This window comes from Emys orbicularis, chromosome 15, assembly GCF_028017835.1.
Source record: "Emys orbicularis isolate rEmyOrb1 chromosome 15, rEmyOrb1.hap1, whole genome shotgun sequence".
Classification (NCBI taxonomy): domain Eukaryota; kingdom Metazoa; phylum Chordata; order Testudines; family Emydidae; genus Emys; species Emys orbicularis.
This window is the reverse complement of record NC_088697.1, coordinates 15431911-15502809: the sequence shown is the minus strand read 5'-3', so window position 1 is coordinate 15502809 and position 70899 is coordinate 15431911. Positions and strand designations below refer to the sequence as shown.

At 49.0% G+C, this 70899-nt stretch overlaps 1 protein-coding gene, 2 non-coding genes and 2 pseudogenes across 3 annotated transcripts; 3 read left to right on the top strand and 2 right to left on the bottom strand.

Moving 5' to 3' along the window:
• Positions 1-10079: 10079 nt before the first annotated feature.
• On the bottom strand, positions 10080-10152 carry TRNAQ-CUG (transfer RNA glutamine (anticodon CUG)). The gene has a single exon. It is a non-coding gene; the product is annotated as a tRNA-Gln (tRNA).
• Positions 10153-42309: 32157 nt separating this feature from the next.
• On the top strand, positions 42310-43870 carry LOC135889205 (zinc finger protein 135-like). Its single transcript, XM_065417039.1, has 3 exons — positions 42310-42388; positions 42762-42937; positions 43103-43870. The coding sequence occupies exons 1-3, from the start codon at positions 42310-42312 to the stop codon at positions 43868-43870; spliced, it is 1023 nt and encodes a 340-aa protein (XP_065273111.1).
• Positions 43871-47686: 3816 nt separating this feature from the next.
• Positions 47687-47865, top strand: LOC135889692 (U2 spliceosomal RNA; annotated as a pseudogene).
• A 2468-nt stretch (positions 47866-50333) lies between these two features.
• LOC135889694 (U2 spliceosomal RNA) lies at positions 50334-50512 on the top strand (annotated as a pseudogene).
• Positions 50513-61485: 10973 nt separating this feature from the next.
• On the bottom strand, positions 61486-61579 carry TRNAI-UAU (transfer RNA isoleucine (anticodon UAU)). Its single transcript has 2 exons — positions 61542-61579; positions 61486-61521 (listed from the first exon to the last, which is right to left on the bottom strand). It is a non-coding gene; the product is annotated as a tRNA-Ile (tRNA).
• Positions 61580-70899: the final 9320 nt, after the last annotated feature.

Sequence of the window (70899 nt, the reverse complement as noted above, 5' to 3'; positions counted from 1 at the left end):
AGCTCAACTGGTGGCATCTAGCATACCTTGGAGGCTCTCTGGGTCGTCCGCGGTCAGGACCAGGTCATCTGCATAAGCCAGGACATTGGTAAGATATGAATAATGTTATATATGCCATCATGTGCCAGCAATGCCCCTCTTCCATGTACACTGGTCAAACTGGACAGTCTCTACTCAAAAGAATAAATGGGAATAAAAAAAAATTGTATAAAACATCAGGAATCATAACATTCAAAAACCAGTAGGAGAACACCTCAATATCTCTGGTCCCTCAATAACAGAACTAAAAGTGGCAATTCTTCAACAAAAAACTTCAAAAAGAAACTCCAATGGGAAGCTGCAGAACTGGAATTAATTTGCAAACTGGATACCATCAGATTAGGCCTGAATAAAGACTGGGAGTGGTTGGATAATGATAAATAAAATGATAAATAAAAAAAATGATCAATAAAAACCTAAACCTAATTTCCCCAATACTAATTTCTCCCTAATGTTACTCAGACCTTCTTGTCAACTATCTGTAATGGGCCACTCTCGTTACCACTTCAAAAGTTATATTTCCTCCCTTGGTATCCTGCTGTTAATTGATTTCTCTCATTACACTGACCTCACACTTGGTAAGGAAACCCCCATCCTTTCATGTATTTATACCTGCTCCTGTATTTTCCACTCCATGCATCTGATGAAGTGGGTTCTAACCCACAAAAGCTTATGCCCAAATAAATTTGTTAGTCTCTAAGGTGCCACAAGGACTCCTCGTTGTTTTTGCTGATACAAACTAACACGGCTACCACTCTGAAACTTGTAAAAACTGAGTCACCTTTGTTTCTGACAAGTGATCAGTTAGATTGTGCCAATCCAGGCCAAGGGTAACAGAGAAATTAACCGGGATGGTGGTTATAGTGCTCTGTGTGTCTTCTATCTTTGGTAAATAGTATGTGTGATTGCTAGTATATAATACACAGGCATTACATCTATATTCATCCCCTGGGGGTTGGCTAATACTTACATCCTCCTGTTAGGCAAAAAGATTCTTTTGCCCAAGAATCAGGCAAGCACAGACAATACTGAAGGGGGTTTATTCATGGTACCGGAAAGACTGACAAACAGCTTCAAAAATATGGTGCTATAGTGGCCAGTTATATATATTCTTTTATCAATTCATTTGCATTCATCTGTACATACAGAGACAGACATTGTTACAAGTCAAGAGAGAACCCTGAACAAAGATAAAAATAAGAACAGTATGTACATATAGAGGTCATCCTACTTGCATCAAACATTTATGGCTACCTTGCGGGGGAAGGAGGTGAGGTGAGGTGAGGTGGGGGTGGGGGTGGGGGTGGGAGGTAAGAATGAGTGCTTATAGACATCCGGTGGGTTGTGAAGGGAGGGTTAGCATTGTTCTTTCTTACCGATAAGCTGAGCTAAGTTATCATGTATTGACAGAAACTATGTCCTTGCTTCTCAGCAGTTTCTGTCTTTTCTGCTGGTTGAATTTTAACTCCTTCCTGACACTCCCAAAATACTGTTTCCCAGGATGTAACACATACACATTGTCCGTTGTACAAAACACGTGTCACATTTCCTAGTTCGTCCCACACACATTTTCCCAATGATGTATCTCTGCTATATGGTTCTGTGGTGACAGGTAGGGACAAGCACACCCATTTCTGAGGGCTCCATTTCGTACACCCTCAGGTATCCAATAATTTCTCCTCTTTCCCAGCCCACTGACCCATAACCTGGGGTAGCCAAAAGGATCCCATGGTCAATTTTGGAAGTGGGCTCACTTTCCATATCTCTGTCTTCACAGACTGTTGGTGAGCAATTTTAACAATAATTTCACCTAATAATAGATCAGGCTTAACCATGCTGGAAACATATTGCATCCATTCATATTTGTAGGTGTCAAACAAGTACCTCTTCTGTTGGTTTAAAAAGTGCATTAATACCCGAACATTCCCAGATATTACCCCAAACATTTTGTGTTCTAGTGATGCTAAACTAAGAATTTGCATCTCAGTATATCCTATGGCCAAGGCAGTTTTATTCCCTAATTCTATTTGTTGTTTATACAGCAGCCAAGAGGTGGTGTTTAGCCACTGCCACATATTCCATGTTGCTTTTAAATTTCCCAGACCTATTTGTACCAAGTCCACAGTATTATCTGCCTGCTTGTGAATGAGACTATCTTGTAGTTGTGAGAAGAAATGTAACTTATTCTTAATTACCTCCAGGTCTACAGTATTCATAATTCCTGCTCCAAATCCAACTTCTCCCATGATTGCTCTAATTATCCGGGCACTAAAAGTTCCCAGAAGCAGGTAAAGCCAGATCTTACACTGGAGTTTCATTTTCTGTGGATTAAAATTGTGGTGGTTAAGCAGTGCCTCATGCTCAGGTTCTGGGATGTCCTTTTCTGCAAAGAATTCAAACATCATTATTTATGTAAACAATTTAATTTGTGAAACATGTACCCATTTCCGTTTTCCATCTTTTTCAATGCGGTGTACTAATGGACTAAGGCAGACCACTATGGAGTAAGGGCCTATCCATTTTTATTCCAGTTAGTGGCCCCCTTTTTCCCATTTTAAGGTACATGACTTGGTCCCCTGTTTCCCACAAGGCTGCCTTTGTGGGCCGTTGTTTCTGAATTTTGTTGTTCATGTGTTCGATGGCCTGATTAACCCTATACTGGAGGGTGGTTTTATCTTTTTGTAACTGTTTCTTTTGTGCTCACAGAATTTTCATGTACCCTTATCAAAGTGACAGTCTGATTACTCAGAGCCACCTTAATGCTTGGTGTTCCCAATGTTGCTTCTTTTTGTTTTGTGCACCTCATCCCTGTTGTTGCTCCAGAGGGGCAGTATCTTTTTTAATTTCTTATTCTTTTACTACAGCTTTTATCTGCTATTTTGTTACCAAAAACAAACAAACAAACAAAAAAAACAAATCCAGAATCTCTTCCCATTCTCCTGGGTTTGACTGCCCTGCTGCAGCCATGACTTTGGTCTTTTAAAAAGATATTGAACTTATAAAGCATTAAGGTACCTTAAGGGTTAAATGCTAAATACCAAAGCCAAACAACACCAGTTACCTGTGTCTGGCAAAGAGTGTTTCTCAGTTTTGCAACTTTGAATGAAAGATTCAAATGGATTTTAGTGGTATTATTTAAAAACAAAACCAATTCATCTTAAACCTATAAAACAAGAGTTTTACAAACCAGGCGTGTTGGTTTAGGTCCTAAACACTCCACATATTTGCACAATATATTTATACACACATATTCTTTTTTCTTAACATCCCTTACACTGCTTTAATTTTTACACAGCTGTACATAAAGTACATTTGTATACATTTGGGGGCAGATAAGTTCCAATAGAAACCCCTTATTCTTTTAGGGAATTTGACTAAATTGTTCATAGTCAAATGATTTCAATCAGATTGTCTCTTTGCCTGGCTTATTTACAGACATTCCTTTGGAAAAGGGCCCATTTTTCCTTCTGAATGGCTGCAAATAAACCAATAATTCTCTTTCTATAACTTTTCCTTTTTAACATTTTTACAACATTCAACTGCTTAATTCCCTCCAGCCTCTGAAGAGTTAACTTCTCACTCTCTTTCCTAAAATCACTTGCTTATCTCCCCAAATGACACCTTCATCAACTCAGATTTCACCATTCCAAGTATTGTTCCAGGGATCTGAATTCCCCATGCTTGTACTTACTGCTTCCCTTACTCCTGCCACTGTGCCCTCAGGGCTTCCAACCTGTTTTCCAATTTTATTTTTTATCTGTTGCCTGCCTGCTTGTCTGTATTACCCGGGGTTCTTTCAACCCAAAGCTCTTGGTAACTTTACTCTGTGTGAGGAGGTGTCAGGAAATAAATCAGGGGAGACGGCTGTCCGACCGATAGATGGCTGGCACAAACAGGACAACACAAGAGTGGTTTCACTTAAAGCTAAACTTTACTAGTCTCAAGCACTTACACACGTCCGCAACAAGATTAGTAAAACACCCCCAACCCTTGATAATTACCAAAGCTGAGTGTGGTTTTCGAGTGACACAGCGGCAGGCTTCCTGTGGCCAAATCTTCCGTCCCCCAGTGGGGACCACAAGATATATCCAGAGGGAGAGTCCAAAAAAGTCCCCAAATGAGTCCAACTATCTCAAGCTTTTTCCCCTTATTTATACACTAGTAATAGAATGACATGTCCCTTAAAGAAACCTTGTTAAGCAAGCAGTTTCAGGCAAGAGGTTCCTTCTGATTATTGATTAACCAAGTGTGGGTTTTTCCAGAGTCTGCAGCTCTGAGACCCCAATAGACATTCCTGCTCTTTTAAAATGCATGCATCAGCAACTTCAACACAATTCTTATCAGGAAGGATGCGGGGTCAAGCTGCTCCTTCCGTGGCACCCCAAAAACCCCTCCCTTCCTGCCTTGGTCAAGCTGAGTTTGCTGAATGGCCAATTTACAGCTTGCTGACTAGGTTGCTTTTTAACAATAAGCCATAGTGGTTTTAGGCACTTTACTGGTTTGCCAAAGTCTCCCCGTACAGTCTGGGCCTGATCCTGCTTTCCTCACTGAACCATCCCTTTTCATGGACGCAGGCTTTGTTTCACTACCAATTTAGCAAGGAGGGTGGGCTCCTCAACTAGCCTCCACCCCTCCTGGTCCCTTTCCTTAAACATTTCTCTCAAAATTGTGAAATTACCACAATATCACTTCCAAAATATACTACACTGCCCAAACTCCTATATCCTTCACAGTTTGGTTTAACAGAGCAAGATCTGTTTAAAAAGAGTAATCTCTTTAACAAAGTATTGTCTTTGGATTTCTTCCTTTTAAACATTTTTACACAGGTGCTACTACTATTTGCCCACACTTCTATATCCTTCAGAGTTGGGTCTCACATAGAAAACACCGCCTGAACATATTTCTTTATGAATCTCTTTTACCTTTATAAGTCTTCCGTGCAAACGCTCATGCTGGGACTTACAAAACACAAAAGTCTATACCCACTAAAAAAACCCAAAGACCTCTGCCTGACAGAGCAGGAGGAGGGAACGCAAAGCCCCCTACCTTTTGGGCTTGATCCTGCTACGACTGAGCACTGAGGGTATATTCACCTATGCAATTTCCCCCCCAACAGACAGGTAGGAGCGAGGACTCTAATTCTCCCCCTTATGGCCTGGCATCTCTATGACCAGGGGTATATATACCTAGACAGTTTGGATATATTTTATCTGTATAGTTTTCCCTGACAGACAGGTTGGAGCGAGGACTCTAATCCTCCCCCTATTGTCCAGCACTTCTACGACCGGGGCTGTGCACATCTGAATGATCGATCACTTTATACGTATGGTATACTTTTTAGCAATATTTAGCAGTATGTTCAACAATCACAGTGCATGTCTTCCCTCTTTCGCAATTCTCCACCAAAAAATGTTATGCTTATAAGAAGCACACGGGATCTTTTTCAGTGGAAAAGACAATACACCCTGTTTATTGAAGATACAACAATTAGCATATGCATTCAATCACACCATACACACACTGTCCCGCCAGTCAATGTTATAGTTACCAGTCCAGAGTCCAGATCAATCTAGTGGCCAGTTAGGTTGATCACGGGTAGGTAGGAGCCGAGTTCTGTCAGTCGCGACATGATGCTCGGGGGAAGTCTTGGCAGGATGAACCCAAAGTTTCATGGCAAGGCACCCTGCTTATATAGTGATTTTCCTTCATTGGGCCCAGTGAGTTTTGCATCATCATGATGTAATCAATTGTTGTTTGAAATGTTCTTGTTTTCTTAAATTGTCCTTCTCATTCTTTATCTTGTTTTTTCATCAAATCTCTCAGGGAGTTATCCCATGCTGTTTTGATCACTGCTATCTTGTCCCCATTGATAGGTGCCTGTCTCATCTTTAGAGTTGTAAATCTGCCCTCCTCTGACATTTCAATAGGGGCGGGTTGCAGCCTCCTGGAGCCCTTGCATCTGTCTCCGGTTCCTCCCTCGTACATCTGGTTCAGCGATGGCCTTCACACTTATCTCTTAACACATACATTCCTCATTCACACACAAAACAGAATTAATATACACAGAACATTTTGAACAGGAACATCAAATTGCAATGCAAAATAAATCATGGCATTCTTTTACTTATTTTAAAATGCTAAACCTACAACAAAGTGGTGACCTAAAACGTCTGTTATTGTCTTGAAATCAGCCCAGACACAGATTACGGCTCATGCATCTTTACTAAATAACCCATTAGGCCAATCCTTTCTGCTATTCAAAAAGGGTGGTTGGCAGGATATGATCAAATCATACACCAATACAATTAATACATGCTACATTATTATCTTATTATTCTTTATCCTTCATTCTAAATCATACAAAATACAAACATAAAATCCTACTACTACAATAGAACTTTCTGGGGATGGAGCAAAAGATCAGTCTCTGACACCTCCTGTAAAATGGCATGTCTCTAAAGCATGGAGACACTGTAGCTTTAATGGTAGTAAAAAAATTGTACCATGGGAAAACAAGCTTAACACCCTTTCTGGAAAAGGCTGAAACATTTTTGCTTAAATTAAAAAAAATAATTCAGCCTGACTGGCTCTTAATGACCCTTGCAGAAAGTACCATTTCCATTTCCAGTGCCAGGAGAAAGGAGACCCAGAAGAAGCCTCCATGCCTCCTGAACATCAACTGATGCATGGGAGTGGTCAAATTATCTGATCAAATATTACAGTCCATGATGGGGTGTGCATACCCCACACAAGGTGAGAAAGGGTTAATTTCACACTATGACTGGAGGAAGTCCCACCCCTCAGACCTTGCTGGGCATGTTCCAAGTGCTGTGTTAGTAGAAAGGAGAACTAGATAAATTCATGGAGGTTAAGTCCATTAATGGCTATTAGCCAGGACGGGTAAGGAATGGTGTCCCTAACCTCTGTTCGTCAGAGGGTGGAGATGGATGGCAGGAGAGAGATCACTTGATCATTACCTGTTAGGTTCACTCCCTCTGGGACACCTGGCATTGGTCACTGTGGGCAGACAGGATATGGGGCTGGATAGACCTTTGGTCTGACGCAGTATGGCCATTCTTATGTTCTTAACAGCTCAGCTTAGTCTGGGCTGGCCACTGAGGAAGAAGCATGCTTGGTGGAGGCTCCAGGCTAGGAGCTGCTACAGCCCCTGACTGCAGGAACCAGAGATCTCAGGGACCAGACTGGAGACCTGCTAACTACAGTCAATTGGTGGGAGTCAAAGTTCCACGGAGCTGCCAGTGCCAGAGAACCCAGAGACCCTGACGATATATGGACTACAGCAGGAGTGGGCAAACTTTTTGGCCTGAGGGCCATATCTGGGAATAGAAATTGTATGGCAGGCCATGAATGCTCACAAAATTGTTGTTGGGGTTCAGGAGGGGTTAGGGCTCTGGTTGGGGATGTGGGCTCCGGGATGGGGCCAGAAATGAGGAATTCAGGTTGCAGAAGGGGGCTCTGGGCTGGGGTGGAGGAGTGGGGTGCAGGGTAGGGAGGGTGTGGGCTGTGGCTGGGGGTGTGGGCTCTGGAGTGGGGCTGGGGATGAGGAGTTTGGGGTGTAGGAGGGTGCTCTGGGCTGGGATCAAGGGGTTTGGAGGGCAGGAGGGGGATCAGGGCTGGGGCAGGGGGTTGGGGCATGGGGAGAGGCTCAGGGGTGCAGGCATCGAGTGGCACTTACCTCAAGTGGCTCCCAGAAGCAGCAGCATGTCCCTTCTCTGGCTCCTATGTTGAGGTGCGTCCAGGCGGCTCTGGACGCTGCCTCATCTGCAGGCACCACCTCTGCAGCTCCCTTTGGTTGCGGTTCCTGGCTAATGGGAGCTGCAGGGTCAGCGCTTGGGGCAGGAGCAGCGTACAGAGCGGAGGCCGCTGGCTGCTCTTACACATAGGAGCCAGAGGGAGGCCCATGCCACTGCTTCCAGGAGCCGCGTGGTGCGGCCCCTGACCCTGCTTCCTGGCTGGAGCACCAGAGGGGGGCCATGCCGCTTTCTGGGAGCCGCATGGAGCAGCCTCTGACCCTGGTTCCCAGCTGGAGCACCGGAGACCCCAGCGGGTGCTCGAGGGCCGAATTAAAATGGCTGACAGGCCAAATCCAGCCCACGGGCCATAGTTTGCCCACCCCTGGACTACAGCTTCAGGAAACAAGGTAGGAAGTGGCCCAGGGAGGCAGAGTGAGTGGTATCTCGTACCCGTGTAAGGTCAGCATGTTGCAGTAGGATCCTGGCTGGCTAGGTGGCAAACGCACTCAACCTGAGATGGCCTTGGGCTGGGACCCAGTGGAGTCAAGCGGTCCCAACTCCCCTTACTCCAGCCGCTACTCCCCTTTTGAAGAGGACCCCAGATCTGGCCATTAGGCCTTGCAGCCCTGAACCAAAGGGTGATCATATTGACTTTGGCCATTAGGCCATGCAGCCCTGTACTTCATGGTGCCATATTGACTCAGGCCATTAGGTCATGCAATCCTGAATCCAAGGACAGCCATGTTGACTCTGGACTTAGTGCACCTAAATGTTGAGTTCAAGGACAGTCCAACCTTTCCAATGATATCTCACATGACCCATCTTGCATAGAACACATCTTAGTCATGCCGTATTAATATCATAACAATACCTCTATGAAGAATATGGGGTATAGGATCACAACAGTTCTGGCAGGGCAGCTGTTAGCAGGGACCAGGGGGAGCTAGAGAGAGCTCCTGGCTGGTTGCTGAGACTTGCAGGCTTGACACTCTGAGAAGAGGGCGAAGAATGTGCTGGGGCTGAGGGGAAGCGGCCCCGGGAATTGAAGTGGCACTGGTGGAGGAAGTTAAGGAGAGGAAGCAGAAGCTGTTATCTACAGGATCCCTGGGCTGGAACCCAGAGTACTGCAGACCTGGTTCTCTGCCACTCACCACCGGGGAAACGGCTGGACTGGGAGATATTTCCCACCCCAGTGCACCATCACCCTGGAAGGGAGGAGCACAGATCATGGCATGGCTGGATGGCCAAGTCATAAAGAGGATGCTGCAGTACTTGGACTGAGGTGGGTCTGCAAGCAGTGACGACGATGGACAAGGCACCACCAGGAGAGGGAACACCAGCTGAGCGAGCTAATTCCTGAGACAAAGAGCAGGAGGCGCCACCCTGGTTTTCACTCACCCTGGTAAGTGAACCCCATTACAGGGCCTGAGTGCATGCCCTCCCTTTCCTGGGGGTCTGGCCAATCTCTGCCAAGAGAGGCTGAGCTGCTTTGTGAGCCCATCCAGGGTTCTGATACTATCCAGACATATGAGTTTCCTCAGGGCAACACAATTGCAAAAGTGAGTAGGGGCACGCTGCAGCACACACCACACTTGCTGGCTCAGCCTTGTTCATGCTGGGGTGGCCACCTCCTTGTTGATGAGACCTAGTACCACCGTCTTCCTGGAGTCCCAGTCTGCCCTGCTGCCATCCCTGTTTGTGTTGCTGTTGTCTTCTCTAGCAGTTGACTGGAAGGTGCACATTGGCCCCATGCCATGTAGCCATGTTGTCTTGAATGGCGAAAGCAGGAAGCATGGTGCCTTCATAGCCCACCCTATATTCCATAACATAATTAAGGAAAATATTTCTCAATGAACTCGCAGTAAAATATCAGAAAGAGCCAGTGTCCACATCATGCTAAGGGCATTGGTATTTTCTTTAAATTTGCCAGACCAACCTAACTAACAGCTAACACACATTTGAACCTCTTCTTTTCACACCGTTGCTCATTCTCAGGGTCTGCTTTGTCTCCAGACAGATCCATTCTCTTCAGAACAGCGTTGCTCTTTCTGTCTGTTTCGCTCATTGAGGTGTCGGAGTAAACAATCCCCTTCACTCTATTTTCAGACAAACACTAGTATTAACTGTTTGCTACTGATGGGTTTAGAAAGCATTTATCAAGTGGAAGATGACAATTTCTGGGGGATTGTTGCCAAGACCCAGTACTTTGTGTTCAAACATCTCCCAGCTTCCTTGGTGAAAATAAGACCAAGTTTCCTTGCAGTATACAAGAAAAAAGTAGCTTTTCACCCCAGATGGGACTTGAACCCACAATCTCTGGCTTCAGAAGCCAATGCCTTATCCATTAGGCCACTGGGACCCTGAAGTGCAACTTATAGAGGGATGGACATTCCCTCTCATAATTGCACATTCCTCACATTAGCTTGGAAGCCAAATACCCATTTTCTGAACCTTACAGAAATGTCTGCATCCCCTGTCAGCGAGGCAACTGGGCAGGTCACTGACAGAACTGAGCACCACCTTTCTGCCAGCCATCTTCAGAGAAGAACCCAAACCTAGAGCCACACGTCCCTCCATCAGCACCTCCTAGTCTGTGGCTTTGAGTGGCAGTAGGATGATTAGGGAGTGAATCTGGGGCTGGAAGGGGGGTAAGGTCAGCCTGTAAGGAGTAACCAGGTGGGGCAGACCCAGGGTGAGGCTGTGGGCTGCTGGTCGGTTGTTGGGATCAGAGCTCTAGATCAAAGCTGCACAGCAACCTGACACCCAGGGTTATAAGACAGACATAGTGAACCCCTTACTGGCCTTGTGAACCCCAAACCCTTGTTGCTAAGGGCATTTAGGAGTCTCTGTCCCTTAATAACTTCTGGGAGCTTCCCAGCAGGCTGTGGGCATCAGCCGCCTCCTGCCTCACAGGTTAGACTCTTGGCGCTGTGCCAGCCGCCCCATTGCTGAAGGCCCAGTGTAAGAAGAAGGAGGCCCGGTGCTAGCAGTAGAGGGTTTTGATTAATCGACCTCTGTATTATGGGTGCAGCATGCTTCCACTGTGTCACTCTGCTGGCTTTTCCTAAGCAGCACCTAGCGGTCCTGGCTCCAGGCTAGTGCCTTGCAAGCTCTGGCACTGGCTGGAAGCGGTGCAGGGTACTGGGCAGTGGCTCTGGCTGCTGGTAGGTGTCTCTGTGATATCTTGGGTCAGTGAGTTCAGCTGTTAATCAAAAGGAGGGTGGTTTATGCTCCCCCAGGGATGTCGCTGAAGGCATGCTCCTGGTAGGCTCCTCAAGGTCTGCTGGGAGCCGTGAAGTCCCCATTTTGCCACCTCGAAGGACACAGTGGGTTCACCTGCTGGCAGGAAGAGTGTGGGGGCTGCACCACAAAAGCCCATCTCTGAGAAGCCATGCCGGGGACTTGGGCTTAATCCAAGTGTAAAATCTGACAGCCACACAGAGCTGCCTAGCATCCTGAGAGGCTCCCTTGTGTGCTCCCAGGGCTGGCTTTAGCAAGAGCGGGGCCCGATTCATGGGGGCGGGGCTTGCTGCAAGCCCCGCCCCCAGGAATCGAGCTGCGCTCCGGCTGTGTTCGCCGGGCTTGGGTCCGGCCCAGAGCCCCTCGGGGGGCCGGGGCCGCGCCGCGGGGGCCGGGCCGGGCGGGCCGAAGCCACGGGGGCCGGGCCGGGGGGGCCGAAGCCGCAGGGGCCGGGCCGGGGGGGCCGAAGCCAAAGCCGCGGGGGCCAAAGCTGAAGCCGCGGGGGCCGGGCCGGGGGGGCCGAAGCCGCGGGGGCCGGGCCGGGGGGGCCGAAGCCGAAGCCGCAGGGGCCGGCCCGGGGGGGCCGAAGCCAAAGTCGCGGGGGCCGAAGCCGAAGCCGCAGCCGCGGGGGCCGGGCGGGCCGAAGCCACGGGGGCCGGGCCGGGGGGGGCCGAAGCCGAAGCCGCAGGGGCCGGGCCGGGGGGGCCGAAGCCAAAGCCGCGGGGGCCAAAGCTGAAGCCGCGGGGGCCGGGCCGGGGGGGCCGAAGCCGCGGGGGCCGGGCCAGGGGGGCCGAAGCCGAAGCCGCAGGGGCCGGCCCGGGGGGGCCGAAGCCAAAGTCGCGGGGGCCGAAGCCGAAGCCGCAGCCGCGGGGGCCGGGGGGGCCGAAGCCGCGGGGGCCGGGGGGGCCGAAGCCGCAGCCGCGGGGGCCGGGTCGGGGGGGCCGAAGCCGAAGCCGCGGGGGCCGGGCCGGGGGCCGGACCCGAAGCCCCGCTACGGGGGCCGGCGCGCTCGGCCGGGGCCGGACTAGGCCGTGCCTCCCCGGAGCCCTTCTCGCGCCCCCCACCACCCCGGGTTACCTGTTGCTGCCTGCCCCTGCTTCTTTTCAGACTTCCCGCGAACCTCTGATTCGCGGGAAGCAGGGGCTGGGGAGGAGCAGGGGGCGGAGCATTCAGGGGAGGGGAGGAGGGGGAAGTGAGCTGGGGCGGGGTGGAGAGCTGCAGCGCGGGTCCCTCTTGGCGCGGGGCCCAATTCAGCCGAATCGGCTGAATCGGCCTAAAGCCGGCCCTGTGTGCTCCTACAGCAGCCACCTGCCGGTGTGGTGAGAAAAGGGGACAAGGAAGCACTGCTACCTCAGGCCAGGGCAGGAGACCCTCTCCAAGTGCAGGCCTGCCTCCTGCCTTCAGCCCAAGGAGCCAGAGAGCTCCCTGGCAGGCCGCTGCCTCAGCCACCACTTGCTTCAGGGGGTAGGCTCTTGGCGCTCTGCTAGTCGCTGCCTCGCTTGAAGGCCCAGAGCAAAAACCCACAAGTACATCCCTAGCAGAGGATGGTTTTGATCCATCATCCTCTGGGTTATAGGCCCAGCACACAGCTGCTGCACCACTCTGCTGACTTTTCACTAGCAGCCCCCATCATCCAGTCTCCAGCATCCAGACCTGCACCTTGCGAGCTCTAGTGCTAGCAGGCAGATGCGCAGGCTGCTAGGCAGCAGCCTGGGTAACAGCAGACTTGTATCTATGTGTCTCTGTGGTGTTTGGCTGTTAATTGAAAGGATGGTGTGTCAAGCCCACCCAGGGACAGTGGTAAACCCCTGTTACTTTCTTGCTCCTCAACACCTGCTGGGAGCTAGTTCCCCGTGAGGACACACCAGACATCACTGCTATCTACCTAGGGGAGAACCACCTGGGAATGTGCTCCTGGCCCACCTGATTTGGAAGGTTAAACAGGATAGTGGACAACACAGCAATGTGGGGCTAGGTCCCTGAGAAAACAAAGGGGAGGGTAAGAGCAGGGATGAGAACTAGAGCTGGGGGAGGAGAAAGGGTCCACATCCTAATGATCCAGGGGGGTCTTCTCCCAGAAGAGGATCATTTGGGGGTGGATCCCTCTTTGCCTTTTCTCTGTGTCTAGCACAGTTCAAAGTGCCGGGGAGTTTGATCACAATGACCCTATGTGGAGCTGCCATTCAGCTTCCCTCATTTGGTCTCATCTTTCACTGAATCCAACATTTTTTCAATCCATCATCGCCATCCTCCCAAGCACATTTCAATTGCCTCCACATCCCTTAACCAGGCTGTAGTGTGTGCTGTCTTCATATGTCCTTTCTCAATCTTTCTCGCCCTCTCGTGTCTTTTCAGTCTTCTTAGCTCTCCTGTGTTCCTGCTTTCTAAGCACAGACGGTCTCTGCATTTCTGGCCTTTCAGAGGAGGGGAGGACCATGCCTATGCATGGCCAGCAGACAGCCACAAAGACACCTGGCCAGCCTGCTCCCTGCCATGCCAAACACCCACTGCAGGCCACCCGCAGCCCTGCATGCAGGGCCGCTGCTCTGTGGCCAACATCAGAAGATGGTAGGAAAGCAGGACCAGTCCCGCTGGTGGGGTCTCTTACCATTCCCACTCATGGTGCACACTTTGGCAGTGGGGCAGGAGATTTTACACCAAGAGGCTTTTCCCCAGCTGGCGAGAAGCAGAGAAACACGCAGGCTCCATTTAGCAAGCCCCCTCACGCACAGGGACAGGTGCACATTTGGAAGAGGGAAACTGCTCTACACGCTAGCCTGGGCATCCACCCATTTTCTTTGGTAAGTCAGGAATGGCAAAGGCTAGACTGGAAGCACCTGGGGCTCATGCCCAGCCTTTGTGACGCCCAACCCCCAACTCCTTCCTGGGGCTCTAGCTAAAGCCAGAGCATTGGCCTGAGCAGCCAAGAAGAGGTTCTAGCCCTAAAGAAAGCAGGACTTTCAGTATGAAGGGAGAACTGCACAAGCCCAACCGCGAAGGGACTTGATCCCTCAATCACCTGATCTATAGTCAGACCTCTTATCCATTAGGCCACATGAGAAAAGCCTGCCAAGCACTTCTTTAGAAAAGGTGGAAACTGTGTTTCTCAGCTCATCTACTGAGGGGGGCAGAGACTCTCTGTGCACAAGAAGTAGAGTTCCCAGCGAGATGTCAGACTTAATTCTATGGAGTCAGGTGCAGGACTTTGGCAGGGAGGCTTAGGCATGGGGGATTGGGGTGCAGAGGACGGACCGGCTGTCTAGGTGCGGAGATTTAGTCGCACTGAGGCACAGGAGGGAGGAGGAGGAATCCTGCTGATAGGCAGTGGCCGTGGAGAAAAAGAGGAGGGGCTCCTGGGACTTTTTTTTGCCTCTCGTTTGCTTGCCTGCTTGCTCTTGTAGTTGAAGGGGTAGCTATTCTGAGCAAGTCTCACTAGCTCAGTTGGTAGTGTATCAGGCTTTTAATCTGAGGATCCAGAGTTTGAGCCCCTGGTCAAACACTTACCTTTTAAGTTGCTTTCTGTGCCAGGAGCCAAATGATTCCTGCTCGTGTCCAGAGCCACACATGGATTCCCAGAAACCATGGTGATTTCCTGGAAAGGCCCCCTTCTCCTGCTGAGTCCTTAGGCATCAGGAGAGAAGCCCACATCCACAGGAGCAGGCCTAGAAAGTGGTCTCAAGCTGGCAGGAAGCGCTGTGGGGACAGGTGCTCAGAATGCCCAGAGGGCGAGCAGCAGAGATGGTGGGGGGGGTGAGAGAGGGAGCAGCTGCAGAGAAGCAATGAGCACAGAGTGCAAGTGTGGGGAACTTTCCTGGTTTATACATGACCCCAGTGGAACTGACTAGCAAAAGGATCTGAGTCCCCACTCCATTACCCAGAGGCCTGCCAGACCACAAGGACTCTCTTTCTACTCTAGTGTGTGGCAGAGTCCTTGTAACCCCAACAAGGCTGGGCCCAGAATTTCTGGGAGGCTTGACTCCCAACCTTGACCCCCAACCCTGACCCCCCACTTAGAACAGGGGCTAGGATGTCCCCACTCTGGGGTATTCTCTCCACTCTGGATGCTTCCCTGACCCACTCATCATTGCATGTGCTTCAAGCAAATACAATTTATTACCCAGCAATCAATTTAAAACATAAGGAACATAAGAACATAAGAACATAAGAAAGGCCGTACTGGGTCAGACCAAAGGTCCATCTAGCCCAGTATCTGTCTACCGACAGTGGCCAATGCCAGGTGCCCCAGAGGGAGTGAACCTAACAGGCAATGATCAAGTGATCTCTCTCCTGCCATCCATCTCCATCCTCTGACGAACAGAGGCTAGGGACACCATTCTTACCCATCCTGGCTAATAGCCATTTATGGACTTAGCCACCATGAATTTATCCAGTCCCCTTTTAAACATTGTTATAGTCCTAGCCTTCACAACCTCCTCAGGTAAGGAGTTCCACAAGTTGACTGTGCGCTGCGTGAAGAAGAACTTCCTTTTATTTGTTTTAAACCTGCTGCCTATTAATTTCTTTTGGTGACCCCTAGTTCTTGTATTATGGGAATAAGTAAATAACTTTTCCTTATCCACTTTCTCAACATCACTCATGATTTTATACACCTCTATCATGTCCCCCCTTAGTCTTCTCTTTTCCAAACTGAAGAGTCCTAGCCTCTTTAATCTTTCCTCATATGGGACCCTCTCTAAACCCTTAATCATTTTAGTTGCTCTTTTCTGAACCTTTTCTAGTGCTAGAATATCTTTTTTGAGGTGAGGAGACCACATCTGTACACAGTATTCGAGATGTGGGCGAACCATGGATTTATATAAGGGCAATAATATATTCTCAGTCTTATTCTCTATCCCCTTTTTAATGATTCCTAACATCCTGTTTGCTTTTTTGACCGCCTCTGCACACTGCGTGGACATCTTTAGAGAACTATCCACGATGACGCCAAGATCTTTTTCCTGACTCGTTGTAGCTAAATTAGCCCCCATCATGTTGTATGTATAGTTGGGGTTATTTTTTCCAATGTGCATTACTTTACATTTATCCACATTAAATTTCATTTGCCATTTTGTTGCCCAATCACTTAGTTTTGTGAGATCTTTTTGAAGTTCTTCGCAATCTGCTTTGGTCTTAACTATCTTGAGTAGTTTAGTATCATCTGCAAACTTTGCCACCTCACTGTTTACCCCTTTCTCCAGATCATTTATGAATAAATTGAATAGGATAGGTCCTAGGACTGACCCTTGGGGAACACCACTAGTTACCCCTCTCCATTCTGAGAATTTACCATTAATTAAGGAAAGATGGGAAAGGTTAAAGGAAAACATGTAATCCCGTTCTGTGGTGCAGGGATACCACAAACCGCATCTCTGGAATGTCAGGGGAGTTCACAGTCTCTCCCTCACATGTCCCAAGACTCCTTCCCAGGCCCTGGCTGTGGTGCAGGGACGTGGTGGGCCGGACACTTGCTCTGGCAGTGGTCACATGCTCTCAGGCTCTAGGTGGCAGGACCTTTCTTCCAGTGTCAGCCCCCATGTAGGGAATATGATTCCCCCCAAAAAACTCTGGCCTGCAAGGCCTCTCGACTGGTGGCATCTCCTTGCGCTGGGCCTTCTACCCAGCGTCCCCCTCGCTCTCCCAAGCTGCTCAAGGTACCCACCTCCAGCCTTAGTGCTGCTGCTGCTCAGCCTCTATCTCCCTGGGCTGCTCCTCTGGCCTCTCTGGAGCTGCTTGCTGCAGCTCTTCTCCCAGCACAGATCTGCACTGGTTCTCTCTGGTTGGTGCAGCTCTGCTCCCTGGCTCTTCTCGGGCTCCTGCTCTCTCCTTAGCTCAGCCCCACTCTGGCCCGGGCAGTTCCAGCTCACATGGAGGATGGGACCCCCTGGCCTGGTGACCCCCTCATTAAACTGCCTGCCCTGTCAGTCCAGCTAACTTGGAGCTTTGGCCTCTCTCCATTGCCCCTGGAGACTGTCAGTCTCAGGGTCCTGATTTCCCATTGACCCTTCCCCCTTCTATTGGTACTGGGAACTAGCCAACCAAACCCCCCGACTAAGTTTTAGTAAGGGGCAGTCCCCTTACACAAGCCAGCCCCGTGAGGGTCACTGATGTCCAGATAAAGCAGTATAACCTGGGTCCCATAGTGTAATGGTCAGCACGCAGGACTCTGAATCCTGTAATCTGAGTTCCAATCTCAATTGGAGCTTGTGGTAAAGCTTTGGTGCTTAAAGTGCTCACATTCCCTATCTCCAATTGTGTGCAAGAGTGAGTCATTTCCCTCCTGCTGAGTGACTCATACCCACTGGAGCTAGGTCTTCGGCCAGGATAGCTGCAATGGGTTGGGGGTCTAGAACTTGCCACCCTGGCAACTGATGCCTGCAGTGCTGATGGTTGGGATTCTTGGTGCTTCACCTGGTGCCCACAAGTTTAACTCTTGTGCTTGCTGCCACGTTTCCTCTTGCCCCCATGGCGCCTGAAGAAAGGAGTGCCAGGGACAGACTTAATAGTCAGGAATAGGGAGGAAGAGCCCCAGGCTGGAGCCCAGCACACCTTTCCTCCTCTTGACACCTAGAGCAGAGGTGGCTGGTGCTGAAAGCTCCAAGGGAAGACTTAAAAGCCACAGAGCACTGTGTGCAGGGCAAGAGGAGGGGAGGAACATGCCTATGTGTGGCCAGTAGACAGCCACAAAGACAAACGGCTAGCCTGCTCCCTGCTCCCTGGCATGCCAAACACCAACTGAAGGCGTACTTAATCCACTCAGTGATTGGGAGGGAAACCTGCCAAAATCTGTGCGCAAGGAGAACCTGCTTGGCTCAGAAGGGAGCGAGGAAAAAGAGAGAGTGAAAAAATAACCAGCAAGAGAGAGAGCAAAAAGAGCAAAAAAAAAAAAAAGGCAGAGAAAGAAATAAAGGGAAAGAAAAAACATTAGAAAAAGAAGGAAAGAAAAAAGAGCATGAAAGGTAGAGGGGAAAAAAGAAAGCAAGAACATGCAAGTTAGAGAAGGAAAGGAACAAAAAAGAACGAATGAACCAACACGAGTGCTAGAGAAAGCTAGAATGGGACAGTCAGAGAAAGGACAGACTGACCTGTTAAGCAAAGTTGCAGCCCAGATTCTCCATGTTGGGGGCACAGCCCCCCCCCATTTCCGTCCTGACCTGAGATCCTTTCTGCCCTGCTTGAGGAGAGAGAGGAACTAAACACAACCCAGCATGAGCCCAGTGCCAGTTGGAGCCGAGATGCCCACACCTGAAGGACCATCTCCAGAACCTACCTTGATGGTGCCATCCATCGCTGCTCCCACAGAGCTCTCCGGCTAGACCTCCATGGACAAGGTGAGGTGGTGCATTGGCAAAGGGGGTTGGATGAGCAGGGCTCTGTGTATGTATGTGTGTGTGTGTGTGCATCTAATTTTGGGAGGTGAAATCACAAACCGCTGGGGCTGGTTTCCTATGGGTGTGACTGATTTTTGCAATGCTTTTTTTTTTTCTGTCTTCTTCTTTTGCACTAGGACTGGGTGGCTTTTTGCGCTGCCGTTGATGAGGGCAGAGGCACAAGGGGCTCAGGGTGGACAATAGGGGAGCCGTGGGGGAAAGGGTGCATGGGGGGTCACAGGGATAATAATCACATTTAGCCCTTGCACGGGAATGGTAGTGCACGCACTCCCTCCTGCACCACAATCCCCTACACCAGCCCAGAGACCTGTCCTGCACCAAACTCCCTCCTAGAGCCCGCACCTCTCACCCTCTCCTGCGCCCCAGCACTCAGCACCAGCCTGGAGCCCCCTCCTGCACCCAAACTCCCTCCCAACTCATGAAATATCCAGTGGATTCGATGAGATTAGGTCCAGCGTGACCCTATGACACCTGCACCCAAACTCCCTCCCAGAGCTTGCACCCTTCACTCCTGCACCAGGCTCAGCCCAGAGCCCCCTCCCACACTCCAAACCCCTTGGCCCCAGCCCAGAGCCTGCACCCCCACCCACACCCCAACCCCCTACCCCAGCCTGGTGAAACTGAGGTTGGGGGAGAGTGAGCGACGGAGGGAGGGGGGAATGGAGTGTGCGGGGCGGGGCCTTGGGGAAGGGGCGAGGTAGATCCTGGGTTGATCTTAAGTTCAAAAAGTGACCTTGTGCGTAAAAAGGTAAAGACCACTATCTTAGTACTAATAGATGTATTTTGCAAAGAAATATTCGGTCCCTGGGGAAGACCCAGGAGCAGATGCTGCATTCATCGTATCTACAAAAAAGGGATTGAGATATTCACCGGGCCCCTCGATCGCAGGCAGCCTGTCTTTTGTGGTGCTGCTGCCCATGCATCTCAGTCCCAGCCACCACTTGCTGATGATGCCCCCCAGGCCAAGCTGGGTAGGGTGTAAAGCCCTTTCACTCTGCATTGCCTAGTTTCCAAAACTTGGAGGGACTTCAGCTGCCTCGGTCCTGTGGGACCCTCCATCTCACTCCCAACTTAGCTCCTACCTGTCCAGGGGCTCTGCTCCCAGGAGAGGGACATTGCAGGGGGCTGGGTCCCTGTTTGCCTATTGTCTCTTAACATGCACCAGGGTACCTAGAACTGGGTGTCTGTGTGGAGCTGCCACTCACCGTCCTCTCCTTTGCCACATCTCTCATTGAATCCAGCATTTCTACTGGCCAGCATCAGCATCCCAAACACATCGCACTTGCCTTCTCCTGCCAGAGACAGTGTCCCTGCCGCGTGTCAACTGCCAGAGTCTCTGCGAGCTCAGCACTGGCTGCCCCTCTGTAGCCTTGGTACCTAGACTGTGCAGCTGGGACCTTCCCTCCCGGACTCAGGGATCCCCTCCCCCCTCCGGTCCCCTTCATCATCGGCCACCCCCGAGCAGCGCCGGGGCGGGATTCTCACTAGGGCCAGGGGGACTGAGCAGCACAAAGCCCGCTGGCTCCAGGGGGCTGGGGCCGCATCTGGCAGCCAGCAGGATTCAAAGCTGCGCGGGGGAATCTCAACGGCTGCACCGTGCGCCCGGGACAGCCGGCCGAGGGGTAGCGAAGCCTCGGGGCGAAGGAACCGAGGCCTGACCCCATGGGCGGTACTAGCGCGAGCTCCGCCCGGGACCACATCCCAGGGGCTGCGAAACCTGCGGCTGCCGACCTCATCCGGAACCTCTGTCCTGCCTGCCCTCCGCTGTTCCGAGGTCTCTCCGCCAATCAGCAAGCGGGGAGGGGCGCGGCGACTTGACGTGTATAGGGCTCCTCCCCCAGTAGAAGGCCGAGCTTGAGAGAGAGAACTACGTTTCCCAGTGTGCACCGAGAGGGAGCACGTGGGCAGATGACCCATTTCTTCTTGCGGTATGGGAGCGCGCGTTGCCTGAGCAACCGGCTCCTTACTTGCGCTCTGAGAAGAATCAGGAGCTACTCCGCCCTCTCCAGCTCAGGTAAGGCAGGGCCCCGGGGTCAGCCTGACCCCGCCCCTCCCCCACCACCACTTCTCATCACCTCCCCGTCCTGCGCCGGCCTCTCAGGCGCCTAACGCGAACTCTCGTGTCCCGGGGGCGCGGCTTGGTCCCTCGGCCCCGGGGTCTCTGGGCTGCGCCCCTAGAAACGGGTTCGACCGCTCCCCCCGCCCCCGCTGCCAGGGAGACCCAGATTCCCCCCTAGTCCCGCCTCGGGTAATCGGGGGCTGGGGGTCTCCTGCCAAGGGGCGAGTCCAGGGGCTGGTGTCGGGCAGCGGATCACTTGCGTGGCCCGAGTGTCTGATCTAGGAACACCAGCGTGTCCCAACGCCCTGTGGCTGAGCCTGGCTGGGGACTGTCTCCTTGTACCAGATAATCAAAAACATCAACGGGGAATGTAAACACCGCACGTCCCTTTCAGTGTTTAGGGTATGGAGCAGTGTGCACAAGGCACTGTCTGTGTTGGGATGTAGTTTGTACTGACTTCGCTGGTGCTTTTTCTGTAGCCTGATGTAGGGGAACCCAGGCCCACCCTCCGTACCGGTTTCCAACCCCATATCCTGGGAGGCTGGTTCGGCTTTGCTTACCTTGCATCAGCCTCAAGTCAGCTTCACTGGGTCACCACTTCCTACCATGGTCCCATGGGCAGAAGTCAGAGAGAGGAAGTCTCCTTTCAGGTGTAAAAGCAGCAACGGCTCCATGGAGGGTCAGTGCTGATGGAGCAATTATTGACACTTTCTCTAGTCTCCTTTTCAGATTTTGCCCCATTTTCTCTTTAATTCTCCAATGTTTATTTAACAATCTCAGATTTGGGATATTTTCCCAACCATTTGACCTGCAGCAAATTTTCTTTTTTTCTTTGGGAAATTGTCCTGAATCATTCCCCAAATGAGAAGGGGCTTAATGGGTGCAGCTTGCAGAGCCCTGAGACACAGCTGCCTCTGGGGTGGAATGGGGTGGCCATTCTCTGCCAGCAACAAGGCGAGGAAGGGGACAGGAGGAAAAAGTCCCCACTGGAGATTGTCCAGCCCAAGGTTACACAGTCCTGGCTACTGCTACCCCCAACTGCCCAACGCAGCTCCCCCCAGCTGCCAGTCACCTGCCTGTCCCTGCTGCTGCCTCCTCCCCACTGCCAGGGAGTTTTCCTGCTCCATACTCCCCTCACGTACCCTCTTAAACCACCTCCCCAAAGGGCTCTCTGCTGCCCATGTGAATGGTGTGGGTGTTTGGGGAAAATTATTACTGTCTGTTTATTGAACTTCCATATACAATCTCGTCAAACTGTCCAACTACTCTTACTCACTTAATATAAACTCTCTTCAGATTCATGTGGTTTTCTCTCATTATCAAATGTTTCTTTTTAGACCTATTTCTTCCCCAATTCTGAAAGATATATATAAAATATCCTGTGTGCAGTGCTGTAGTAGCCATGGTGGTCCCAGGATATTGGAGGCTGCCCCCTTGATTTATATACAAATGTTTGGTGTTATTCTCCATCCCATTGCTTATGAATCCTAACATGTTGTTAGCTTTTTTGCTGGCAGCTGTGCATTGAGTGGAGCTTTTCGTTGATTTGTCTACAGCAACATGCAGATCCCTTTCTTGGGTTGTGTAGCCTATAATATGTTCTGCTGACGTTGCTAGGTGTAATGCATGTTCAGTAGGGGTTTCTCCCCTCTTCCTTATTTGTATTTCCTCTCCCTACTAATGTTGGGGTGTGCTCCTGTAGGTTAGTGTGTTAATGATCTCATGTTGGTGTCATATGTGTCAATACGTTACCATGGAATGCCTGTGGTCAGACATCTGTGGATGTTCTATCCGAAGGCCGGTGTTAGCTCATGTTCCTCTGGTCGGCTGGTGTCTTTATGGACGAAAAGGGGTGACCCTTAGGCCATTTATCTGTGCCAGAGTTCATAGACCTCAAGCCTTATGCTAACTGCCGATGCCGGTGTTGTATATGAGACAGGCCTGTGGGTCCCTTGCATTACTGCTGCATTAAATAAATGCTAAAGCTAGCTATATGGGCTACAGTTGATAGTTTATTTACCACCCAGTAGAGTTTATAAGTACTTCTAGTTTTTCTCTCCAATGTGCATTGCTTTGCATTTAGAAAGATAAGGTGGGTGAGGTAATATCTTTTATTAGACCCACTTCAGTTGGTGAGAAAGATACATTTCTGAATTACACACAGATCTCTTCTTCAGGAGAATAGCCTAAAAATTTGCCCTCCTTTCTCTCTAGTTATCTATTTCTAATTTAATATTCCCTGAGATTTTTTTCCATGTTTCACTAATAATAAAATATTAACATAAAATATCCTCACATTTTGACCTTTTCTCAAATTTTTGAATATATTTAGAAAAGTTTTGCAGATGTTCCCCATTTTCTCTCAATTTGTCAAATAACAATATGAAATTCACTCTTTTTACCTCTTTACCTACTATTGAATATCGATATAAAATTCTTCACATTTTTTCACTTTCTGCTCTACTTTGTGAAAATTGATCCAAAATTCTCCAGATTTCCACCCCTTTCTCTTTAATGACTTAAAATAGACAGCAGCTGTCAGATTTTATCTTTTTCCATGTAATTATCAAATGTCTGTTTAAAAGCATCTTGTGTTTGGAGACGTTCCCATGTTTAGTTGCAGCAAATCCTTCTGTTTTGGACGGAATTTGTTGCCTTAGTCATTCTCCATCCTGGCGGTTGCAGGGAGTTAAATGGTCAACTTTCTCCTCTCATTTCTTTCCCCCTTTATCTTCATTAAAATGTTTGCTGGTGAAAGTGACTTGCCCCATATTTAATATATACCAAAGCCAGAGGCTTCCCCTGTTTGGGGGAACAGTGTCTCCCAGCAGCTCACAGGACAGTTGGTTGGAACCTCTTCTTTTCCTCAGGGGGTACATGATGAGGACTCAGTCTGGGATTGGCTCCTTGCTGCCCAGGCCGTACCCAGAGTGGCTGCTGTATTAGCCCCTCACTTTCCCCTCACCATGTTCACCAGCATCTGGCTCCCAAACCCCTGTGACAAATGGTCTCCATGAGGGATTGCTTCGCCCAGTGCTGAGATGTAGTTGTCTTGGAGTGGGTCCCTATTGGCCATTATCTGTCAGTCACTGGGCATGGTAATTTCTTACAAAATCTGGCTCCTCCATACCATCCATTCTCCTGTTAAAGAAGCATTACCCAGGGCTCCCCCCCCCCCCCCCGTGTGAATGGCTGGCAGGGGCTGCTGATAACTTCTTATCCATTTATCAATTACTGATATGAAATCACGACAGACTTTGCTTTGCTCCACCTTTTCAAAACTGGAGGAACTGCAGGTTTTGGAGGGAAAACTGTTGCTGTGAATCCTTCTCAGAAGAAGGGGAGGGAATAAGGGAAGAGGAAAGGAGTCTGGCCTCCTCCCTCCTGAGCCATGTTTCTGGTTTCACTGAGACCAGTGTTAATCAAGAGACACTTTAAGGAAGAACATGGAGCAACATGAGATTAACATGGGAGCAAATAAAATCAGGATATGTCCCTGTGGGGAGGGAGTTTCGGTTGTTTCTAAAGGGTGGCGGGAAGCCCTTAGTCTCTGTCTGACTGTGTCTCTCTCTCTCTTCTCAGGATATTGGGGTTGAGCTTCCTGGGTCAGACGCTGCTGCTTGCGTTGTGATCTGGGAGCCCAGACTGAGCAGCAGCTGCTTCCCCGGTGGGGTCTGGGCTTGGGAGTGACTTGGAGTGAAGCTTCCTCTGTGCCCAGGCAAGGTGAGGACTTTCTCCAGTTGTAATTAGCTCCATGGGCCAGCTCTAGGCTCTGCCCACACCAACATCTGAGCCAGATACTCCAGGTGATTGATAAAGACCTCAGGGAATGTGCTGAGGATGGGCATGAAAGTGACTCTGCACGAACAGCCCCTCCTCACCCTACATCTCTCCTCCCCTTAGCAATTGCAGGATCCGATCCAGCCATAAGAGAGTGAACACCCAGGAATGGCTGTCTGTCCACGAGAGGGGGCGGGACAGGAGATGGGAAACACAGGGAGAAAAAGGAGAGAGAGATTGATAGTGGCAATGGGAGAAATAATTGGGGAGAGAGATTCCAGATCTCTAACTTGCCCACACACACTTACTGCAGCATCCCTGGGCAGATTCACTTTCCAGTGAACAAGGTGAAGTGCAGGAAGAGGAAAAGCCAATTCCTGACTCTGCCTGTGTCCCTGGCTGTGGGTGTGTGCTGCCCTGGGGACAATGTCAGGGGAAATCCCCCAAAGTCACTCCTTTTGTTCTGCTCTCGTCTTGTATTTGGTTCCCCGACTTTGTTACTGGGAGGGTTTCAAAATGTCTTGGCTGTTTAGTGCTAGTGGGGTGGGCTGGGTCAGTGGTGTAATAAAATGACCAAACATTTCCTCAGAATAGAATCAGAAAACTGTAGGACTGGAATGAACCATGAGAGATCACCTAGTCCAGCCCCCAACACTGGGGTGTTTGACCAACCTGTCTTTAAAAACCTCCAATGATGGCGATTCCACAACCTCCCTTGATAACCTATTCCAGTACTGAACTAGCCTTCATCACATCTGAGTCACATGGCTGGCTCAGATTCAATTTGTGATCCACTGTAACCCCCAGATCCTTTTGAGTAGTACTGCCTCCTAGCCAGTTAGTCCCCAGTTTGTAGTCTTGCATTGGATTTTCCTTCCCTAAAATGTAGTACTTTGCACTTGTCTTTATTGAATTTCATCTTGTTCATTCAGATCAATTCTCTAATTTGTAAAGGTCATTTTGAATTCTAATCCTGTTCTCCAACGTGTTTGCAACTCTTCCCAGCTTGGTGTCATCTGCAAATTTAATAAGCACACTCTCCACTCCATTATCCAAGTCATTAATGAAAATATTGAGTAGCACCATATCGAGGATTGACTCCTGTGGGACTGCATCCTTCCAGTTTGTCAGCGAGCCATTAGTAATTACTCTTTGAGTACACTTTCAAGTACACCACATTTCCCTAGTTTGCTGATGAGAATGTCATGGGGTCTTCTGTCAAAAGCCTTACTAAAATCAAGATATGTCATGTCTACAGTGTCCCCCGGATCATTAAGGCCAGTATCTCTGTTAAAGCAGGAAATTTGATTGGTTTGGCATTGTTTGTATTCGATAATCTATGCTGGCTATAACTTATCACTTTACTATCCTCTAGGTGCTTATACATTGGTTGTTTAATACATTTTTCTTTCTGGGTATTTAAAGGCCAGTCAAGCCTAATTTATTCCCCAGGTCTTTGTTGTTCCCCTTTTTGAAGACAGGTTTTATGTTTGCCCTTTTCCAGTCTTGTGGGACCTCACCATCCTCCCGGAGTTGTCAAAGATCATTGTTAACTGTTCCAAGATTGCTTCATCTAATTCCTCAGGTACCCCAGGATGAATTGCATTAGGCCCTGCTGACTTTAATAAATTTAACTTATGTAAATATTTTTTCAACCTCTTATTTCCCCATGTTGGTTTCTGTTCCTTCCCCCTCTTGGTTAAGAATAATTAAGTATCTGGTCACAATTACATTTTTTTAGTGAATGTAAAAAGGAATTAAACCCCTTTGTCTTGTTGATGTCATCTATTATTAGCTCTTCTTCTTCTCTGGTAAGTAGAAGACCTACACTTTCCTTCCCCGGTCTCTTGCTCCTAATATATTTATAGAACCCTTATCTTATTGCCTTTTTTGTGTCACTTCCAAGGTGTAACTCATTTTGTGAGTTAATCTTTCCGATTTTGTCCCCATATGCTTGTGCAATTCTTTTGTACTCATCCATAGAAATTTGTCCATGATTCCACTTTTTATAGGATTCCTTTTTATTTTCTGGTCATGAAAGAGCTTATGGTAGAACCATATTGGCCACTTACTCTTCTTTCTTTCCTTCACATTGTGATCCTTTGCTGCTGCTCCTTGAATTTTGTTGCTGAGGAACTGCCAGCCAGCTCTCCTGAACTCTTTTCTCCCTCTGAGATTTTATTCCCATGGTACCTCACCTACCAGTTTTCCGCGTTGGTTGAAGTCTGCCTTTTGGACGGCCATTGTCCTTATTCTGCTGCTCTCGTGCCTTCCTTCTCATAGAACCGTGACATCGATCATTTTCTCATCACTTTTGCCCATATTGCTTTACCATTCAGTTTCCTAACTCATTCCTTCATCCTCCAGTTACTGCTTCCATCCTCTGAAAGAAAACAGGTGTTCCCAGTACATTCCAAGAACTTATTGGACACTTTGTGTTTGGTTGAATTCCTTTTCTAACAGATGTCTGGGTAGATAAAGCCCCTGCTCCTCCATTACTATGTTTTGAATTGTTGTATTTGCATGACACACTAGACCATCCATGTGCAGGGAAAGAGCCTGGAGGGAATTGTGCTGTGAAATTATTTCCTGTTCTGACATGTCCCCAATTGCCCTTTTTGCCCTAGCAGGCTGCAGCGTAACATCCATGTTTTGCTCCAGCTCATTCTGTCCTTCCTGGGGCCAGGGAAGGGAAATGGCTGCAGTGGAGCCATTTGAGGTAGGAATTATCAGGGAGTTGCTGGTGGGTTCTCTTTGGAGGAAGAAGGGCAGTAAATACAGAGGAGGTGGGCACTTCTGAGGGGGCTGGTCTGGAAATGGGAGGGGGTAGGAAAGCCACAAGGTGGAGAAAGGGAGTGGGACAGGGTGTGATAAATCTGCTGAGATTTGTTTGCTGGGATCTAGGCATCACAGAAACAGACCCCTATGGTTTGTGGGTGGGAATTCCCTACTTAGTCAAGCAGGAAACAATCCCCCTGGACTGGGCTAGGGAAACTTACCAGACTTCAATACTGGAGCCTGAACTTACTGGCCAGAGGCTGCTGTGAGATATAAAGGGGCATCCACCAGTGAAGCTCAGGGAAGACACTCCATCTCCTCCTATTTGGCTGCTGGCAATGATGAGGGTGTTGCGATTCACACCAGGGAGTTGTCCCTGGACCCAGCTGGGGGCTCCATCTCCTGTATCAGCTTCTGGCTAGTAGGTGAGTGATGAATGTGAAGACTCCTGCCCCCTCACTCTGCTGGGAGGAGTGGGGGTGCTTTTTTTTCTCCCCTCACCCTGATGCTTCCTGGCTGCTCTTATGTGGTGGGGAGTGTGTGGGTGTAACTATGGTGTGGAGAAAGTGAATAAGGAAGTGTTATTTACCCCTTCGCATAGCACAAGAGCCAGGGGTCACGTGATGAAATTAATAGGCAGCAGATTTATAACAAACAAAAGGAAGTATTTCTTCACACAATGCACAGTCATCCTGTGGAACTCATTGCCAGGGGATGTTGTGAAGGCTGTAATTACAACTGGGTTAAAAAAAGAATTAGATAAATTCATGGAGGATAGGTCCATCAACTGCTACTAGCCAAGATGGTCAGAGATGCAACCCCATGCTCTGGGTGACCCTAAGCCTCTAACTGCCACGTGCTGTGAGTGGATGACAGGAGATGGATCACTCGAATAGCTCCTTCTGTTCATTCCCTCTGACGATTCTGGCATTGGCTACTACCAGAAGATAGGCTACTGCACTAGATGGACCATTTTTCTGACTCAATGTGGCCATTCTTATGTTCTTATCAGTTTGACTTTTGCTGATCTGAAGTTCCAAGCACTATAGTTATTAACTTGTTTGGTACTGCTCCCCCAAACAGGCAGTGTGCACTGTACACCAGCTGAGATAGATGCCAAGTGACTAGCAGTCAGGGGATAATCAGAACCACAGTTTTGAGCCACAATTGTGTGCAAGAGAATGTTATCAGAGCAAGGTGATTTTGGTCAAAAGCTTGTTTTCGGAGGGCTGTAGCACAGGAACCTCTGGAGCAATTAACCCCATCTTTGGAATACTAACCCTGTCCTGCACCCACATGATGAGCAGTGTATTTCAGGACAATGTGAGTAAGCATGTAAATTCCTTTAACCAGAAAGTAATGCTGAACCTTAAATCTAGTGCAGCTGGTGGTCTGCTATGATAACTTTCTAAATGCATGGAGAATGTGGCAATCAGGTGCACCCATCTGTGGACAGGAGACAGTGTGAGGGTCTCATTCAGGAGTCCTTGAGACAAGGGAGAGGAGGAGGAGGGCAGAAAGATGATGGTGAGCTGGTGTTCGTGGGGTGACACGTAGGCAGGAGGGCTGAGAGCAGAGGGGATGAAGGGGAGTGGGGTGTGGAGGCCTAACATTAGAGAAAATCAGGGATGTTTGGGTACAATGTGTTAGAAGAAAAACAGCAGGTTGACTCAGAGGCGGGTTGAGTTTACAATAGTGACAATTATGATTAGCAACAACGATTGTTCCATTCCAGGCCAGAGAATTCTTGGTTTCCCCTTTGTAGATCAACCTGTAATATGCATGTAACAATTTATACATTTTTCTTTTTAACTCCCATTCTGTGCTTTTTTATTTGCATGTAATAAACCCATTTCCATCCTTCATTTTCCATTCCCAATAGCAGCAGGCTGGGCCCCAACTGGTCAAAGACTAGGTAAGGAACTCTCCATTTAGGAACTGGGAATGGATGGTATTCTCCTGGAATGCGGTACATTATTTGATTCTTTCTCTCTTCCCCCCCCCCCCCCCCCCCGGTAGACCGTGCTCCCCAGGAAGGTCATATCAAACATTGGCCTTTGCTTTTCTATGCATTAATTTTCCTGGTACAATATTCACCAAAATAACGGTAATAACAAGACAAACAACACAAAACACACAACACAATCTTCGTCACGACAGTAGACCCATGGTGTTCTGGGTTGTTCTTTCACTGGCACCAGCTTGCCCACAGTATCTGAAAAACAAAATAAACATTTCCCAGCCCCTTGGTGGGGACAGATTATTGCTTAAAAATACCTTTTTCTTTTACAAATTTTTTTGCTGACTGCAGGAAAAACAGAAGAATTACCTTCATGCTTTCCTGGTTTTGTTTTATAGGCAGGCTAGGTTTTTACCCTTAAAGGGAAAGGGTTCATTTATTACATTTATGAGGTGGTGTACCTCAGTTTCCCCTTTCGTACAACAGACCAAGTTTATTTATTATTTGCAGCTCCTTTGTGCTGCCATTTATGGTCTGGTTTGCTTTTGGATTCAAAGCTATTAGCAGCTCAGAGGCTCTGTCTTAAAAGGGACACAATTAATTTCCACCAGAGTTTTGATTACTTTTTACTTTTAACTTCTGTTTTTAGAACACACAGCCATTTGGAAAAGAAAACACAGCCTATTGTGGCTCCTTTTGGAGCCCTAAAAGGATTTTAATTACATTGCATGTTTTGTTTGCATTTTTTTACCTCGTCTACAATATACACTGCAGATGTTTTGGGAAAATGCACACCCCCTCCACAGTTCAACTCTACAACATTATATTAGCCACATTAACTTTTACAGAAGGTGTAACTGCCTTTCCCGTGCCCACAGAGTTCTCATGCACCCCCACCAAAGCGACAGTCCAATCACCCAGAGCCACCCCAAGGCTCCGTGTTTCTAACATTGCTCCCTTGTACATTTCACCCCTGCCTTTCCTTCAGAGGTACACTGTTTTTTAACTTTTTCCCTCCTGCAGATTTTAGCTGCTATTTATTACTAAAACAAAAAAAAACCCAGAATTTCTCCCCATTCTTCCAGTTCTGGCTGTCCCAGCTGGGAACACATTTTCTGGTCCTTATTTAAAAAGATATTATATTTTATAAAAACATTGAAGTACCCAAAGGGTTAAATGCAAAATACCAAAGCCACATTACACTATCTGCCTGTGTCTAGCACGAGGGTCTGTCAGTGTTGCAACTTTGAATGAGAAATTCAAATGGAATGTTAGTGGAATTGTTTTTTTTTTTAATTTAAAAAATAAAGCCAGACCAATTTATTTTAAACCTACAAACAGGATTTTATAAACCATGAGTGTTGGTTTAGGTCCTTAAAACCTTACATTCTCTCTCTCTCTTTTTTGCTTAACACTCCTTGCACTGCTTTTATTATTTTTATATAACTTTACCCTGATTACACTCCCATCTTGTACAATTAGAGACAGTTAAGTTAAGTTCCAATAGAAACCCCTTACATTCTTTTAGTGATTTTGATTAACTTGTTTAATAGTCAAATAATATAGCTCAGAGTATCTGGCTGCTTGCTGCCTGCAGCAGTCCTTTACAGACCATTTCTGTGGGAAAAGGGCCCATTTTCCCCTCAATAGCTATAAAGGCTCCTGGGGTCAAAAACACAGTGGTGGTAGTAGCCACCTGACCCCCTTGTATAATTTAACTACTAGGATTCCACCCAATGTAACTGTACTGAGTTGCACATATATTTACATTTACATAACTGGGTTTTATTTTTGAACCAAAAATTTTCCTTTTATAACACCACAACTGTTACTTCTTTACATTTTCACAACCATTACCTTTTAACATTTTCACAACTCCCAACTGTTTACTTCCCTCCAAACTCTGTAGTATTAATTTCTACAAAGGCTACTTGTAACTCTTCATTTACTTTAAATTACTTACTTGTGTATTTAATTCTTTTAAGGTGGTATATTTTGCCTGTAATGACTTAGCCACCAAGTACAATCCCTGCAACACAGCTGCCTTACTTCCTTTACCTTGGGATTGTTTAAAAAGGCAGTAAAACATTTGTGTTCATGGTCACCCAGGGACCTTTTACTTTAAAAATTTCAATGAAATGCAGGAGACTTCTGTCATGCTTTGTCCAAACAAACTTTCCCTAGGTATCCAAAGTACCATCCATTAAAACTTCAGAAAACCAGAAGTGTGGGAAAGGGGGCGGGGGGGGGGGAGAGAGGGAGGAGGAAGAGGTGGAAAGAAAGCAATTAACCCTGTGAGGTCCGTTTAAAGTACAGGCTACCAGCAGCAAATTAAGTAAACAGAAAAAGGAGGAAAAGGATATCATTAGCTCTGAGCTAAGAGTAGGGCTCCCTGGGTCGAAACAGTTGGGAACCCTCACCCCTAGGTTCTCATCCTGCCTCTGGAAGGAGAATGGGTTTTTTTACCAGCTCCTGCAAACCCTGCCAGTTTTTCACTCCCCCAAGACCAAGTCTCGGCTCCAGTTTTTTTTTTAAGGTAGTTTGTTAACTCTGCTTTTGACTTTAAACCCTGTTGTGCCAAATTATTTTTAACTACCCCAACTTTGATTTAGAACCCTTCAGCAGCTCTTGCTGAAGCAGCACTCAACTTGAAAGGTTACTCACAGCCTATGAGAAGGGACGGGTGGGTAAATAGGGGCCAGGGAACAAGAATTTTACTGTAAGGCGTCTACTTGACCCTCTGGGCCAGGTTCTTTGACTTAAGATGATCAAAATCATCCATAGATTTTCAGCTAAAACCTGACAGACCCTCACAGAGAGCCTGCAACAAAACAGCCTTTTTCTTATCCTGGCAGTACCTGGACGTCAGGGCAGCTTCCACCCACCCCTGGATGGCTGGCCAACCCTGACAATCTCTGGGGGTGGGGGCCACAGAAGGACCCTCCCATTTCCCTACCGGTTTATTAATAAACTCCTTGGAGCACCTGGACGCCAGGGAAGCTTCCACCCACCCCTGAATGGCTGGCCAATCCTGACGGTCCCCAGAGGGAGTCGCATAAGGACCCCTCTATCTCCCCACCAGTTTATTAATAAACTCCTTAACCAGGGTTGCAGTAAAGGGCCCAATCAACTTACTCATTGAATCCATGGTGAGACGTGGTGATCAGGCACGACTCTCCCCTGGGATCCTGTTCGTAACGCCAGATGTTAGAAGAAAAAGAGGAGGTTGACCCAGAGGCGGATTGAGTAGATGGAATCCTTTATTGCGATACTTGTTCCCCTGGACCCAATTGTCCAGTAAGCACTAAATTAGTTACAACACATTCTTTTTGTTTGTTAGTATGTACACGCCTACATCTGTTACAACACCCCAAAAACCCTTATTAAGTAATAGAAACACCCATGCTATGATTATACCCACCCCTATTGACTGATTACAGCATTACGCAAATTATATACACATTTTTATCTTGAAAATACATTTCTTTGCAGTGATCGTTGCTACGAATTCCCTTAATTAACAGTTATTAGGGGAGCGAGGGAGGAAGGGGCCATGAGCCAGGGCTTGTTTATGTAGCTGGGAAAAAGAGGGAGGGAGGGGAAGATAACATTCCTTTTACACAAAGGGCATTTCTCCTGCAGCTGCATCCTTATCAATCCTTACAAGCAACAGATAAGGCAAGAATCTGCAACTTATGTATTAGACAAAGAAATACTGCCTACATATGCCTTTGACCCCTAATGCCATGTTAGCACATTAGCAGCTTATTGTTATATTTAACCCTAAAATATCCCAACACAATGGAAGGAGGAGGATGGAGGGCATCAGGGAGAGGAGCTCCCGTGAGCTGGTAATGGTGTGAGCTGGGCGAATGGGGGACTGGGAATGGGGAAAAGGGGGTGGAGGGCCCAGCAGTGGTGCTGTTGTTGAAGGAGTGTTGAGTAGGTGATGTGGGTTCACTGGTAGTGGGGAACACTGCAGTTAGAGGGACAGGGGGCGTGATGGGGTTGGAGAGTGGTTGGTCTAGGAAGTAGGAGGGTCTGGTGGGGGTAGGAAGGGAAGGTTTTAGGGAGCCAGAGATTGTAGTACTTCACTGAGGCTGCTTTTGCCAAAGGCCTGGTCTACACTACGAGTTTAGGTCGAATTTAGCAGCGTTAAATCGAATTGAGCCTGGACACGTCCACACGACGAAGCCCTTTTTTTCGACTTAAAGGGCCCTTTAAACCGGTTTCTTTACTCCACCTCCGGCGAGGGGATTAGCGCTGAAATCGGCCTTTGCAGGTCGGATTTGGGTTAGTGTGGACGGAATTCGACATTATTGGCCTCCGGGATCTATCCCACAGTGCTTCATTGTGACCGCTCTGGACAGCACTCTCAACTCAGATGCACTGACCAGGTAGACAGGAAAAGCCCCGCGAACTTTTGAATTTCATTTTCTGTTTGCCCAGCGTGGAGAGCACAGGTGACCACGCAGAGCTCATCGGCACAGGTAACCATGATGGAGTTCCAGGATCGCAAAAGAGCTCCAGCATGACCGAACGGGAGGTACGGGATCTGCTCGCCATATGGGGAGACGAATCAGTGCTAGCTGAACTCCGTAGCAGTAAACGAAATGTCAAAATATTAGAAAAAGTCTCAAAGGCCATGAAGGACAGAGACCGTAACAGGGACGCACAGCTGTGCCGCGTGAAAATTAAGGAGCTAAGGCAAGCCTACCACAAAGCCAGAGAGGCAAACGGAAGGTCTGGGGCAGAGCCGCAAACATGCCGCTTCTACGAGGAGCTGCATACCATGCTAGGGGGTGCAGCCACCACTACCCCAACCATGTGCTTTGACTCCATCAATGGAGAATCACGCAACAGGGAAGCGGGTTCGGGGTACGAGGAAGATGATGATGAAGATAGCTCACAGCAAGGAAGCAGAGAAACCGGTTTCCCCAACAGCCAGGATATGTTTATCACCCTGGACCTGGAACCAGTAACCCCCGAACTCACCCAAGGCATGCTTCCAGACCCTGAGGCACACAAGGGACCTTTGGTGAGTGTACCTTTGTAAATATTACACATGGTTTAAAAGCAAGCGTGTTTAATGATTAATGATTAATTTGCCCTGGCTATCGCGGCCAGTACAGCTACTGGAAAAGTCTGTTAACGTGTATGGGGATGGAGCGGAAAACTTCCAGGGACATCTCCAGAAAGCTCTCCTTCATGTACTCCCAAAGCCTTTGCAAAAGGTTTCTGGGGAGGGCTGCCTTATCCCGTCTGCCATGGTAGGACACTTTACCACGCCAGGCCAGTAGCACGTAGTCTGGAATCATTGTATAACAAAGCATGGCAGCGTATGGTCCCGGTGTTTGCTGGCATGCAGACAACATCCATTCCTTATCTCTCTTTGTTATCCTCAGGAGAGTGATATCATTCACGGTCACCTGGTTGAAATGGGGTGATTTTATTAAGGGGACATTCAGAGGTGCCCGTTCCTGCTCGGCTGAACAGAAATGTTCCCCGCTGTTAGCCACGCGGTGGTGGGGAGGGGTGAAGTGATCATCCCAGAGAATTGGGTGTGTATGTGTGTGTGGGGGGGTGGGTAGTTGGGTTTGTGCTGTATGTTAACCCGGAAACCGCAGCCCCTCCTTTTACATTGCAAACCCATTTTAAATGGCCAACCCAATGGGTGCTTGGTATGGGAAATGAGGGTGCTACTGTTTGAAACCATTCCCAGGTGTTAAGAAGGTTAAAAAAGCCAAAAGACTGTGGCTTACCATGGCTGCCTGCAAGCTGAATTCTGTTGCCTGGCACTGCGTGAGTGATCTCTCACACCAAACCGGCAGGCCCTCAATATAAGAGGAAAAATGCGACTTTGTAACGAAAGCACATGTGCTGTGTAACGTGAACAGCAAAATTTAATGTGAAAGAGTGTACCCATTGTTCTCTAAAATGTCTTTTTTAACCACCTCTCCCTTCTCCTCCACCAGCTGCAAATGTTTCTCCTTCGCAGAGGCTAGTGAAGATTAGAAGGAGAAAACGGCAGACTGGGGATGATATGTTCTCGGAGCTCCAGATGTCCTCCCACGCTGACAGAGCACAGCAGAATGCGTGGAGGCAGTCAATGTCAGAGTGGAAACAAGCACAATATGAACGAGAGGAGAGGTGGCGGGCTGAATCGCGGGCTGAAGAGAGCAAGTGGCGGGCTGAAGAGGACAGGTGGCGTCAGCTTGCTGACAAGGCAAGAGTCGATGCTCCGGCTCCTGGAGCATCAAACTGATATGCTCCAGCGTATGGTTGAACTGCAGGAAAGGCAGCAGGAGCAGAGACCGCTGCTACAGCCCCTGTGTAACCAACAGCTCTCCTCCCCAAGTTCCATAGCCTTCTCACCCAGACGCCCAAGAACGCGGTGGGGGGGCCTCTGGCCACCCAGCCATCCACCCCAGATGATTGCCCAAGCATCAGAAGGCTGGCCTTCAATAAGTGTTAAAGTTTTAAAGTTTTAAACTGCAGTGTGTCCTTTTCCTTCCCTCCTCCCCCACCCCTCCCAGGCTACCTTGGCAGTTATCCCCCTAGTTGTGTGATGAATTAATAAAGAATGCATGAATGTGAAGTAACAATGACTTTATTGCCTCTGCAAGCGGTGCTCGAAGAGGGGAGGGGAGGGTGGTTAGTTTACAGGGAAGTAGAGTGAACCGGGGGGAGGGAGGGGGTTCATGAAGGAGAAACAAACAGAAGTTTCACACCGTAGCCTGGCCAGTCACAAAACTGGTTTTCAAAGCTTCTCTGATGCGCACCATGGCCTGCTGTACTCTTCTAACGGCCTTGGTGTCTGGCTGTGCGTAATCAGCGGCCAGGCGATTTGCCTCAACCTCCCACCCCGCCATAAATGTCTCCCCCTTACTCTCACAGATATTGTGGAGTGCACAGCAAGCAGCAATAACAATTGGAATATTGGCTTCGCTGAGGTCTATCCGAGTCAGTAAACTGCGCCAGCGCGCTTTTAAACGTCCAAATGCACATTCCACAACCATTCGGCACTTGCTCAGCCTATAGTTGAACAGGTCCTGACTACTGTCCAGGCTGCCTGTGTACGGCATCATGAGCCATGGCATTAAGGGGTAGGCTGGGTCCCCAAGGATAACGATAGGCATTTCAACATCCCCAACGGTTATTTTCTGGTCCGGGAAGAAAGTCCCTTCCTCCAGCTTTTGAAACAGACCAGAGTTCCTGAAGACGCGAGTATCATGTACCTTTCCCGGCCATCCCACGTTGATGTTAGTGAAACATCCCTTGTGATCCACCAGGGCTTGCAGCAACATTGAAAAGTACCCCTTGCGGTTTATGTACTCGGTGGCTTAGTGCTCCGGTGACAAGATAGGGATATGGGTTCCGTCTATTGCCCCACCACAGTTTGGGAATCCCATTGCAGCAAAGCCATCCACTATGACCTGCACGTTTCCCAGAGTCACTACCCTTGATATCAGCAGGTCTTTGATTGCATTGGCTACTTGGATCACAGCAGCCCCCACAGTAGATTTGCCCACTCCAAATTGATTCCCGACTGACCGGTAGCTGTCTGGCGTTGCAAGCTTCCACAGGGCTATCGCCACTCGCTTCTCAACTGTGAGGGCTGCTCTCACCCTGGTATTCTGGTGCTTCAGGGCAGGGGAAAGCAAGTCACACAGTTCCATGAAAGTGCCCTTACGCATGCAAAAGTTTCGCAGCAACTGGGAATCATCCCACACCTGCAACACGATGCGGTCCCACCAGTCTGTGCTTGTTTCCCGGGCCCAGAATTGGCATTCCACGCCATGAACCTCCCCCAGTAACACCATGATTTGCACATTGCTGGGGCCCGTACTTTGTGAGAGGTCTATGTCCATGTCAATTTCCTCATTACTCTCGTCGCCGCGCTGCAATCGCCTCCTTGCCTGGTTTTGCTTTGGCATGTTCTGGCTCTGCATATACTTCAGGACAATGCGTGTGGTGTTCATAGTGCTCATAATTGCTGCGGTGATCTGAGCGGGCTCCATGATTCCAGTGTTATGGCGTCTGGGCTGAAAAAAGGCGCGAAACTATTGTCTGACGGAGGGAGGGAGGGGCGAGTGACGACATGGCTTACAGGGAATTAAAATCAACAAAGGTGGCTGTGCATCAGGGAGAAACACAAACAACTGTCACACAGAATGGCCCCCCCAAAGATTGAACTCAAAACCCTGGGTTTAGCAGGCCGTTGATTTCATGGAGGGAGGGGGAAGCAAATGAATACAGAACAAATCTGGTCCATCTATTTTTTACATCTTAAGCTGGCAGCAGATGGTGCAGCATGACTGATAGCCATCGGCATCTTCTGGGTGCTTGGCAGAAGATGCTGTATTACGACTGCTAGCCAGGCTTCTCCAGAGCCATGTTATCGTGCCTCCCCAGTTGGGGCTCCCAGCCCCCCTAAAGGTCTGCCACTGACCTCTGGGAGGACCTAAATCTCCCTTTGTGCAATGCAAGCCCATTACTACTTGTCCGGTCCCGAGTGGATATGGAGAACAGTTAAGCACCCTCCTCTTTATAAAAACCCTTTATCTACTTGCAGACTATTATCATGTCCCCCTTTTTCTCTTCTCCAGAATATACAAACCCAGTTTTCCCAGTCTTTCCTCGTGGGTCATGTTTTCTGGACCAAAAATCATTTTTGAATTTGCTCTCCTCTGGACTTTATCTGGTATGCCCACATCTTTTCCAAAGTGTGTTTTGCCCAGAACTAGATACAATATTCCAGCTGAGCTCTTACCAATTCTGAGTACAGTGAGAGAATGACTTCTCGTGTCTTGCTTATAGCACTCCTGCTTATACATGCCATAATGATGTTTTAGTTTTTTGCAACGGTATTAAATTGTTGAGTCCCATTTAGCTTGTAATCCACTACAATCCCCAGATCCTTTTCTGCGGTACTCATCCTTAGGCACTCCTTTCCCATTTTGTATTTGTGCAGTTGATTATTCCTTTCTACATGTAGTACTTTACATATATCCTCATTGCCTTTCATGCTATTTATTTCAGGCCATTTTTTCAGTTTGTCAGGATCATTTTGAATTCCAATGTTGTCCCCCAAAGCTCTTGCAGCCCCTCCCAGCTTGGTGTTGTCTGCAAACTTTGTAAGTGTTTTGTAAATGTTTGTAAATGTCTCTGCCATTATTGAAACCATTTATAAACATATTGAATAGAACTGGATCCAGGACAGATCCTTGGGGGACCCCTCTTGATATGTCCTTCCACCTTGACTGTGTACCATTCACAATTACGTTCTGATAATGGTTTTCCAATCAGTTGTGCATCCACCTTATTGTAGGTTTGTCTAGGCTATACTTCCCTAATTTGCATATGAGAAGGTCATGTGAAACAGTACTAAAAGTCAAAATATATCATATTTACTGCTCTCCCCATCCACAAAGCTTGTTACCCTTTCAAAGAAGACTAGGTTGGTTTGATATGGTTTATCCTTGACAAATGTATGTTGACAGTTGCGTCTCACCTTATTTTCTTCACTTACAATTTGTTTGATTATTTGGTCCATCATCTTTCTGGTTACCAAAAATTAAGTTGACTGGTCTATAATTCCCTAGGCTGTCCTTGATCCCTTTTTGTAATTAGGTACTATGTTTCCCTTTTTCCAGTTCTCTGGGATATCTCCTATCCTTCATGAGTCCTCAAAGATAATCGTCAATGGCTCAGGATTCTCTTACACCCAAGAATAATTAAGGAACTAGCTGATTTCATCAGGCCTTCCTGACTTGAAGACACCTTCAATGATTATCTCTAATGATTCAGAGGTCTCTTCTGTCAGGTCCTTAACGAGCTTACATTGCAGCAAGGAAGATTTATGTTGGATATTAAGAAAAACTTTCTACCTATAAGGATAGTTATGCTCTGGAATAGGCTTCCAAGGGAGATTGTGAATTCCCCATCATTGAAAATTTAAAAAAAACAGATTGGACAAATGTCTGTAAGGGATGGTCTAGGTTTACTGGGTCCTGTCATAGTACATGGGTCTGGACTTGATGACTTCTTGAGCTCCCTTCGAGCCCTACATTTCTATGGTTCTGTGCTATTTTTATGCTGCTCCTTGCTCTTTGGAGGAACTCCCCATAAGCATCCATAGGCCCCGCCCTGCCCCCCTGCTCCAGCTCACCTCCGCCTCCTCCGCAAGCGAGCCGCCACGTCCTGCTTCTTCCCCCTCCCTCCCAGCGCCGCGAAACAGCTGATTCACGGGGCAGGGAGAGAGGAGGGGGAACGCGGCGCGCTGGGGGAAGTGGCGGGGCTGGGGTGGGGATTTGGGGAAGGGATCCAATAGGGACAGGGGGGCGGAGTTAGGGCGGGGACTTTGGGGATGGGGTTGGAATGGGGGTGGGGATGGGGTGGAGTCAGGGCGGGGCCAGGGGCAGGGGGGCGCAGGCACCCACCAGCGCCGGAGAAAGTTGGCGCCTATGTAAGCATCCCCAGACCTACCTCGTTATCATCCTTCCCATCCCTCCATACAACTCCCCTGTTCCATGAAGCCTTCAAACATATGACAACGGTTAGGGTGCTGGTGTGCTGAGACCATTATTTATCAGGGTGACAAATTTTGTCTTGTTTCCTTGTGCTCCCCCTGTCACTATTCAGGTCCTGTATTCATTGGACCTGTATTCCCCCTCTGTGGTCCAGCAAGGGCACCCACTCTCAGGCTGCCCAGCCAGCACCTCTCTTGGGTAGAAACCCACAACAGTCAGGAGGGAGAGAGATGTATATCCAGGCTGCATAGCTCCCTGCCTACCCTGTGAATTCCCCAGCAAGGCAGATCCCCTCAGCAGGTTTGCTTTGCCTTTCTTCCTGAGAGGCTATGAACAGTGTAACTGCCCCCTGCTTAACTTACCACACAGCCATTTCCCAGCAAACAATGATTCTCAAGTTAAAAGATTACAGAGCGAACATTTAAAAAAGAATAGTAAAACCTATATGCATGCTAATAAGCTTACCAGAGATCACCCCTGCCCCACCAAGGGCTGAGGCACTGGAACAGACCTTCAAACCCCACCAAGAGGTTGTTGGTTTTTTTTCTGTGGTTGCAAGCTAATAATTGTTAGCTCAGAACAAGCATACCCATGCATCTGAGAGTCACTCTTTTATCCAGTTTGAGCCTCTAAACTTTACTCTTGGGTGAATTCTGCAGACGTGCAGAATTCATGTGCTGTGCAGAATTTTTTTTCTCTGCAGAAAATACATTCTGCCAGAGATGTGCTGCAGTTGTACCTTTTTCCTACCTGGGTCTGCTGTGGCGCCAGAACAGAGAGCAGCCACTCTTGGACGACCGGCTCCTGCTGCAGATAGGGAGAAGAGGCTGGGTTCCTCATAGTGCGCTAACTGTGGGGCCAGGTCAGGAAGCACTGGTTATGAAGGGATGGACAGCATGGGCACATGGGGCTGCTGGGTGGTCAGACTGAGGTTCAGAAGACCTAGTGGGGAGGGACAGACTGGTGTGGGGCCTCAATGGGAGAGGGGGTTTAGGGACACATGGGGACAGGACAGAGGGGTTGCAGGGACACATAGGAATGGAGGAGGAGGGGTAGCTGAGTGGGTGTGTAGGGACACATGGGGATGGGAGGGGGTGGCTGAGTGGGGACACAGGGCCATATGGGGAAGGGGGAGGGAGTGCAGGGACACCTAGGGTAGAGGAGAGGGTGGCTGAGTGAGATCGCAGGGCCACATGGGGATGGGGGAATAGGTGCAGGGACACATGGGGGAGTGGGGTGCCCGAGTGGGGGTTCAAAGACACATGGGGACAGAGGCAGATGTGCCTGACTGAATGAGAGAGAGACAAGGGGTCAGCCAGGGTCCACATTGGGGAGGCTCCCTAACAATCCTCCCCATCAACAACTGTTCTATACTTCTCCCACCCGCCCCCGCAAACCCTCCAGATTAACATCCAGCCCCCTTCCCAGCAATTACTTTCCACTCCATCCTCCCCTCCATTACCCCTGATTCCCACAAGACTTTGCACTGCTTCTGGGAGTGCTGGAAATACATTTCTCTATTCTAGTTTAAATGAATTATTTCAGTTTTGTATTAATATCCCTAGTAATGAATCTTTTTGTCAAAAACCATTTACTTAACCTTTTTGTGCTCTGTATTGATAGAGAAATACTTGCTGACAGGTATTTTTAAATAAATTACCAAAATAATTGAAACTGGTGTGATTATATTGTGTTACTTTCACAAAATATAAAGAATTCTAAAATACTGTGAGCAACATTTTTAATTTTTTGGTGCAGAATGCTCCCAGGAGTAGAACTTACATTCATGTAATAGGTGATCAGCGGGCAATGGTTTCTCCTCAGGGTGCAGCTTCCATAGCTTTGGTGTGGAGGTGAGACATTGCCTTCTCCTTCCCCCCCATGTATTTCCTAGGAATCTATCCCACTTAACTTTATCTAGCACATTGTTTCAAAAAGTCCTTTGGCACTCATAACACTTTCTAGGACTTTTGTTAGCCAGGTCCCCTCCCCAGAGATGTTACAAACCATCCTACAGTAATACATACACATTCATATTTTTAATACAATAAATTCCTAGGATACTGAAAACTTGATTCAGTAAGGTTTAAGTTAATTCAGTAAGGATGGTCCAGGATATTGCAGAAAATTGTCATCTCTGTCAAACCCATGTCTGTTTGTATCCATCCTTCTCTTGTCTTATTCTTAGATTCTCATATTTTGGGGCAAAGAGTTTTTTGTTCTGTGTTTGTAGAATGTCCAGCAGAATGGGATCCTTGTCCCATTTGCAGTACTAGGTGTTATGATAACAGAAATCATAAATGATAATAATGGGGAGGTTGTGGGCAGTGGGGGGGGGGAGGGTGTCAGAAAGTGGGGAGAGGAAGGTTTTGGGCAAAGAGCTCCTGTGAGCCAGGAGTGCTGGAGGCAGTAGTGGTGGGGATGCTATAGGGAGTTAGGATGCTGTGGAGGGCTGGAAGAAATGGAACTCAAGGATCTGGAAGGGTTGCTGCTGGTTAGAGTAAGGGGAGCGTGGGTGCTGGGTAGCAGGTGCTCCAGGAAAAAGGGGTGCTAGCTATGGGAGGGAGAAATGGGACACATTTTTGGCAGTAGCTCTTGGGAATCAGGACCATGGAACAATTGAGACAGTGGGATTATGGGGTGAAAATGGTTGGGGAGCAGAGAATTTGGGAGCACTGATAACAAGGAGGGCTGTGGGCAATGGGAGGGGAGGAGAGAACACAAGGAGTGGCTGTTCCTTGGGTCCCAGGAGGGAGCGAAGGGTGAGATTAGTTAGAGAATGGTATGTGAGGAAGAGCCATTTCCCCCAGATCTCCAGAGCTCAGAGGAAAGCGAGATCCTGAGAGGCAGCTGTACAGGTGAGTGATCATTAAACCAACTCAAATACTATCAGTTCCTGAAGGAAACAGCTGGGATTCCCAACAAAGACTTGTGAGCTGTCTGAATTCAGGATTGTCCCCAGCAGGTGTCATATGCTCAGGACAGATATTGCTCATGGCTTCCTACCCATCCTGACTAACTCATGGCAGTAGCTCCCTCCCTGAACTTCCTTCTCCCTGAGTGTTTAGATGGGAACTGGATGCAGAACTGATCCCCTACTCTCTCCCCTTTAAAGAAGAGTTTGGGGAAATTCAGTCCCTGATTTTTTTTTTCCATCTCCAGCTGTTCTTTTGGTTTGTTCTCCCCTTTTCCATTCTGGTTTCTGAGGTTTTTCTTTCTCTGTCCCACCAGGTAATGGGATGGTGAATGAGACCATGGATCAGAATCCTCAGCAGGAACATGATGAGGAAGTGGAACCACATGGGGTGTTACTGCAAAGATGCAAAGAGAGTGTGTCCAGGAGTTGTGAGCAGGAAAAAGCCTGTGAGAGTCAGTACAGGCCAGAGAAGCAGCAGGGAAACCAGCCAATGCAGAAAACTGGTCAATCTGTTAATTATCAGGGAACTCAGAAACACAACAAGAATACCATGGCCCAGCAGATTATCCTCAAGGGAGAGAGAAATAACACATGCACTGACTGTGGGAAAAAGTTCAGTAAGCGAGCACACCTTATTATCCATCAGAGAAGCCACACAGGGGAGAAACCCTATGAATGCTGTGAGTGTGGGAAAACCTTCGCTCAGAGCTCAAACCTTACTACACATAAGAGAATCCATACAGGAGAGAAACCCTATGAATGCTGTGAGTGTGGGAAATCCTTCACTGATCACTCAACCCTTATTAGTCATCAGAGAATCCACACAGGGGAGAAACCCTATGAATGCTGTGAGTGTGGGAAATCCTTCTCTCGGAGCTTACACCTTATTCAACATCAGAGAATCCACACAGGAGAGAAACCCTATGAATGCTATGAGTGTGGGCAAACCTTCGCTCAGAGCTCACAGCTTATTAGACATCAGAGGATCCACACCGGGGAGAAACCCTATGAATGCTGTGAATGCGGGAAAACCTTCACGGGTAGTTCAAACCTTATTAGCCATCAGAGAATCCACACAGGGGAAAAACCCTATGAATGCTGTGAGTGTGGGAAAACTTTCACTGATAGCTCAACCCTTATTAGCCACCAGAGAATCCACACAGGGCAGAAACCCTATAGATGCTGTGAGTGTGGGAAAACCTTCTCTTGGAGCTCAGCTCTTATTCAACATCAGAGAATCCACACAGGGGAGAAACCCTATGAATGCTGTGAGTGCAGGAAAACCTTTTCTCAGAGCTCAGCCCTTATTCAACATCAGAGAATCCACACCGGGGAGAAACCTTATGCATGTTGTGAGTGTGGGAAAACCTTTGCTCAGAGCTCAAAACTTATTAGACATCAGAGGATCCACACAAGAGAGTGACCCCATGAATTTTATGAATATGGCAAGTTCTTATATCTGAACTCAGCCTTTATTTATCATTCGAGATGCTGCAAGGGAGATAGAGACCATACAAACCCTGTCTAGAGCTGAGAAAAGATTGTTTTCCTTTCACTAATTCCCACATAGTGAAATTAAAGGCACCATTTGTGTCCCTGTGATCTTTCAGTTCCCCCAGATGAGTTGTCTGCTTTTCCCTGCTGTAGCACATCCTCCCTTGGGGAGAATCCCAGAGTCTTTATGATCAACTGCTTTGTTCTATGTTGTGGAAGTGTGTCTCCCTCAAACAAGAATGTCTGTCAACTCCAGGTGGGGGAACCAGGAGTGACCTCAACTAGGGACATGGAGGTTTAATGTACTTGGGCCTTGATTCCACTAGGATTTAGCTAGCTTCAATTAGCGATGTTGATATAAAAACAAAGTTTTTTTCAATTAAAAAGATAGTCCATTTATAGTGGTTATGGTAATTTAGCAAATTTTGTGAAGACCTGACATAACATCCATCACTTTTCCTAATATAAACAAATTTGGAGCATCCCATATATACTTTTCCTCCCACTGCAAAGCAATTGTTGGTCACCACATTCCCCCACTATGGACAGATTGACTGATTCCCAGTTGTTTTCACATTGCACTGGGTTCTGTTGAACGTTTTTGTACCATTTTTCTCATTTTAAATGTATATAAATATAACAAAGAGAAGGAGCAGGATTAGGGATAGGAAAATAAGTTTTTTCAACCTCTGTGACACCTGAAGAAGTGGTGAGTCGCAAGGATTCCCCCTTTCTGAATTACTCCAGCAGTGTTTTTCTCTTTGAGCCAGAATTTATGTTTTCCACTTTCTACACTTCCACCTCTCACTGTGTCTTATGATTCAGTGTTCTCAGCCCTCTGCTTGGGAATAACACTTAGATTTTATCCTAAAACTTAGTGATTTAGGGCCTGAGATGAAAGTGTCACAGACCTGGAAGGGGAATTTGAATGGATCTCAAATGCAGTATAATCATTTGGAGTTCAAATCTCAGTTTCCAACTATTGGCAAAGCCTCTTCTCAGATTTTTCCTATTGAGATGGAATTGTTTGCAGATGGAGAGGTTGGGTTTTTTCCCCATTATGATGATGCTAGAAGTTTTGTAAATGATACAACTCAATAGTAATGAGTGAAGCAGGTTTCAATGTTCAGAAAAGAATGTAATGGGAGAATCTCTTGTCTTGATTCTGAGTCATCACCTTTAACTTGCTCTGGAATTTCTAGTTATATGAAACTGGATGTATCTTATACCTCTCTGTGTTGTGGGTTTTTCCTCTTTTTTGAGGGCCATTTGGTCCCATAACCAGATATTAGTTTGACTTGCCTGACTATAGCTCAGATTGATTGGGGACTTTGACAAAATAACAATTTATTCAAATAGTCTTTTCTTATTTTATTTTTGCTTTTCCCTGCCCCCTCCATGATGAGAAGGAGAAACTTCAAGTGCAGTTCAATCAAACAGGAGAGAATACTCCAAGCTTTTGGACAAGCTGCCAACTGTTTTTACATCTCCCATCTGAAATGGTGAACAACAGCACACCCCAAATTGTGCAACTAACTGAAATAACTGGATACAATCAGAGTGTTGTTCAGTTGTTTAGGTCAATATTGTCTCACGTGATTTGGGGAGAGAAGTCCACAGTAAGTGACTAGGAACTAGGCAAAAGGTACATGTGTTTGTTTCCCAAGGCAATTCTGACCCAGGCTCTTGTGACAGACTATATCCCAGTGCTCACACCCTACACACTCTGGCAGTAATTTTAGTACAAGGCCTTGAGACATTACACTCCATAGCCTTTATGAAAATATGCTTATGATATGGATATGACATAACTGAGATATACTTTCTGCAAGATGACTCATGGAAGATATCATTTGATAGGTTATGATTTACTGAATGTGATTATCCAATGTGTATGCATGTATCATTTCTGTATCTAAAGTTAGGAATATCGACTATGTAACAATTACAACTGGGAGTGTATTGGGAAGACACCCACCAGATGATAGGCCATCAGATTTGATGGGCCATTAGGAAGACACAACAAGACTATAAAGATACTAATCTCTCCTTCCTGGGATGTAGCTGTGACAGTGCTAGATCAGGTGGTCTTGTCTCCTGATACTAAACATTATCTTGGACTTCTTGTAACTTTCCACTACAAGGAGAAGGAGTGTCAAGTTTGGGAAACAAAAGATTCCTGGTTTATGTAAATCTTAGGGAAGGGTGGGAAGGAGGGCAAACAAGACTCTCCTCCATTGCCTTCCCAAGAAGAAGGACTGCTGAAAGTACCTGGAGGAACAAAGGAACTGACCTGAAGGGAAAGGCAGGGGAGAGTCCAGACTGAGGCAGGGTTCCGGTCTGTAAGAAGAAATAATTGGGACTCTGAGCTACAGAAACTCTTCATCCTGTCTAATTCAGCATTTAGGGTAAGAAATTACATTCTGTATCCTGTTTCTTTACTGAATCAAGCTTAGTTTGCGTGTTTTGTTTTATTTGCTTAGTAATCTGCTTTGATCTGTTTATCTCTTATACTCACTTAAAATCTATCTTTCTGTAGATAATAAAGTGACTGTAAGTGATAGCAAACAGTTCAAAGCAGATTACCTAAAGGATTGGCAACCGCATGATTATTGGGTAAGATCTGAGTTATATACTGACCTGGGTGTGTGGCTGGTCCTTTGGGATCAGAAGAACCTTTTATTTGATCAAATTGGTTTTAAAGAACCACTCATCTTTTAAGTCTAGTGTTTTGGTGGTGATAGAACAACTGGAATGCCTAAGGAAACTGCTTTTCTGACTTCTTCTTAGCCAGTGTGGTGAAACAGAAGTTTACTTATGTTGCTGGTTTGGCATATTTTATGGGAGAAGAACCCCCAGTTTTGGGGTGTGTCTGCCCTATTTCTCAGCAGTTTGTCCTGAATTTGGTATTCTCAGTTGTGACTCACAAAGGCATGGTTACAGTGGCATAGTCTGGCTAGGATCCACAGAACCAGGTCAATTAAGCTTTGGATCAGAACCCCACGCTATGCAAAATTTTCATTTTGATATTGAGAGTTTTGGTGGTTAAAAAGCAGTTACAATGAGTGAGCAACGATCATATGAGGGCCTTGACAGAAAAACCCTGGAAGATTTGTGTTTACAAAAGGGGCTATCCTTTAAAAAAAAAAAAGAAAGCCCGGGAACAAGAACTGAAATCCCTGCTAGTGGCCAGTGATCAGAAGGCAGGGACACTACCCTCACCTGATACCTAGTTCTCAAAGTCACATGAATGGTGTTTGGTGCGTGTCTGGGAGCTCGTGGTGGCGAGGTAGAAAGCGGTGGGGGCAGAGGGGCTGCGTAGCGTCGCCTCGTCTCGTGTCTGGTGGTGTCAGCATTGCTTCTCTGCTTTCCATGAGCTAAGATTAAGTTTAGTATAGATCTTTAGATGGAACACATCACAGGACACCGTCAATACCACATGAAATACTCAAGACCGCTGAGTGGGGAAATAACCCATTTCCTTCCCTGATGACCCCAGCCACGTATTCATTTGCTACGCTGATACTGACTTGGTGTACTTGGTGTACTCAAGCCCACTTGTCTACTGAAGCTTTAAAAACTCTTGCACCTCCAGCTGGGTGTATGCTGGTTATGTGATATGTTTGTATCTCTTCACCCTTGTAACCGATACCTGTAATCCCTCATAAATCAAGCCTGACCCCCAGATGCGCAGTACCTTCCCTCTTAACTTGTGTATATTTAATTTTAAACATTAACTTTAATAAAAATTTTAAACATTAACTTTAATAAAAAATTTAAAACCTGTTCTTCTCAGTTTAATATCTGATATGTCCTTTAGTTGAGGACTGTATGTTAAATTGATTTTTGAAACAGGAGGCTGGAATAGGAGCTTGCTCTGTCCACCTCATGCATTGCATTGTCTCTGGGAACGGGGCATCTCCTTTGGGGGAGAGTCTTCTGGTTAGAAAAACAGGAAGAGTTTCACTGTGAAGATGCTGGTTTGATACGTTTTTTTTTTTTAGAGTAGCCTGGCCTCACTGGTGTTTTGATTTCTTTGTGACAAAACATTGTTTAAACTTCTTGGGAGTGTTTTCTGAGTCTATAGATGTGGGTTTCTTTGTCTTGCTGGAGGATTGTTTTAAAAGCTGGGTGTGACGGGTTGGGTCGCAGAAACCCCTTTGGGGCTGCCACCTGATGTGCCTAGACTACCTCTGAGTCCGTTTTCCCTGCCAGCTTGGGATTTCGGTACCTTGCCTGTTTGAGCCAGACGCGCTTGCCTGCTGCAAACTCAGATCCAAGTCTGAACCACGTCCCCCACAAGCTGCAGGCTTAAGTGAAAACAGTTTAAGAAGTGCTCGGTCTCCGGCACTCAGATACCCAGCTCCCAATGGGGTCCGAACCCCAAATCAATCCGTTTTACCCGTTTTACCCTGTATAAAGCTTATAGAGGGTAAACTGTAAAATCCTGTTACCAGGGCTGCTGCCTCGCAGCCTGTGCATCTGCCTGCCAGCCCTAGAACTCATAAGGCACTAATCCAGAGAGTGGCGGCTGGGTGCTCTGGTTGAAGAGCCAGCAGAGTGGCGCAGCGGAAGCGTGCTGGGCCCAGAGGTCGATGGATTGAAACCATCCTCTGCTACGCCTACGCTCCTTTCTTTTGGCTCTGGGCCTTCAAGCGAGGCGGTGACCAGCAGAGCACCAAAAGCCTAGGCCATGAGGCAAGAGGTGGCTGAGGCGGCGGCCTTCCAGGGAGCTCCCCGGCACCTCTGGCTGCCTGGGCTGAAGGCAAGAGGCAGGCCTGGGCGTGGTGAGGGCCTCCTGTTCCGTAATGAGGCAGCAGTGCTTCCTTTCCCCCCCACACCCCTCCTGCACCGGCAAGCGGCTGCTGTGGGAGAACACCAGGGAAGCTCTCAGGACGCTAGGCAGCTCTATGTGGCTGTCGGGAAAGAGCCGAAGCTCCCGACTCGACCTGCCATTGACTCACATGGCTCTGCGCTCCGTCAGCCGGGGCGCGCCAGGCTGTGGACGTGACTCAGGCTTGGGCAGCATGGCCGTGCTTTCCTGGCGAGGCATGAGACAGACCAAGAGCTTTGCACAGCCTATAGGGAAGTGGGAGGGAGGCAGTCTTCGAGCCAGCGTGTCTCGTCTGTTTCTCCCTTGCCGCTTGGGAGGAGGCGGGAAGCGAGCGAAACGTTCCCGGCTGAAGGTTTTACGCTCAGCCTTGAGGATTAAGCCCGAGCCTCCGGCATGGCTGCTGGGAGATGGGTTTACTGAATGGCATTCAGCGCGCTCTTCGGGTCACCAGCTGAAAGCACTGAGGCCAAGAGGGACGGGTTTGAGGTGGCAAAAAGGGGGCCTTTGAGGCTCCCAGCAGGTCTCGAGGAGCAAGGAAGGAGCACAGACTTACCGCCATCCCTGGGTGGGTTCGAACCACCATCCTTTCGGTTAACAGCTGGACGCGCTGACCCATTGCACCACAGAGACCCGGCTGGATTGAGCGCGAAAGTCAGCAATCAGCTCAGGGTAGGGTATACCATATGTGTGCAGTGGTTAGACAAGAAACAGCAAGGAACTGGACTTGTATGGAGTGTAACTGTATCTTATGTGTGCCTGATGACTGTACGTTTGAGAGAGTTATGTGGGAAGGAGCAGAAAAGAGCATTGGAGCTGCGGTATAGCGCTTGCGTACACTTTCTTGGAACTGTGTTTTTTTTTGTTTGTTTTTTTTGCTCTAAGAGTTAAAAGGGAGAGATTGTTAGTCACAGGTCAGTGGGTGGGTATATGCAAATTAGGAGTGTACAGGGAACCCAGCGAGAGGAAGGAGGCTGAAAGACTTCTCTGTCTTTTGAACAGCATTGTGTGTTAACGGTTCTTGCTTTGAATTCCTCCATTGGAGTCATTTCGGGGAAGCGATCGTCACTTAGAGTTACCTAATTCTCAAAGTCACATGCATGGTGTTTGGTGCGTGTCTGGGAGCTCATGATGGCGAGGTAGAAAGCGGTGGGGGCAGAGGGGCTGCGTAGCGTCGCCTCATCTCGTGTCTGGTGGTGTCAGCATTGCTTCTCTGCTTTCCATGAGCTAAGATTAAGTTTAGTATAGATCTTTAGATGGAACACATCACAGGACACCGTCAATACCACATGAAATACTCAAGACCGCTGAGTGGGGAAATAACCCATTTCCTTCCCTGACAACCCCAGCCACGTATTCATTTGCTACGCCGATGCTGACTTGGTGTACTCAAGCCCACTTGTCCACTGAAGCTTTAAAAACTCTTGCACCTCCAGCTGGGTGTATGCTGGTTATGTAATATGTATGTATCTCTTCACCCTTGCAACCGATACCTGTAATCCCTCATAAATCTAGCCTGACCCCCAGATGCGCAGTACCTTCCCTCTTAACTTGTGTATATTTAATTTTAAACATTAACTTTAATAAAAATTTTAAAACCTGTTCTTCTCAGTTTAATATCTGATATGTCCTTTAGTTGAGGACTGTATGTTAAATTGATTTTTGAAACAGGAGGCTGGAATAGGAGTTTGCTCTGTCCACCTCATGCATTGCATTGTCTCTGGGAACGGGGCATCTCCTTTTGGGGAGAGTCTTCTGGTTAGAAAAACAGGAAGAGTTTCACTGTGAAGATGCTGGTTTGATTTAAAAAAAAAAAAAAAAAAAAAAAACTTAAGAGTAGCCTGGCCTCACTGGCATTTTGATTTCTTTGTGACAAAATATTGTTAAAACTTCTTGGCAGATCCGGGATGCAGAAACCTGCTTAAGAAAAAGCCTCCGGTCCCAGCCCCCTGCTCTGCCACAGACTTCCCGGGTGCCCTTGGGCACATCACTCAGCCTCTCTGGGCCTCAGTTCTCCCGTCCGGGAAATGGGGCTGGTGGCGCTTCCCGCCCTCGCACGAGCCTGGGAGGAGAACTACCCTGCGGATTAGGAAGATGTTCAGATACTGGGGTAATGGGGGAGGGGCGCAGGGGGAACATATTAGCACCCTCATTTGGTATCTGGAGTCTGTTTGGAAACAAAATATTTCCCTGAAGTCATTCCAAACCCTGTATTCAGCCATAACCTTGGGAAATATGTAACAGAGCAGTGTGTTTTTTTCCTGTGTAGCCAGCCCCCGACCTGGCACCAGCCCCCAGCTCTGCCCCCTTCCTGCCACTGCGACCCCATCTCACCTCCTGACCCTGGCTGGGCATCCCGGGCCCTTCATAGCAGGGGGATGTCCAGGAGAGTCTCCTTGCAGCCATGAGGGGGTGTCTGGTGGGTGCTGTCACCTCTGCCAGAGACCCCCAAGAAACCCACTAGCTTCCTCCGCATGCTGAGAGGGGCTCCTACTTTGTGACTTGGGTGGGAGATTCCGTGATGTCTCAGCCCGGGGGTGGGGAGGGGTTCAAATCACGAGTCTGAAGTGGAAGGGCAACCCTCTACCCCCATTCAGATTCCGCTAGGGGGCTGGGCTGGGATCTCTAGGGAGGGAGACACAGGAAAAAAACAGCCACCACTATGGAACCCAGGAGTCCTGGCTCCCAGTCCCCTGCTCTCACCTCTAGACCCCCCTCAGCTCCCAGAGCCAGGGATAGAACCCAGGGATCCTGGCACCCAGCCCCCACCCACTCTGACCACTAGATCCCCCCGCCCTTTTAGGCTCACTGCCTCTTCTATCCAACCATCCCACCTGTCCATCCCTTTGCTGCAGGTTTTTGGGGTGTTACCTCTGCTCTGCATTCCCCCACTGCAGTCCAAGGCCTTCCCTCCCTCCAACCACATATCCTCTCCCCCCTTGTGCTGGATCATCTGCTTGGCCCCCCGCCCATTCTCGGGGCGCACTGTGAAGTGTGGCTTGGGATTGTGCAACGGCCCAGCACCAGGGAATGCAGAACGGAAACCACAGGCCCTACCCCGCCCCACCGGAGCTGCCCTCCAGGTACATTGGAGCCCAGCACCCTGCATCTGTGCCCACCTGCCCCACAGGGGTGAGCTGCACCCCCCGCCACGCTCTGCAGAGGGGAGAAGGGTCAGGCCAGTCAGGCCATTTAGGATGGGGGAATTGCCACCTCTTTTTCTCCACAGCCACTGCCTATGAGCAGGATTCCTCCTCCTCCTTCCTTCTGTGCCTCAGTGCAACTACATCTCCACACCTAGACAGCTGGTCCATCCGCTGCACCCCAATCACCCATGCCTAACCCTCCTGCACCTGGCTCCATAGAATTAAGTCTCACATGTCTCTTGTGCACAGAGAGTCTTGGCCCCCCTCATTGGGTGACCTGAGTCTGAGAAACATAGTGTCCATCTTCTCTAAAGAAGTACTTGGAGAGCTTGTTCTTATGTGACCATGTGACCTAATGGCTAAGGCATCTGACTTCCAGTCAGGAGAGTGAGGGTTCAAGTCCCGTTGTGCTTGTGCCATTTTCCATTTGTGCTGAAAGTCCTGCTCCCTTCAGGGCTGGAACCTCTTCTTGGCCGCTCAGGCCAATGTTGTGGCTTTAGCTAGAGCCCCGGGAAGGAGTTGGGGTTTGGGTGTCACAAAGGCTGGGGCATGAGCCCCATGTGCTTCCAGTCTAGCCTTTGCCATTCCTGACTTGCCAAAGAAAATGGGCAGCTGCCCGGGCTAGCGTGTGGAGCAGTTTCCCTCTTCCAAATGTGCACCTGTCCCTGTGCTTGAGGGGACTTGCTAAATAGCGCGTTGGGAGCCTGGGTGTTTCTCTGCTTCTCGCCAGCTGGGGAAAAGCCTCTTGGTGTAAAATCTCCTGCCCCACTGCCAAAGTGAGCACCATGAGTGGGAATGGTAAGAGACCCCCCATCTTTTCCTACCCTGCTGGGACTGACCCTGCTTTTCCTACCATCTTCTGATGTTGGCCCCAGAGCATCAAGCAGCCGCCCCGCATGCTGGTCTGTGGGTGGCCTTCAGTGGGTGTTTGGCATGGAAGGGAGCAGGCTGGCCAGATGTCTTTGTGGCTGTCTGCTGGCCACGCATAGGCATGGTCCTTCCCTCCTCTGAACAGCCAGAAATGCAGTCAGTCTGTGCTTAGAGAGCAGAGACACAGGAGAGTTAATGAGACTGAAAAGACATGAGAGGGCGAGAAAAATGGAGAAAGGACCTGTGAAGACAGCACACACTACAGGGACACAGCCTGGTTAAGGGATGTGGAGGCAACTGAAATGTGCTTGGGAGGATGGCAATGAGGGATTGAAAAAATGTTGGATTCAGTGAAAAATGAGACCAAATGAGGAAGCTGAATGGCAGCTCCACATAGGGTCATTGGGATCAAACACCCCACCCATGGGCACCTCGAACTGTGCTAGACACAGAGAAAAGGCAAAGAGGGATCCAGTCCCAAATGATCCTCTTCTGGGAGAAGACCCCCTGGATCATTAGGACGTGGGCTGGGAATGGAGTGGAAGGTCCCTTAGGACGAAGAGAGATAAAGGCCGCAGAGCTAGGGACACTCAGCAACACGAGTGAAAGGGCTTCACACCCTGCAGCAGCAACAGCTGGGGGCTGCAGGCTTGGCCTGAGCTGCATTGGCAGCAGGACAGGAGGCAGGTTAGGACTGAGATCCCTGGGGAATGTCTCCATCCTCATCTGGTGTTGGTTTAGATATAAACAATGATGCAGCCTCTGCTCCTGAGCAAAAGCCCCGGAACCTCGGTAGAAGTGGGGGAGCCACGAGGCCCTGCCCTTCTCCAAGGCCCCACCTCTCCTCTTCCTCTGGAGGCCCTGTCCCCAGCCAGGACAGAAGCTGAAGCCAGGCCATGGTAAAAGCTACCTAGGGAGCCCAAGCCACTATGGGGAGCTCCAAACCCTCCACCTGCCCTGGGTTAGGGGCCGAGGTGCAGAAGCATAGGCACCGACTCTCTGGGTGCTCCAGCCCTGGAGCACCCACGGGGAAAAACTAGTGGGTGCTCTGCACCCACTGGCAGTCAAGCTCCCCTCACCCCCATCCCACCCCCTCACCCTCCCTTTCCCCTGAGCGCACTGCATACTGGCTCCTCCACCTATCTCCCAGCGCTTCCCACCTGGCCACCGCCAAACAGCTGTTTGGCCGCTCCGGGAGGGAGGCTGAGGAGTGGGAACATGGCACGCTCAGGGGAGGAAGCAGGGGAGAGGTGGGGCCGGGGCGGGGATTTGGGGAAAGAGTTGGAATAGGGGCAGGGAGGGGGCGGAGTTGGGATGCAGGGGCGGGGCCTCATGGAAGGGGTGGAGTGGGGGGGCAGGGCCGGGGGTGCCCAAGGGAAAGAGGGGAAGTCAGTGCCTATGTGCAGAAGAGCCTGTAGTCATAAGTTGAGGCAGCCAGGAATGCAGCTATAAGTCAACCCAAAGGCTGGAAGGCATCTCTAGCTCAACTCTCAAGTTCAATAGCATGGGGCCATCTGGAACAGAGATCTCCCTTGAGTGGGCATGAGTAGCCAAGCCGGAGGGAAAAGAGAGACTGTTGTGCAATTGGGATGCTGAGCAGCAGGACCTCCAGGGTTTCATAGCAATCTGACACAGCTCCAGAAGATCCAACCAAGATCTGAACTGGGATTGTGAGATTCAGAGTCCTGACCATTACACCACAGGACCAGCTGGCTCTGGCTTTTCTCTAGAACACCTGTGACCACTAGTATTCAGATGGCAGACTTGTCCACTGCACTCCTTGGTTCTCTCCAGCTGCTCCCTCCCTCGAGACCCTTTCTCCTCCCCCATCTCTAGTTCTTGTCTCTGCTCTTACCCCCCCCACCTTTGTTTTCTCAGGGACCTAGCCCCACATTGCTGAGTTGTCCACTATCCTGTTTAACTTCCAAATCAGCTGGGCCTGGAGCACATTCCCAGGAAGTTCTCCCCTAGGTAGATAGCAGTGATGTCTGGTGTGTCCTCATGGGGAATCAGCTCACAAAAAAAGAGCCAGGAGCTGGTCCCAGTGCATCCCCCATCTGCTGTGTGGAGAGAAAGTCACCTCCAGCCCAAGGCCCAGTTGCAAACCGCTTGCTGAATTACGGGCTGTCTTGGAAGCCCACTGCACAATGCTGTGCCCACAAATCCATGTCCCCAGCCATAGGGGTACTTCAATATAATCTAAATAAGAGACATGGGGAAGGAGCAGACAGGGTTAAAACCTGTGGTGCTTATGGCCCACCACATGCATTGGCCTCCCATCAGGCAGGGGACTTATAGGCCCTATATCACCTGCACCCTGTAACCTGGATCTCTGGTGCCCCCAGACCCAACTAGGTAGCTGCTGTTGCAGTCCCTCTATGGAAGAAGTGGGAGCCATACTCTCCAGTGGCAATATTTCAGAGGTGGATACAGACTCTATGACTCAGAAAGACTGGGGCTTGGCTCTGCATCTCCCCTATCAGAGCGAACAGAGGCTGAGGGGGGCACAAGAAGGGCAAAAGGTGACAAACAGGAGAGATATTTTTCTTGTTGCAATTCATCAAAATCTCATCCCTGAAAAGCTCCAGCCCGGGGGAAGCTCAGCCCACCAACCACTCAGTGAGCTACATGGATAATCCTGCCCCAGGGACTGAGGGCTGTTAGAATAGAGATATTCAGGCTGCCTGTACAGGCCTAGACTTGAAGATCTTAGGTGTATTTTTATCACTTAGCTAGTGACAGGGGTATAAAACAAAGAATCAAAATCACAATCTGCCTGTGTCTGGGCCTTGTCTCACTAGGAAAGTCTGAGGCCTTGTTCTTAGGCTAAGGCCTTTGGCTAAGCAGCAGGGGCAGCCATAAGCTGGGAAGCGAACAGTAACATCCTCACATGCCTAACCAGTCACACTGAAATAAGGTGGTGTTGGGCTGTTAGGAAGACGATCCTATCCTGATAGTGCCCATCACCACCAGATAAAAAAACAGATCTTAAGAGAGCATCTCAATGGTTGTGGTTGTGAAACCCTCATTTCTGTAGGTTTTATCTTTATGGCCCCCACTTTTCTATTGTCAATCTGTCTGGTTCTCTAGTTGTTTCTGTCCACTGTTTAATTAATTTTGCTAGGTGTAAGTTAATTAGGGTAGTGGGATATAATTGGTTAGAGAATTATGTTACAATATGTTAGAATTGGTTAGTTAAATTTCAGGAAAATGATTGGTTAAGGTATAGCTGAGAATATTACTGTATAAACTGGGGTCAAACAGGAAGTGGAAGGGGAAATTGGAATCATGTTTGTTAAGTGGGGGAATGGGAACAGGGAATAGGGACACAGGCAAGGCCCTGCGGCATCAGAACTGGGAAGGGAACCCTGGGGAACAGACTCTATCGGCGTATAGAGATAAGCCTGACTGGTGTGAAGGGTTTTGGAATATGCTTGCTTGGAAACTAACCCCGGTAAACATCACATTGTCTGTGCTTCGGACTTCTGGTCTTTTGCGGCTTGCTGTCTGAGTGACAAGAACCATGGAACTGGGCGGGGCAAACGAAAGCCCTCTAACAATGGCTACCTTGCTCCTCTCCCACCCCAGGCTCAGGGGTCAAGGATCAAAGGATGGGCAGGACTCCAGGCTCTGCTTGAGGGCTCCTGGCACAGGGGCTGGTGGGGGAGAAAGGATTGTAGATTCTCACCTGCTCTCTGGAGAAGAGGTAATAAGTGAAGGGGGCATTTTTGACTCCTCCCCTGTCTGAGGGTATGTCTACACTACGAAATTAGGTCGAATTTATAGAAGCCGGTTTTATAGAAATCGGATTTATACAGTCGATTTTGTGTGTCCCCACATAAAATGCTCTAAGTGCATTAAGTCAGCGGACCGCGTCCACAGTACCGAGGCTAGCGTCGACTTCCAGAGCATTGCACTGTGGGTAGCTATCCCACAGTTCCCGCAGTCTCCGCCGCCCATTGGAATTCTGGGTTGAGATCCCAATGCCTGATGATGCAAAAACAGTGTCGTGGGGGGTTCTGGGTACATGTCGTCAGGCCCCTCCCCCTCCATCAGAGCAATGGCAGACAATCGATTTGTGCCTTTTTACCTGGGTTACCTCTGCAGACAACATACCATGCCAAGCATGGAGCCCGCTCAGCTCAGCTCAGCTCACCGTCACGTCCTCTGGGTGCTGGCAGATGTGGGGCTGCATTGCTATACAGCAGCAGCTCCTTGCCTTTTGGCAGTAGATGGTGTATTATGACTGGTATCCATCGTCATCGTATTCCTCAGTACGTTCGGTCAGAGGCACCTGGGCAGACATGTTTTGTCTCCTGGAGACTCAGTCCTGCCGGCAGTCCTATTGAACCGTCTTGACGATGATGGCTAGCAGTCGTAATACAGCATCTTATGCCAAGCACCCAGAAGATGCCGATGGCTATCAGTCATGCTGCACCATCTGCTGCCAGCTTAAGATGTAAAAAATAGATGGACCAGATTTGTTCTGTATTCATTTGCTTCCCCCTCCCTCCATGAAATCAACGGCCTGCTAAACCCAGGGTTTTGAGTTCAATCTTTGGGGGGGCCATTCTGTGTGACAGTTGTTTGTGTTTCTCCCTGATGCACAGCCACCTTTGTTGATTTTAATTCCCTGTAAGCCATGTCGTCACTCACCCCTCCCTCCCTCCGTCAGACAATAGTTTCGCACCTTTTTTCAGCCCAGACGCCATAGCACTGGGATCATGGAGCCCGCTCAGATCACCGCGGCAATTATGAGCACTATGAACACCACGGGCATTGTCCTGGAGTATATGCAGAGCCAGAACATGCCAAAGCAAAACCAGGCGAGGAGGTGATTGCAGCGATTGCAGCGCGGCGACGAGAGTGATGAGGAAATTGCCATGGACATAGATCTCTCACAAAGTACAGGCCCCAGCAATGTGCAAATCATGGTGTTACTGGGACAGTTTCATGGCGTGGAACGCCGATTCTGAGCCCGGGAAACAAGCACATACCGGTGGGACTGCATCGTGTTGCAGGTGTGGGACGATTCCCAGTGGCTGCGAAACTTTCACATGCGTAAGGGCACTTTCATGGAACTTTGTGACTTGCTTTCCCCTGCCCTGAAGCACCAGAATACCAGGGTGAGAGCAGCCCTCACAGTTGAGAAGCGAGTGGCGATAGCCCTGTGGAAGCTTGCAATGCCAGACAGCTACCGGTCAGTCGGGAATCAATTTGGAGTGGGCAAATCTACTGTGGGGGCTGCTGTGATCCAAGTAGCCAACGCAATCAAACACCTGCTGTTATCAAGGGTAGTGACTCTGGGAAACGTGCAGGTCATAGTAGATGGCTTTGCTGCAATGGGATTCCCAAACTGTGGTGGGGCGATAGACGGAACCCATATCCCTGTCTTGTCACCGGAGCACCAAGCCACCGAATACATAAACCGCAAGGGGTACTTTTCAATGCTGCTGCAAGCCCTGGTGGATCACAAGGGACGTTTCACTAACATCAACGTGGGATGGCCGGGAAAGGTACATGATGCTCGCATCTTCAGGAACTCTGGTCTGTTTCAAAAGCTGGAGGAAGGACTTTCTTCCCGGACCAGAAAATAACCGTTGGGGATGTTGAAATGCCTATCCCTTAATGCCATGGCTCATGATGCCGTACACAGGCAGTCTGGACAATAGTCAGGACCTGTTCAACTATAGGCTGAGCAAGTGCCGAATGGTTGTGGAATGTGCATTTGGACGTTTAAAAGCACGCTGGCGCAGTTTACTGACTCGGATAGACCTCAGCGAAGCCAATATTTCAATTGTTATTGCTGCTTGCTGTGCGCAACACAATATCTGTGAGAGTAAGGGGGAGACATTTATGGCGGGGTGGGAGGTTGAGGCAAATTGCCTGGCCGCTGATTACGCGCAGCCAGACACCAGGGCAGTTAGAAGAGTACTGGTGCGTGGTGCGCATCAGAGAAGCTTTGAAAATGAGTTTTGTAACTGTCCAGGCTACGGTGTGAAACTTCTGTTTGTTTCTCCTTGATGAACCCTCCGCCCCCCCCCCTCCCCCGGTTCACTCTACTTCCCTGTAAACTAACCACCCTCCCCTCCCCCCTTCGAGCACCGCTTGCAGAGGCAATAAAGTCATTGTTACTTCACATTCATGCATTCTTTATTAATTCATCACACAACTAGGGGGATAACTGCCAAGGTAGCCCGGGATGGGTGGGGGAGGAGGGAAGGAAAAGGACACACTGCAGTTTAAAACTTTAACACTTATTGAAGGCCAGCCTTCTGATGCTTGGGCAATCATCTGGGGTGGAGTGGCTGGGTGGCCGGAGGCCCCCCCACCGCGTTCTTGGGCGTCTGGGTGAGGAGGCTATGGAAGTTGGGGAGGAGGGCTGTTGGTTACACAGGGGCTGTAGCAGCGGTCTCTGCTCCTGCTGCCTTTCCTGCAGTTCAACCATACGCTGGAGCATATCAGTTTGATGCTCCAGTAGCCGGAGCATCGACTCTTGCCTTCTGTCAGCAAACTGAAGCCACCTGTCCTCTTCAGCCCGCCACTTGCTCTCTTCAGCCCGCGATTCAGCCCGCCACCTCTCCTCTCGTTCATATTGTGCTTGTTTCCACTCTGACATTGACTGCCTCCACGCATTCTGCTGTGCTCTGTCAGCGTGGGAGGACATCTGAAGCTCCGAGAACATGTCATCCCGAGTCCGCCGTTTTCTCCTTCTAATCTTCGCTAGCCTCTGCGAAGGAGAAACTTTTGTAGCTGGTGGAGGAGAAGGGAGAGGTGGTTAAAAAAGACACATTTTAGAGAACAATGGGTACACTCTTTCATGTTAAATTTTGCTGTTCACATTACACAGCACATGTGCTTTCGTTACAAGGTCGCATTTTTCCTCTTATATTGAGGGCCTGCCGGTTTGGTGTGAGAGATCACTCACGCAGTGCCAGGCAACAGAATTCAGCTTGCAGGCAGCCATGGTAAGCCACTGTCTTTTGGCTTTTTTAACCTTCTTAACACCTGGGAATGGTTTCAAACAGTAGCACCCTCATTTCCCATACCAAGCACCCATTGGGTTGGCCATTTAAAATGGGTTTGCAATGTAAAAGGAGGGGCTGCGGTTTCCGGGTTAACATACAGCACAAACCCAACTACCCCCCCACACACACACCCAATTCTCTGGGATGATCACTTCACCCCTCCCCCCCCACCGCATGGCTAACAGCGGGGAACATTTCTGTTCAGCCGAGCAGGAACGGGCACCACTGAATGTCCCCTTAATAAAATCACCCCATTTCAACCAGGTGACTGTGAATGATATCACTCTCCTGAGGATAACAAAGAGAGATAAGGAATGGATGTTGTCTGCATGCCAGCAAACACCGGGACCATACACTGCCATGGTTTGTTATGCAATGATTCCAGACTACGTGCTACTGGCCTGGCGTGGTAAAGTTTCCTACCATGGTGGACGGGATAAGGCAGCCCTCCCCAGAAACCTTTTGCAAAGGCTTTGGGAGTACATGAAGGAGAGCTTTCTGGAGATGTCCCTGGAGGATTTCCGCTCCATCCCCATACACGTTAACAGACTTTTCCAGAAGCTGTACTGGCCTTGATTGCCAGGGCAAATTAATCATTAATCATTAAACACGCTTGCTTTTAAACCATGTGTAATATTTACAAAGGTACACTCGCCAGAGGTCCCTTGTGTGCCCTCAGGGTCTGGGAGCATGCTTTGGGTGAGTTCGGGGGTTACTGGTTCCAGGTCCAGGGTGATAAACATATCCTGGCTGTTGGGGAAACCAGTTTCTCCGCTTCCTTGCTGTGAACTATTTTCATTGTCTTCATCATCATCTTCCTCGTACCCCGAACCCGCTTCCCTGTTGCGTGATTCTCCATTGATGGAGTCAAAGCACATGGTTGGGGTAGTGGTGGCTGCACCCCCTAGCATGTCATGCAGCTCCGCGTAGAAGCGGCATGTTTGCAGCTCTGCCCCGGACCTTCCATTTGCCTCTCTGGCTTTGTGGTAGGCTTGCCTTAGCTCCTTAATTTTCACGCGGCACTGCTGTGCGTCCCTGTTATGGCCTCTGTCCTTCATGGCCTTTGAGACTTTTTCTAATATTTTGCCATTTCGTTTACTGCTACGGAGTTCAGCTAGCACTGATTCGTCTCCCCATATGGCGAGCAGATCCCGTACCTCCCGTTCGGTCCATGCTGGAGCTCTGTTGCGATCCTGGGACTCCATGATGGTTACCTGTGCTGATGAGCTCTGCGTGGTCACCTGTGCTCTCCACGCTGGGCAAATAGGAAATGAAATTCAAAAGTTTGCAGGGCTTTTCTTGTCTACCTGGTCAGTGCATCTGAGCGGAGAGTGCTGTCCATAGCAGTCACAATGAAGCACTGTGGGATAGCTCCCGGAGGCCAATAATGTCGAATTCCGTCCACACTACCCCAAATTCGACCCGCAAAGGCCAATATTAGCGCTAATCCCCTCGTTGGAGGTGGAGTAAAGAAACCGGTTTAAAGGGCCCTTTAAGTAAAAAAAAAAGGGCTTCGTCGTGTGGATGTGTCCAGGCTTAAGTCGATTTAACGCTGCTAAATTCAACCTAAACTTGTAGTGTAGACCAGGCCTCAGTGTTCCCTGGGCTGGAATTCTACATTCCACAGGGCCAAACGAGTGGGTGAAGCCATTTTGTTAATGAAAACAAGTGCTCCAGGTGAGGCTTGAACTCACAACCTCAGCATAGCTCCTCGCAGCACTGCCCTATAAGTACTGTGCGCTAACCAATTGCGCCACTGGAGCACCTCTTAACTGTTCTTTTCCCAGGCCCCTAGGTTGATAAAGGCAAGGAGTGACCCCAAAACATTCTCAGTGGAGTTGAGAGTGGGTAGTGGCAAATGTTGGTACTTGGTGGGGTGGATTCTTCTTAAGGCTTCCAGGCACCATTTCACCCTTTTGTTCTTCTCTGTGTAATAACAGAGCTGATTAAGACTCAATGTAGAGTCTTGCTGCAGACCAACAGATCTGAAATCACTGATAACCAGCTCTAAGCATTAGTCTGCTTTGGGACAGTGTCTCTCATTCAAGGAACTGCCTAGTCTGCACTAGCAGTGAGGCTCCCTCACTTACAGCTGAAATCAGTGAGAGCTGTGTGAAGTGCAGGGACCCAGGGGTGCTTGAACAGGGGGGAACAACACACCAGGACTTTTAAAAATGGGAGGGCTCTGCCTTACCACTTTGTAATGACTGTAAGGGTGACTGAGGGTGGGGAGGGAGCAGTGAGCGGGAGGCGGGGTCTTGGGGGGAAGAGGCAGCACAGGAGCGGGGCCTTGGGGAGAAGGGGTGGTGCAGGGGCATGGCGTGAAGTGGAAGGGATGGGGCTACTGTTCGGGCTCTGGTGGCCGCTACTTTTAAGGAGCCTGCGCCACTCCTGGTGGGACCGCAAGACATCCCGGAGGAGAGAGGGTGGCCAGCAGAGCGGTGACAGGGTGGAACGGCAAGTGACCGGCAATGTGGCCGGACAGCGGAAGGAGAAAGGGGCTTTTCCCCCAGGAGGTGAGAGGTGAACTCTGCAGCTGGAACTCTGGGTTTTCATTGACCCAGGACAGCAGCTGTGAGTGAGGTGCAGTGAAGGGGTGCAAACTGCCAGCTGGGGGAGACTAACCCCCTGCCCCGCCCATTTCGTCCAAGGTCCCGCCCCTTCTGCAAACCCTGCTGGAGCCCGGAGCCCCCTCCGCAGGCTAGTGCCCCAGCCCCATCGCGCCCACAGCGTCCCTCCCAGCCACCCCAGCCAGGTTGGTTACATGGCCCCAACTCAACCTGCCATTGACTCGCATGGCTCTGCACTCCGTCAGCCGGGGTGGGCCAGGCTGTGGACATGACTCAGGCTTGAGCAGCATGGCCACGCTTCCCTCACCAGTCATGAGGCAGGCCAGGAGCTTTGCACGGCCTACAGGGAAGTGGGAGCGAGACATCTTTGAGACGGCGTGTCTCGTCTGTTTCTCCCTTGACCCTTCAGCGGAGGCGGGAAGGGAGCAAAACGTGCCTGGCTCATGGTTTCGCACTCGGCCTTGAGGATTAAGCCTGAGCCTCCGGCATGGCTGGTGGGAGATGGGTTTCTGAGTTGCATCCAGCTCACTCTTCGGGCCACCAACTGAAACCACTGAGGCCAAGAGGGACACTTTTGAGGTGGAAAACAGGGCTTTTCTGGCTCCCAGCAAGTCTTGAGGAGCAAAGAAGTAACACAGGGTTACCCCTGTCCCTGCGGGGGGGGGGGGGGCCTCAAACCACCATTCTTTCAGTCAGCAGCCAAATTCGCTGACCCATTGCACCACAGAGACACATAGCTGCTGTTACCAAGGCTGCTGCCTAGCAGCCTGCGCATCTGCCTGCCAAGGTGCTAGTGTGGATGCTGGAGGCTGGATGCTGTGGGTGAAGAACCAGCAGAGTGACACAGAGGAAGCGTGCTGGGCCCATAACACAGAGGTTGATTAAGCAAAACCCTCTTCTGCCAGCACCGGGCCTCCTTCTTCTTACACTGGGCCTTCAAGCGAGGGGGCGGCTGGCACAGCGCCAAGAGTCTAACCTGTGAGGCAGGAGGCGGCTGACGCCCGCAACCTGCTGGGGAGCTCCCAGAAGATATTAAGGGACAGAGACTCCTAAATGCCCTTAGTAACAAGGGTTTGGGGTTCACCGAGGCCAGTAAGGGGTTTCACTATGTCGGCCTTATAACCCTGGGTGTCAGGTCGCTGTGCAGCTTTGATCTAGAGCTCGGATCCCAACAACCGACCAGCAGCCCACAGCCTCCCCCTGGGCCTGCCCCACCTGGTTACTCCTTACAGGCTGACCTTACCCCCCTTCCAGCCCCGGATTCGCCCCCTAATCATCCTACTGCCACTCAGAGCCACTGACGTGGAGGTGCTGACGGAGGGAGGGGTGACTCTAGGGTGGGGTTCTTCTCTAAAGATGGCTGGCAGAAAGGTGGTGTTCAGCTCTGTCAGCGACCTGCCCAGTTGCCTCGCTGCCAGGGGATGCAGACATTTCTGTAAGGTGCATAAAGGGGGTATTTGGCTTCCAAGTTGTGTGAGGAATGTGTATATTGCGAGGAAACCTTAGTCTTATTTTAACCAAGGAAGCTGGGAGATGTTGGAACACAAAGTACTGCATCTTGGGAACAATCCCCCAGAAATGGCATCTTCCACTTGTCAAATGTTTTATAGAACCATCAGTAGCAAACAGTTAATACACGTATTTGTCTGAGAATAGAGTGAAGGGGAGTGTTTACTCCAACACGGTTCATGAGCGAAACAGACAGAAAGAGGAAAGCCGTCCTGAAAGGGAATGGATCTGTCTGGAGACAAAGCAGACCTTGAGAATGAGCAATGGTGTGAAAAGAAGAGGTTCAAATGTGTGTTACATGTTAGTTAGTGTTCGAGGGCTTATCCCTTCACCCTCCCATTCCCTGGGCCTTCTCGAGTGAACAGAGAGCAACAATACCCGAAGTCCAAAGGTGCAAACAATTCGATGTTTATTGGGTGGAACTTCCAGTAAGCAATGATTCCCATTTCCTTCCTCAGTGTCCCCCTTCCCAGCTCTGACACCACACAGTCTTGCCTGTGTCCCTGTTCCCATTCCCCCCCCATTAGAAAAACATAGTTCCAATTTCCCCCCCCCCACTTCCTGATTGACCTCAGACTGTCACAGTAAGAGAAGGCCCTTACACGGGCAAACAGTGATTGTGATTCTTTCTTTTATACCTCGATAACTAGCTAAATGATAAACATCTACCTACATTCTTAAAGTCTAGGCCTTTACAAACAGTCCTGAATATCCATATCCTAACAGCTGCCTCTGGGCTCCACTTTGCCAGCTGCCTGCCATCTCCCCGCTGTTCATGCTGGCAAACTAAAGAGCGCCCCAAGCCAACTCTGTGTGCCCTGCCTTCCCGTGCCAGCGCTCGCCCGCCGCATCCTGTGGAGCTGGGACCATTGCAGGGTTTGCTGATTTGTGTTCATGGAAGTAGCCTGTCAAATCCCTGGACATGGATCCATTTGGTGTCCCAGCGGCTCATCGTCCCACAGGGCACCCTGGGTGCAAGGACTGTGGGCAGCACGAGGCTTCTTTGGTATATCTCTGGAGTAGCCTCTAACCACCCTCCACCCTGCCTGCACACAGCCCCTAGGTACTCCCTGCCTGCACCCTGACCTGGCTGAAAGGCTGAAAATTGAAGATGAGATCAGGTTGAGTCTTTCTAACATATGTCCCCAGCTGGAAAAAAAGTGCAAGGAGAAGCAGGCACACCTGTGCCATTAGGAATACTCCTGGTCTGTAAGTTAGTTTATATTTTTATAAACACCTCTAGAAACACACCGCTTGGTGCCGATCCCCTGTTTACAATTCTATTTGGAAACCCATCACTTAGCCAGCTTTTAATCCATTTAATCTGTGCCATGTTCATTTTGTATCGCTCTAGTTTTTTCACCAAATTTTGTGCAGTACCACATAAAACATCTTACAAAAATCTAAGTCTTACATCAACACTAATACCTTTATCAGCCACACTGGACAGGATCTATTTTTCATAAATAATTTTTGATTATTTTAATTTTATTCTCAGTGGTGACTGGCATTAATTATATTACCCTCCTTTAACTTTTATTAATGGAGTTCCTTAGCTGCTCCACTATCTCGCCAGGGATTGATGTGAGACCGACCGGCCTATAGTTACCTTGAACCTTCTATTTACCCTTTTCAAATACTGGCACAATGTTAGTTTTCTTCCGGTCTTCTGGAACTTCCTCAGTTCCAAGGCTTATTGAGAAATCAACATTTACAGCCCAGTGAGCTTCTCTGCCAGCTCTTTTCAAACTCTTGGATTCAAGTTATCTGGACCTGCTGATTTTAAAATCTCTAACTTTAGTTGCTGCTGTTTAACACCCTCCAGAGATACTAGTGGAATGTAAAGAGCAGCATCATATGATACGACTTCACCATCTGGCTTTTCCCCAAATCCGAATACAAAATCGAATGGAGGGGTTATTAGATCCATGCTGAAATCTCTCACCGGAAGGCTTTTATTCTAGCCACCAGATCACTTTTGTGGCTCAGCTCTGCTCCCTTTCCAATTTCTGTGGCCATCAGAACTGGACACAGGATTCCAGTCTGTGTCTCACCAGTGCCAGACACAACAGTACAATGTAGTCCCCGCTCCTACTCACTGCTCCCATTTGTACAGCCAAGGTTCACATTAGCCTGTTTTGCCACACATGGCACTGGGAGCTCATGTTCAGTTATTTCTTCACTAGGACCCTAAATCCTTTTCTGTCACTGGTGTCCAGGATACAGTCTCCTTCAGACACCTGCAATGCAGCATTCATACATCAGGGAAATCTTGCACTATCTCCAATATCTCTGGGTTGGACCTGAGGACTTTCTAATGGTGATGCTGGTAGGTAGTTACACAAGGGAAAGGGAGGCAGAGACAGTGAGGTAGAGGATCATTCTCAGCAATCTCCTTAAACATCTGCCCCCTCTGTTAAATCCCCTGGTAACCTGGCTCACAAGAGCATTCCCAGAACAGACATCAGCAGAGAACTCCCGCGTCCTCTTTGTCTCTGCATTTGTGCTGGCCCCAGCCCCTGAAAGGACACTCCCAGAGATCGGATTCATTCCCAGAGCAGTTCACATCGTACAGCCAGATCTGCCCATTTCCTTGCCCATAACGAGCGGAGACAGTTGCATTGCTGGCACGTCCACATCCCAGTTGTTTGCAAATGATGTTGGAGTCTGCCAAGTCCCCGAAATCATCACAGTCTGTTCCCCAGGTGCCATTGTAATAAATCTCCACTCTCCCAGCGCAGCGACCTGCCCCATTCACCAGTCTGATCTGCCTGCTCCCTGCAGGGATAGAGCCCGGCTCTTAATGTGTATTTTCCTACTGAACAGAGAATGTTTGCGAGATTTGGAAATGAATCACCTGAACAAATGACACCGACGTCCTCAGCAATTCCTGCCTGGCCTGTCTCATCCGTGGAGTTGTCACAGTAAGTCAGGGCACGTCTTCACTACCCGCCGGATTGGCGGGTAGCAATCGGTCTATCGGGGATCGACTTATCGCGTCTAGTGAAGACGCGATAAAATCGATCCCTGATCGCTCTGCCGTCGACTCCGGAAATCCACCGTGGCAAGAGGCGGCCGCGGAGTCGACGGCGGCATGGCCGCCGTCGACTTGCCGCCGTCCTCACAGCCAGGTAAGTCGACCTAAAATACCCCACTTCAGCTACGCTATTCACGTAGCTGAAGTTGCATATCTTAGGTCGACCCCCCGCTGTAGTGTAGACCTAGCCTCAGATGAGTCTCATTTCCTGCACATTGGGCCCTTTTCAGCGACTCCGCACTGGAGCTGCTCACCACGCTGGCATCACTCACGTCCCACTGGTCATCCAGCCCCTTGCCCCACGCACCATGGTGGGAAATCTCAACTCTCCCCCGCGACTCCACACTGGAACTGCTCACCACACTGGCATCGCTCATGTCCCACTGGTCATCCAGCCCTCTGCCCCACGCACCACAGAGGGAAATCTCAGCTCTCCCATCCCACTGGCTCTCTCCATTCAGCAGTGTGAGTGATTCAGAGCGACCTGGGCTCAGGAGAGATGGGAAATACACTGAATAACACTCTCTCTTCTACACTAGAAATAGTACAGAGGAGGCATGCCATTATGGACTGTTTCTCAATAAGAAGGTCTAAGCCAGGGATCAGATTGTGTCACAGTGTTAAAGGGAACAGCCTCTGTCAGAGACACTTTATAAGTGGAAGGTGCTCTAAGGATTGTAAAACTCTGAGCTTGAAAGAAGGGCTTGCTAGCAAACCCTGTAAATGTGTGTGTGGGGGTGCTCCACCCAGGTGGTGGAATAGACCATTGCATCCTCTGAGGCCATGTCTACACTAGCACCTATGTTGGCAAAACTTTTATTACTCAGGGCTGTGAAAACACACGCACACACACACACACCCCGCCCCGAGTGACATATGTTTTGCCGGCATACGTGCTTTTTTGACTCATGTCTCCTGCCGACATGGCTACCACCACCCTTCGAGCGGGTTTTATTCTGTGAATGGCAGAGCTCTCTCCCCTCGGCGTAACACAGCTACACAAGCGCTTTTACAGCACCTCGGCTGTATCGGTACAGCTGTGCCGCTGTAAGCTTGTAAGTGTAGACATGGCCTAAGTGTGCGGTGGCAGACGCTTTGTGCGCACAAGTACTTTATCCATGAGTCTGTGAAATGTCCCATTTTTTACAGGTCCCACAACGTCGCCTTCATAACGCCTCTTCATGAGCTGCTTGACTGCTGGTGTTGGCCAGGGCCTGGTAGGTGCTTCCATCTTTAATCCACAGCCCCATTTAAATGACTCATCCCCTTTCATACAATGTCTGCCCGATACTCTTAGCCAATAGTTTCGGACTAACGTGTCAGACGTCCATTGGTCTCACTCCCTACGTCTTCACTACCCATCGTATCGGCAAGTAGCGATCAATTTATCGGGGATCGATATATCGCATTTCATTAAGACCCCAAACACACTCCCTGTCGACTCCGGAACTCCACCGGAGCGAGCGGCGGTAGCGGAGTCGACGGGGGAGCCGCGGACGTCGATCCCACACCGTGTGGACCCCAGGTAAGTCGATCTAAGATACTTCGACTTCAGCTACGCTATTCACATAGCTGAAGTTATGTATCTTAGATCGATCCCCCCCCCCAGTGTAGACCAGTAAGGAGAAGCTTCTATTTAAAGACATAGGAGGATGGGCGCTGTTGCACATTTAGTTCTGTATTATTTCTATACCTTATACTGTCCGATTCGGTTCTCTTACAGAAGTAAAACCCAAAGCAAAACACATCATGGGATTAAAAAGGTACTTCTTTACTTTGCAGGCTACATCTATAAGTAACAAACTAAAGACTGGTAATCACTTCTTTAACTTTCCCTTTTAGAATTGTACCTGCTAAAAAAAGAAGCCCCAGTGGTTAAAAGTGTAAAATAAAAGACTTGAACAAAAATCAGCGTGTGCCCCTAAGCCCACCACTTTTGTGGCCCAACTTGGAATAATAACCCCACCCAGCACTCTGAACGTTGGGGAAGTTTAGCTCTGGCTCTGGGAGTGAAACCCGCGGCTTTGGTCCCTTCCTGAGATAGTCTCATTTCTTTGCCTAGACCCCATAGAATTTTACAAATTTCTTTTCCTGCACAACGGAAATAGGTTAATAATTGTGACACACAATCTTCTGGCAAAGACTGACCTGGCCTCTACTCAGGGCTCATGGAGGAAAATTGGAGCAGTGAAAGAAAGGAAAAAGTAGCTCCATGGTGATATCCCCTGCACTGTATACTCTCCTGGGTCAGTGTCATGTGAAGCAAACTCAAATTTCCAATGGAAAATAAAAAAATCTAAGGGATGATGCACATTTGCTCGTAAACCCAACACAAATACATTGAGCTGAACATGTGCTTGGCATCACTATATGACTCTATCCCACAAATAACTGCACAGTCATTTATCCCTCCCATGGCAACAATGGCCCATCTCCTGCAATGTCAGTCTGATCACCAGGAGTCACTAGAGAATTCTCCACTGTTTGGTCATGTATAGCTGTGTCCTGGGCCCTCATCCCAGCACGTTAGCTGTGAACTTCTTGGGAATTTGAAATAGAAACTCCAAGGAACCTGCTAGATGGTTTGGTTGGCTCAGGATTTTCTGGGTCCCAGCCCCCTACTCACCGCACACTTACTGAGCTGTCTGTGAAATAGATGTTATGGCAGGTTATTGTCTAAGACAATCATTAGACTGACATTGCTGATGATCAGGTTCAGTATGAGTTTCTCAGGCTGGTGCAGCAGCACGTTGGGTTCCCATGAACCAGCTCCTGCTATTCAGTTCAATCCCCTGCCAGACACCTGGATCAGTCTCCTCTTGTTAACCGCAGACCAACAGGTTCCAATCACTGTATTGTTGAAATCATATCAGGGTCCCGCTTTAGTGTTAAAAGAATTTGTAATCAGTTTTTGAGTCTTGGGCCAGATTCCCTCCCTGAGTGTGCTGGGCTCCAGCCTGGGACTCTTCCTTCCTCCTGCCTAGCCCTGACTATGAAGCCTGGCACTGGCACTCCTTCTTCAAGCGCCATGTGGGCAAGAGGAAAAGTGTGGTAGAAAGCACAAGGACCAAACTTGTGGGCATCATATGAAGCAGCAAGAATCCCGACCATCAGGTCAAACCACAGAACTGCAGGCATCAGCAGCCAGTTCTAGAACACTAACCCATTGCAGCCATCCCAACCAAATGCCTGGCTCCAGTGGGTGTGAGTCACCCAGCAGGAGAGGAAGGATTCCCTCTTGTACACCTGGAAACAAGAAAGTTAAGCACTTTGAACTCCAGGGATTTACCACAAGCCAACACAAGGTCCCACTGAGATTTGAACTCAGATTATAGGATTCAGAGTCTTGAGTGCTGACCATTACACCATGGGACAAGCTTGTGCTGCCTTCTCTGGACATTGGTGAAACCTCTTCTTGGCTGCTCAGGCCAATGCTCTGGCTTCAGCTAGAGCCCCAGGAAGGAGTTGTGGTTTGGGCATCGCAAAGGCTGAGGCATGAGCCCCAGGTGCTTCCAGTCTAGCCTTTGCCATTCCTGACTTGCCAAAGAAAATGGGCGGATGCCCAGGCTAGCGGTAGAGCAGTTTCCCTCTTCCAAATGTGCGCCTGTCCCTGTGCTTGAGGGAGCTTGCTAAATAGCACCTTTGGAGCCTGGGTGTTTCGCTGCTTCTCACCAGCTGGGGAAAAGCCTCTTGGTGTAAAATCTCCTGCCCCACTGCCAAAGTCAGCATCTTGAGTGGGAACGGTCAGAGGCCCCACCAGGGGGGCTGGCCCTGCTTTCCTACCATTTTCGATAATGGCCACAGAGCATCAGCAGCCGCCCCACATGTTGGTCTGCGGGTGGCCTTCAGTGGGTGTTTGGCATGCCAGGGAGCAGGCTGACCCAGGACAACAGCTGTGAGTGAGGTGCAGTGAAGGGAGGGGCACAGCCAAAGAGCTTTTGGTGTCTGGATTTAAGAGCCCAAGGCA

What these genes read in the sequence shown, in the direction of transcription:
- LOC135889205 (XM_065417039.1), top strand. Translation starts at nt 42,310, where the DNA reads ATGGTATGTGAGGAAGAGCCATTTCCCCCAGATCTCCAGAGCTCAGAG. An exon ending in CCTGAGAGGCAGCTGTACAG is followed by an intron (nt 42,389 to 42,761) that starts GTGAGTGATCAT and finishes CTGTCCCACCAG; the next exon opens with GTAATGGGATGGTGAATGAG. An exon ending in AGCAGCAGGGAAACCAGCCA is followed by an intron (nt 42,938 to 43,102) that starts ATGCAGAAAACT and finishes CAGAGAAGCCAC; the next exon opens with ACAGGGGAGAAACCCTATGA.